Raw genomic sequence first — 60,948 nt, forward strand, 5'->3', positions numbered from 1 at the left:
ATTGGAGAAATGTTGGAAGGTGTGCTATTTCTGATGAAAGGTGATCTATAAAAGTTGTACATAGATAACTACATATTCATAGGAACTGTTATTATTTGCAGTAATGCACAACTCCGCTTTCCCCCCCCAGGCTCATGCTTTGTGTACGATGTCCTTATATATATATTGTAATAAACGAAGACGTTTCAGCAAGAGCTCAGCGGGCTCAGTTTGCAGAACATGCACTTCATAATGGATGATCTGTTTAGGCCAGATGCTCTCCTTTATAGGAAAGTGGAGAAAATGAGGCAATTAGAAAGTGCCATGAACCAAGTCCAAACTGTAGAACATTCCATAGATAGCTCACTGTTCCCAAACTGGGTAAACTTAAAACCCCTTGTAACTGTGCAGGTGTGCAGATTCACAGACCTTGCGCTTTGGTGCTGCAGTGGGTCTTATTCTTTACTCAGGCCATGATCCTGTAACTGAATATCAGTTAATAACCTTTAATAATATTTCAGTCTTGAATTGTCGGCAAGGCAGCACAAAGCTCTTTGTCATATTTCAGCCAGGCTTCTGGAACACCTGCAATAAAAAAGAATGTCTGTGAGAGCTCCCAAGGTAACAGCAACAACCTGCGCCAATATATTGACACCTGCAGGTTCAAAAAGTGAAAGAGGCCTGCCGCTGACTTCTTGCATCTCTATGAATATTGCATCAAATACAGACTACGATTCAGAGGGGTGCCAACTGGGTTTCCTGGGCACAGTATGCTGTGTTTGGTTAGGGCCCTCTGCTACACCTGTGCAAGTGCAGATGCAAATTTGCACAACATTTGAATATACTTTATACCATATGTAGATTTGTGCCCTCTTTTGCAGGTGGGGTGGAGGCTCAAAAGGAAATCACACAGGGGAAAAGATGTCTGCTAGGCAGAACGTCAACAGGGGAATTGCTTTCCCCATTAATAGTATCTCCACATTCAAAAAGTCTTACCCTGTTGAACTTTTGCCTGCCACATGGCTGTTAAAGGCACAAGAGTCTTGCTCTCCCCCAGTGCTAATGCCCTTCAAAGAACTTGCAAGTTGTAAGCTACAGGTAGATATTAGGGTTTCCATCAGCCATTCTTAGGCTGGCGATTCTACATTCAGTGCAATACCAGCCATGGGGGGGGGGAGTCCAAGGAGATTTAATATTTACAGTAATCCTGTTCAGTTGGTACTGTCAAGATTGAAGTGGCTAAAAAAGTGACATATTCTAAGATAATTCATTGCCATTTATTAATATATCACAATACCTACGGCAATGTTACCACACCAGTCAGACAAGCGCCTTTTCTCTCCTTCTCCCTTTTCTTTTTTTTGGAGCATAAACTATCTGAGATGTTAGCATGACTATACCCATTTAAATGTTTGTACCAGCAGCAACCCAAGGTAATATATTTGTAAATTAAAGAAATAATAATTAAAAAAAGAATGGCTGTAATGGTATATGTGTAATTTAGCATTCACAGGCAATGAGAGGTGATGAGACCCTAGAAATAAAAATACAGACAAACCCTCCATGTGTCTATTGCTACCTTCTATTTTGTAGCCAGTGCAGTGGGGTAGGGGAGCCAGACTGGACCTTGACACGGAGAGGTGTAATTTAACCCTTTGCACCTGCCATAGATCCAACCCCACACAGTCCTCTGCTATTCGCAATGAGAGAACAGCTCCCACTGGAACAATTGTGAATAGGAGGTGCAGGCCTCCCTTGGGAAGTTGTGGTCTCTCCTTCCTTGGAGGTTTCTGAGCAAAGGTTGGATGGCCATCTGTCATGGATGCTTTAGTTGAGATTCCTGCATTGCAGGGGGTTGGATTAGATGACCCTTGGGTCTCTTCCAACTCTATGATTCTAGGCCACTCGATTCTGATCAGGGCTGTGGCATGGCACACAGGGTGAAATCTTCTTCCTCTCATTTTGTGGTCCTGATCTTGTTCATTCCTAATAACCACATCAATGTTATTATTTTTTAAGTCATGTCTAGCTTGCCGATTAACCAACCTTTAAACTATACAAGCAGACTTTATTTCTCCAAGAAAGCTCCAAATCTTTTAGATGGTCCCCTCTGTAGATTTGGTGGCTTTGTGCATTTATCAACCTAAATATCTTTTGCCTCGTGTTCTTTCATTGTAAGAAAAGGTGCTGTGGGACAGAGCTAAAGCTGAAGAAGCATCTCGCGAGTAGCCCCCAAGGTACCAAAAAGAAGAAGCTTTATTGTGTTCCTAACTCATTTCTGCAATTTGAAATTATTTGCCTTAACGTTCCCCTGACATACATACATCCAATTTAGATTTAATAAGATAGCGCTCATCTGTTAGTAAAATAACAGTTATTAAAAACATACTTCTTGTGGTTCAAATGGCAGTCAATCCTTTTGGGAAAGCAGATGCTGAGCTGCTGCTCAAATCGTTCTCTCTCTGTGCGCATTTCATGCCCAGCTGGAATTACTATTATAGAAAGTAATCACTTTAATAAGCAGAAAATAACTTGCTATGTACAAATGTGAAATTTAGACAAGAAGGAAAGCTGAATAACCCACAGGAACCAGCCAAACACAAAGCTACCCTTGCGCCTTGTTGCGCACAGCCCCTCAGAGAGAACGGTTTGGACCCAGGGAAGCCAGTTCCCCACAAGTCCCAAGCTCTGCTGCTGCTTGTCAGCTCTCGTTCCACAATCTCCGCATCATAGCCAAAGTCTCGTTCTCTTGCTTTTGGATAAGCAATTAAGCCCACAGAGAAATTGCTACTTTGGAGGAATCGAGCAACAGCTCTGCCTGTGCAGAAATGGCCTTCCAGGCAGCATTGAAAATGCAGTAACTGTTCTTATGGATGCTTCACCTCTCCATAGAATCCTGGAGGAGAGGAGAGATCGAATTTTGCGTGACCAGGCGGCGACTGCCCCAGCCCCCAGGGACCACCGGAATGGAATAATGACTCATGACGACGTGTTATGGAATTAAAATTTGGCCACAACTTTATTAAACTTTCAAATGTAGGAAGGCCTTGGGCTTAGGCATTGGGTGTGTATCCCTCCCAGCCCCCCAGCCGGGGGAACTGGGGTTCCTCAGGGTAAATGGGATATGGGGGTGCTCTGCAAGATGTATGTGTTATGCAGGCAGCCCACCCTATATCCCTGCACGCAGGGTAGTTCACTGACAACCTTTCAGTGTATGGTCAGTGACACCCATATTTGTTGTTGTTGTTCAGTCGTTCAGTCGTGTCCGACTCTTCGTGACCCCATGGACCAGAGCATGCCAGGCACGCCTATCCTTCACTGCCTCTCGCAGTTTGGCCAAACTCATGTTAGTAGCTTCGAGAACACTGTCCAACCATCTCATCCTCTGTCGTCCCCTTCTCCTTGTGCCCTCCATCTTTCCCAACATCAGGGTCTTTTCTAGGGAGTCTTCTCTTCTCATGAGGTGGCCAAAGTACTGGAGCCTCAACTTCAGGATCTGTCCTTCTAATGAGCACTCAGGGCTGATTTCTTTGAGAATGGATAGGTTTGATCTTCTTGCAGTCCATGGGACTCTCAAGAGTCTCCTCCAGCACCATAATTCAAAAGCATCAATTCTTTGGCGATCAGCCTTCTTTATGGTCCATATTACAATCCATATTACAATCCCTTTAAGAGGGGACCCTGGAATTGCATCCCCCATTTTAGGGAAGAAAAGACTAAAGGATTCCTCCCAAGGCCTTAAACTGCCAAAGTTGGATGAGCTGCTACGGGGAAGACAAAACCTGCCAATGCAGGAAAATTTATTCCTGGCTCTTCAACAGCAACCAGTCAAAAGACCGTAGCAGTGCCTGCTAAACAGGAAGAAAAAAGTTAACCTGTAAACGAGAAACATTAAACAAAGGGAGGGTTGGGTGGGTGAAGCTCCTGAGCAGGCTGCCTGGCTGCTGCTGGCTCCACCCCCTATTTATGTGACTGGCCCCACCTCCCAGCAGTGTGACTTGAATACCGAGGCTGGGCGTGAGTCTCCAAAGAATAACACTGAGAGGCAGGCCAGCCCACACAAACTGGTAAGTTCCCTGGGGTCCAAAGCACCGCTCGTGACCCCGCAAAGGGCACCAACAGCTTAAAGAATATGAGCGCTTATTTCAGAATACAGCTTTCTGATCACCACCGCGATCTCTGGTAAAAGAAGAAGACCGCTTTCATAGAATTGACTCCAATGGCACTAAGTCTGGGACATCATGAAGGATGCAAAATGTGTCAACAACATCTACAGAAATAAAGATGCTGAATCCAGCAGAACTTCCCCCCCCCCTGAAAAAAACCCATTAGGAAAAAATAAGGAAGCTGTATGATTGGCACTTTTAATGGTGAGCCAAACCCAATGGGAAGCTACTGGAGAATTTCTCCTACAACTGGAGAAATTACATGAATTAACCCAGCCCACCCCTATTTGAGGGTGAATTGCACTTAAGAGAATGATACAAAGTGAATTCTCTATTTTGGGAGTATCAGGGAAGTGTGGATATGAGCGGTACAATGTTCTTGTTCTCATATTCTCCATTGAGAAACAAACTGCTTTTGCCATTTAAATCACTGGGAGGTCTAATAATATAAATTGATTAAGTCCTTCTGTTTTGCCTTTGAGCCAGCTTTATTAGGTAGGTAAAGAGGCACATGACACATTTATGGCTGAATTAATTGAATGATAGATTTTTAAAAGTCACTGTTCAGGGTATCTTAGACCCATAAACGTACACACATGGTCAGATTAATGTGGGGACAATAAAGCAACTTTATTGGTTTCATATAAAACCATTAAAGGATTCTGCATCCTATAATCTGCCTATACAAAGAATACAAAATATGTCAAATCTCTCTCTGTGTGTGGATGTGTGTACATGTGTGTACTGAGAGCCAGTGTGGTGTAGTGGTTAAGAGTGGTATACTTGTAACCGGGTTCGTGTCTCCGCTCCTCCACATGCAGCTGCTGGGTGACCTTGGGCTAGTCACACCTCTTTGAAGTCTCTCAGCCCCACTCACCTCACAGAGTGTTTGTTGTGGGGGAGGGAGGGAAAGGAGAATGTTAGCCGCTTTGAGACTCCTTCGGGTAGTGAAAAGCGGGATATCAAATCCAAACTCTTCTTCTTCTTCTTCTTCTTCTTCTTCTTCTTCTTCTTCGAGTGTGAGCCAACCACAAGATTCACTTCAAACCCCAAGTCATCACTTTAGGAAATGTTCTGCCTTGTTCTGAGGTGCTTCGTAGGCTTCCCAGTTCAGATTACGGTCCATCTGTACCTCCTTCATTCATCCCACCCCCAACACCTTGGGGGGAGGGGGGAATGGCGACAACTTTTTCTGTTTGACGCAAGGTGAAATTATGTTGTAGCTGAGACTGCACCTTCTAAGGGGCTTACCGTAATCAGCAGTTACAGTGCATCCCTTTGAACTTTGTGTATGCAGGTGCGAATTATCTGCCCCTATAAATGGAGAAAGCAGGGCTCACAGCAAGCCCCTTTGAAGATGTGCTGTCAAGCCTGCCTTCAAAGGGGCTTGCTCACAGTACCAATCTGCTGATGTCATGGAATGGTTGGACTCTGATGAATGGTGGGAGGAACCAGCTGGTGAACACTCAAGGGAAGAAGGCTCAGAGCCTGGGGTGTGGTGGTGGGACAATGATGAGTGAGCAGAGGGAGAAGACTGCGAAGAAGAGGTGTCATGAGCTGAAGAGGTAACAGGGCTTAGTGAGTTGGGAGAGTCTGTGACAGAGAGAAGTCCAGAATCAGAGGCAGAAGCCGAAGCAGGGCAGGAGGGAGACCAAGAGGCAGAGATGAGTCAGGCTGATGAAGAAGCCAGGGTGTCTTGCCCTCCTGCTGCAACAAGCTCCCCTTCCCCAATGTCCCAGGATCAGAAAAGGTATGAAGAGGGAGGAGCAGAGACAGGTGCGTTGACAGAGTCTTAGATTGCTTGGGAAGGACCTGGTATAAAGCCTACCAACATTTCAGAGAAATAAGTATGGGGGTTTTTGTGCTGTACAACTTTAAAGTTTGATTTTCTTAAACAAGAAATGTCTCTCTGTAGGATTATTTTTTTTAGCTGAATTCAATGAAATTTGCAGGCAAATTTCAGAATCAAAGCTGCTATAGTTGTCCTGTAAGGCTATTGCATTTTTAGGGTAGATAAAAAAGGAATCACTAAAACTCCTTTAGTGTTTTGTGGGCAGTTTAAGAGTGTCAGCACACCCTGTACTTCTCTACCACCTCCTTTTCTCACCACTTTAAGGTAAGTATTTCTTGTTTCTTTCAATCGCTGCAGAAACAGAAATGTTAAGAGATGTTTGCACAGTATTAGAAGACTGTCTTGGACCCAGAATGTTTGTTCTGTTCTCTTTTCATACCAGAGCACAACATGTCCAGAAATTAATGTACTGAGATTTAAGTGAACCTTCTGCAGTTACCGTACTTTATAATCTGACTGCTTTTAACAATGAAATACATTGTTAATTGAATAAACAGCTGACATACAAATTCAAATCCCATCACGATGATTTTTTGTTTGCTTTTAATGTATTGGTGAAAATAATTCATCTGTCTGTAAACACAGAAGATTAGCTGGATTGAAGTGTTTTTTTATTGGTCTTGTTATATGAACATTTTCCTGTTTCCTCATATTTCTGAGCAGTTCACAATGGGCTGAAACATTCCCTCAAGACGGGTTAGCCAGTGATCTGCATGCATATCGAGCTATGCAGACAATGGGTTCAATACATACAAATTAATCCTGGATTTAAAATTCAATTTGGATTGAATGACAATTATTATTTAAAATGGCCAGGCACCATTGGCCCTTAATTTCAACAAGTCAATGGAAATCAACAATAGTCAACAGAAGAAGAAGAAGAAGAAGAAGAAGAAGAAGAAGAAGAAGAAGAAGAAGAAGAAGAAGAAGAAACTCTTATAGCTTACTCCACTGTATAGCTGTGCTGAGTGGCAGGATTTTAAGTCAATTTCAATGGGAATTTGAATTTAAACTGATTGGCAGTGCAATTCTGCACATCTTCACTCAGAAATCAGGCCTATTGAATTTAGTCATGCTAGGTAAGTGTGCATAGAACTGTAGCCTTAGTCAATTAACAACTTAAGTCAGAAGTGATTTTTGTATAAATGCTGTGGCCAGGAAATCTATGCCAACAAGGCCCCTGAGACATAATGTCTGTAGCAGTTCTCTAAAGTAGGCATTTTTTTTTTACACAGAACTGCATTCAAGTTCATAGCTCAACCATAAGCACCCAGCACCCATTTAGTCATTAGCAACTGGATAGCTTTTTTATTTGGTACTAATTATCTCCTATTTGTTGATTTCCATGCCAATATGATACCTTTGTCAACATGTCATTTTCATCTGTGCTGGAAGTAAGGGCATATTTGCATGAGGTCTATGACGAACCTCAATATTTTGTGAGGATCATGAGAACAACATCATTTTATGGATAGGTCATTTGCTGATTCACCCTGAGAAACTAAGGTTCACAGGGAGGAATGTGAAAGGTGTCCATGGTACTCCCCAAAATGGAGATACCCGCCCCCTGCCCTGCCCACCAAGCAGCCTAATGTCGACCAAGTATGACCAATGGGCGCAAAATTATAGGCAATTGTTGGAGAAGAAGAGAAAGCCAGGGGTGAGGATGGCATGGAGTGGCTGCAACACTGAACAGAAGCAGAGGCCATTTCTCATCAATACATATCCAAGCTCGTGAACACTAAAGTTCCATGCAGTACACACAGCCTGCCATTTTGCACTCTGAAGTGTGGATAACATATTGTAGGGCAACTATGTATTCCAAATATGCCTTTCACCGAAAGAGCAAAAATCCTCTTGCTTTTTTAAAAATGGGGTAAATGAATTGCAGCCTACAGAGCCTTCAGGAACGTGTAATAGTAGCAGAGGCTGGGACTCACAAAGCAAGGCTTTGTATGAGACTAGAAGTGTTACCAGCATGCCTTGGTTTTTATATGATTAATGCTGGAGGATATGAGGCCCTCTGTGCAACATATTGATGTCTAGGCTCAGTCCAGAAGAGCAGTGGTGTCCCTGCTCTTACAGAACGAGATTATCCATGTTTCACACCATTTTCTTTATCACCAGTCACTTTTAAAGTGGTCTTTTGGGAATCCCAAACCCTATATTATGAGGGAGGGATAACTCTTCATGACAAAGAAGAAACACTTCCCAGTGTAATCATATAAAGGATTCATAGGGAAACAACAGCCCAAGCAAATCTCACACTTCATGAATATCATTCTATAAAAGTCAAAAGTCTCAGGGCTTAGGGAGCCTGACTCATGATTTTTGACCTCGTAATATTGCAGGAAGTATTGTAAATGTTTAATGCAAATACCAAGATTAAATGCCTGGAAAACATACCTGTTTACATAGCACCATTGGTTTCTATCTCACTGGTGTGACATAATTGTTCTAAGGAATGGTGCTGTCAATTATACCGCCTTTAACCGTAATCTCTTGTAAGCAAAGCCTGGATTTTTCTTATCTGTTTGTACAGGGCCTAGTGCACTGGGTTCCCTAGACCATGAATTGTATTTCCTAGGCAATAACATAACAAATGTTAAACTACTCGATGATGAAATAGCCTGAAGACTGTGATTGGTGTTAGGAAGTTGTTCTTGTGCCTTTTAACCACCCTAAATGACATTCTATTGTGCTTCTAACTTTTGAATGCTTATAAAAATGAAGTTTCAAATGCAATTCTGTCATGCAGTTGCATCTGGGTTTAAAGGGGTTTATCACACACTAAATCATATTACAACAAATAATAACTCACACCCTGCAAAACACAGTATGTGTGCATCTTCCATTGTATTTTATCCAGCATTCCATTCAGCATGCACAAATAACATGAAGATGCAAAGGAGACTGGGGGGATCACTCTATGAAAGGCATTCATGGGGCAAATAATGGCAAGGGAGATGTATACACCCAGTCAAGCGCCAGTGATGGGGTTGGTGATAAAGGGCTTCATTATGGCTGTGGGAGGGAAAATAGAAAACCTCTGACCTACATAGATTGGAAGTGAGAGCTGGACATAGAATGGAAGTGAGAGAATGGAAGTATGGAAGTGAGAGCTGGACCATAAAGAAGACTGATCGCCGAAGAATTGATGCTTTTGACTGCAAAAAGATCAAACTTATCCATCCTTAAAGAAATCAGCCCTGAGTGCTCACTGGAAGGACAGATCCTGAAGTTGAGGCTCCAGTACTTTGGCCACCTCATGAGAAGAGAAGACTCCCTGGAAAAGACCCTGATGTTGGGAAAGATGGAGGGCACAAGGAGAAGGGGACGACAGAGGATGAGATGGTTGGACAGTGTTCTCGAAGCGACTGGCATGAGTTTGGCCAAAATGCGGGAGGCAGTGGAGGATAGGGGTACCTGGTGTGCTGTGGTCCATGGGGTCATGAAGAGTTGGACACGACTGAACGACTGAACAACTGAACAACAACAATGACCTACATATGTGGGGAAAAGAACAAAATAATCAGCTGGGTGTCTGAATTCAAAATGTGGGACTAAATTCACTCTCCAGCATGAGAGAGCCCCCAGTAGCAGAGTTTAAACTCACAAAGTCAAGCAGCACAGTGAAGTGTTAGGAATGTAGGCTGCCAAACCTTTTGCATATCCTGTTTAGTCTGCTTGCAAAGTGCTCCTCTATCTACCCCTCTTGCAATGAACTGACTGCACACTGTTAAGTAAGTTTAAAATGATTTACTTACAAATTCAAATTTATATCAAATTGATAAAATGCTTTACTTACACATTCAGATTGATGCATTTATCCAAGCAGCAGCAAAGAGAACATAGGCAGAATACTCTGGGGTAGAAAATACAAAAATATATCTTCAAGATAGCTTAGACATGTCTTCCTTAGTCAGTTACCTGGTACAGAGAGAGGGAACAGGAACAGAAGTCTTCACTTTCTCCCTCATTGGAGAAGAGGGGTGTGACCTAGCATAACTGCTTCACACACTAACTAGCATTCATGCATAGTTATATTTGACTGCAATTTCCTATAGTGGGATCCTAGGGGGAACTTCTGTGTGCACAGGACAGCATCAACCACATCTTTAGTCTTTAGCAAATCTGTTTCTTGTAAGATTTTTTTGTAAGTTTTTCCCCCCAGCAGCAGAGCAACTAAATGGGGAGAGATGAAAAAAAAACCCTATTCTGAAAATTAACTTTGAAATTAACTTTGAAATAAAAATGCTTTAATGCATTTTTATCATGTAGAAATGTATTTCTAACTTGTTTCGTGTTGCCGTTTTCAGCCAGGGATTGTCTCTACAAGTAAAACCTATATTCTGTCATTCACAGTAAAATATTGATATGCTCGTCTAGATGGTGTCTTAACAGCTGTGTATTTTGGATATGTCAACTAATCCTTCCTTATGACATTCAGGGGAATTTCCAAGAAAGTGAAAACTGGGATGTGAAAGTGGCTCATTGACCTTTGTGCTAGATGGCTGAAAAAACAAAGCAATATAACAGAAATCAAAGAGTCTTGCCGGGGCTTTAAACATATTTGTGTGGGTGGGGATCCATTGAAGTCCAAAAAGTCATACAAGTTAAACTAGGTTTAGGATCAAAGTAATGCAACCGGAAGCAAGAGAAAACGAAACTATTTTTAGTACAAGAATGAAAGGAATGTGTAGTCCTCTACTAAAGCTCTCCTGGAATCAAAGGTTTTGGGTCTTAAAAGAAATGACATGAAAACAGTTTAAAAGAGGATAAAGCCATCAACCTTTTTTTCTCTTCTGTCAGAGCAAGTAACAGGACTGAATGAAAACAAGGGCTTTGAGGTTTTAAGTCTAACTCTTTCTTGTTAGCTACACTGTAAAAGCGGGTGTTAAATGAGCTTGGGGCATCAACAAGAAAAAGTCTGATCATGCTGCTTACTGACGAGGCTTTTACTTCAATTTCCGCTAGCTAACAACCATGATTTCCAGGTTCATGCAGTGTGCTTGACCACATGAGTTCATCATCAGGAATGGTTCATGGAAGGTGAGACATGTCATGCTTGAACCAACTCAAGAAAAAACATTCACTTGGCAAAGCCATATTAAAGACAATAACATTTTCATGAAAGAACTGGAAGAGCCATTTCCATTTCAAAGATTATGAGTTTCCTTATCCAAAATGAAACATTGCAGTTATTAATCATGCACCTTTATGTTTCTTGCATAATGTGTACATAAGAAATGTTGTCTTAGATGCTTTAAACAAAAAATAGGAGTCTAAGATTATCACCTTACCTGGTTTATTGGCTCACAGAGATTTTCTTAACTGGTTTGTTGGATCCTCCTGCAGTTTCCTCTCTGGCCAGATATAAGTGACACTACCAAGGTCACTTCCATGGTCAGACAGAGCACCAGATCAAACTCTGTTGCAGACTCAAGACCTTACAATCTGTGAATGAACTCTGAGTTAAGATGATTGGCTCAGTGTATCTCGAATGGTGGCAGGTGGTCTGCGACGTACCGGTATCTGTGGATTCCAGGTTGAAGATGGGAGATGGCACATTCATTGCATTAAATAATTTGATTTTTATACATATTCTGTTGCTTTTTCATTTCTTATATATTGCATTTTATTGTGCTACAATTTGCATTAGGGAATTCAAATTGAAATGCAATAAAATGCAACAGAATGAATGAAAGAAGCAATAAAAGTAAAAATAAAAAACCATACAGCATCTAGCACAACACAATACAATTGCTACAACAGGCCCCAAAATCAAGTGGCTTGGCAAAACCTGCAGCAATTTTCAAGTGGGCCATGGAGGGGGGGAAGGTTTGGGAACTGCTGGTGTAGATAACTCTGTGATGGAGAATTCTCCAACTAGTGCTGAGCCAAAAATTTCTCCCCATTTTCTCTTACTGTTCTCCATCAATTAACGAGAAGAAAATTGTGTTTGAAAACTATCAAAGAGGAGAGACTGCATGACTCCAAGGTTCATTCATGTAATCATTTTCTTTTTCCCAGAAGAAAGTGGATCAGGTCAAGGTTTTTTCTCCCCCAGTCATATTCTTTTATGGCACTGTATTGAGGCATACAAACACATACACGCCTTGCCTAGTTTCCTAGAGCAGTGCTAATACTCCCTTAGGCAGCTTCTATTCAGAAGTTGCCAATACACTTTCCCACCTAGCAGCTGTAAAGAGACAACAAAGCTATGTCTTCATTGTTATGCCACTTTAAACAAGGGTGGTGGAAGAAGACCATCAGACATCTGAGGGTGTACATGCCTTGCTCCCCGGGTAATGTTTTGTGTACAGCCCCAGCTCTTTGCATAAGTCAACCGCAGAGCAGGAGAACCTGTTTTTGCAATGAGCAGTATCTGTATGGTACTAATCCATCCTTTTCTTACCATGTTTTTTATGGGCTGTGTTGCCTTTTGAATACACAGCTACTATTTTTCAAGAGCCCGTGTCGTTTTCTCAAGGTAAGAATAATGCTACTGCATAACTTAAGGATATGCAAACAAGAAAATGTTGCTCTCTTGTTGTGTTACCATATTGCAGAACGCTCCTATCTGTATAAATGTCCACTGGGTAGGAATAGGATCGCTGCTAAATCCATTACCACAGAACAGTGTGTTATAGCAGCATTGTTGACATACACTTTTGGCTCTGTGCCACATCCCTGACCCACATTGTACACCCAAAGGTGCTATTAGGTGCAGAACAAAAGGCAATTTATGTGAGGGAATCAATGCATTCATGAAGTATTAGAGCGGGACTCCTCACCCCCACCCAGTGCAATAGTTTTAACCAATTTTAATATTGTATTTTTATATTGTAACCTGTCCTGGGACCTGTTGATGAAGGGTAGGTAAAAATAATAATCCAATAAATAACAATAGCTCCAAGCCAATTGCCTCCTTAGATACTTTTTTTTAAAAAGAAAGTAAAATAGAACTCCCACTTTGGCCCTGCCACTGTAATCCACATTACTGTTGTTTTAAGACCAACTCCCAGAAGACCTCTAGCCAGAGGAAATGAATGGTATGACTAAAAGATGAGACAAAGCTCAATGTAGGCTGATCATGGCTGAATGAATCCTGTTGTTTGGCAAATGTTGTACCTCAGTTATTGAATACTGTAGTTCCTTATCAGTCACCATGTCTCAGCTCCTGGCTCTTGGACTAAAGGGAACATTACAAACTGACGAGATATTTTTGTTTACAGCGCTATAACTATAGTCTTTTCGATGGCCAGGATACCCCCGCTTTCTGTACCTCCTTCCACCCCATTGGACTCAGCACCGTACAAAGGTTAAAACAAAGGTATTTGTGTCACCCAGCCTCCCCCAACCTTGTGTCCTCCAGATAATTTGGACTACTGCTCCCATAATTTCTAAGCATTGGCCACATGGAAGGGAACTCTACTTGGAGCTGTAGTCCAAAATATCTGGTGGGCATCAGGCTGGGGAAGGAGAGCTCGGAAAAGGCCTGCTGGAGGCTGCTGTCCAATCAACAGCAGCTGCCCAGAGTTCCAGGTCTCCAGTGTTGTCCCCTGACACAGTTTTCAGTAACAAACAGTGAAATCCTATGCATATTTTCCTGGAAGTAAGTTCTATGTTCTGTGGGGTTTGCTGTATGCTCAGAGGTGTACCTAGGGTCTCTTGTGCCCTTGGCAAAGAGCTGTATTGACAACCCCCTCCCCACCAAAAAAATATGAGAAGCAAGCAAGGTTACCTGGACAGAAGGAACATGCCTCCTTGGGGTTAGATGAGGCATCCACATTGCTCTCTGCCTGGAAGCCGCTCAGAGGACCCATTTTCTGTCCCCTCCTGCAAAAGCAGCAGCAGCTTTCCTGCTGGAGATCCTGCCAGATTCCTTCTGTGGGCAAAGCAGGTGTTGGAGTTCTGAGCTGGGGGTCCTCCAGGTATTGTGGGAGGACCTCAACACCTGATAGGTTATTTTTACACCCCTGGTGGTGCCAGTTTCACCAACCCCTAGGTATGCCCCTGAGTATGCTCAGCATTGCAGCCCATGTGTCCTTTATTGTGTGGTTCTCCTCAAACTGTCGTAATAAGTCCATCTTCCACCTGGAAATTTAGCACGATGCAAGACAGGAATGACACGGTTTAATATTTGTCAGTGGCCCCTCCTGCCCATTTTGCACCCATGTGAACATTCTTTCTGGGAAAAAGAAATTAACCCACTGTAAATTGTATAGATTTAAACTGCCAAGAGGAAGGCAGCCGCTTGTGAATATGTGGTCCCAGGATTACATCCTACTTAATTAGGAAAATACTTACACCCAACGGAGGTTGCCAACAGCATCTGTTATTTGATTTTGAGAGCTGCCAAGTTGGAAGAAGGAACTGTTTCCTGGTCAGATTCCAACTTGGATAAAATTGTACTCTTCTTACCTGAAATATTTCTTCCTATAAGTTTGGAATCAATATTAGGAAATTGGTATAAGATAAAACAAGTCTATTTTGAGGCAGCTTGTGCAAATCCCCCATCTCTTTTATTCAATTCCAATAAGGCTGAACAATTGGAAGGGAAATTTGTTTCTCATTAGGTTCCTATCTTCTAACTCATAAACACTTGAATGAATACAAAGCAACTCCTAATCAGTCATTAAACGAGATTTATTAACACAGCCAAGGGCAAACTGTGGGAAAAGCAAACCTTGTAAAGTCTACAGTATTTGAGAAGAGAATGCAGCTGGCAACAGAGACACTCAAGTTTCAGACAGAGGTGCCAATTCACTTACAATGCTATGAAAGTTTTTAACTGGTTTGGTACCCAACTTTCTGTAATGTATTCTAGAAAGATGACTGGAGACAGTTTAGCTTGTCCTGCAATGCTACCATGCATGAAAAAAGATAGTATATTCTGCATTTTTATTAACTCATTGGAATTTAGGATTTAACTATTTCATTATTATTCCCTTTAATGTTGTGCCCCCCTGTATTTATGTAAGCTTCATATTTATTGTTATTGTTATTGTTGTTGTTTTCTTGTTTTACAAAAGTATGCACAATGTCTCTTCTTTCAAGTTACATTTTCCATACATCAGTTTCATTTGTTGAGACATTAGGAAGAAAGGGGGGGAGAGGTGGAGGGGGCCATGGTGGGTGGGGTCAGGAGGCAGTGTTTCTATTTTACTTAATGTATGTGTGGGGTTTTGTGTCAGCGTTGTTTGCGCAGGTTCTTTTTGCTATTCACTTGTGATCCTTTGGTGTGAGAGAAGTTGGGATTGGCCTGGGGTGTGGTGGCTTGTTTGTGATTGGCTGTGGTGAACTTTGTTTTTGTGTGTGAATGGGGTGGGTGGGTGTTTTTGAATCAGGTTAGCCATATTGATTTGTATGCCATTGGTGGATTCTTGTCGTTGTCTTGTTGGGCTGTGTATGTGATAAAGAGGAGCCATACCGGGGTGAAGGCTGTTGTTGTTCAGTCGTTCAGTCATGTCCGAGACTTCATGACCCCATGGACCAGAGCACGTCAGGCATCCCTATCCTCCACTGCCTCCCCCAGTTTGGCCAAACTCATGCCAGTCGCTTCGAGAACATTCTGCAGGGAGGGTGCCACTGCTGAGAACATCCTCTGCCAGGGTCCCTGTAACTTTGCTTCTCACAGTGAGGGTACCACCAGAAGGTTCTCTGGTGCTGGATCTCAGTGTCTGGGCTGAATGATGGGGTTAGAGATGCTCCTTCAGGTATATAGGGCCAAAGCAGTTTAGGGCTTTAAAGGTCAGCAACAATACTTTGAATTGTACTCAAAAACGTACTGGGAACCAATGTAGATCTTTTTGGACTGGCAGTTCGTTCTAGTGAGGAAGACACTACATGACTTTTGTACCTACACCATCTCCATGACCAGGTGCTGCTAACTATTGATGGGCAAGTTCAAGGCCCATGCTTGAAGCCCTTCTTATGGTTCTTTATCTTTAAGCAGGACTTGGACTAGACTGCGCTCATATAGAGGAGTCCTTTGACTAGATGTAAAGTAGGGCACATGGCCACCCTACTTACCGGTATCTAGCCTTGGGCATATGTGACCTGCTGACTTTTCACTGCATTAACTCCACTTTATAGTAAAGGGTGTTTATCATGACTATGATGCGATGCTTCAAGCTGGCTGAAAAACATATTTTCGATGTTTTCTTTTTACTAGTTACTGGACCACATGTCCAGGCAGATAAAACAAATGTTCCCAATGAAACTGAAGAAGAAATAAGGAATTCTCTTGGGTGCGGTGAGGGCTCCTTTCCACCTCCCAACATGCACAAAATAAGGAAAAAAACTCCAGTCTCCCAACTGAAGTTTTAAAACCCAGGAGAGAAGCAACAACGGAAGAACTATTTAAAAATACATACACATGGCACTGTTTAATCAGCTCCTCCCTTCTGTTAGTTGGGCTTTGTAATCCGAGAACGGAAGAGGGAGCGCCAAGATAGAAGCACTCTAAATAAAAGATTACTAATCAAACACCTGAGACAAGTGGAAATGTACATATGCCTTGTGTAGGTTCAAGCGGAGAAAAAGAACAGGAGGAAATGTTCCTTTCAGATTACAGACATGTTTCCTATTTGCAGTGTTTCCCCTCCCTGTTTGCAAACTTCCTTTACAAAAGCTGCTTTCCTGCATTATATAGCTATAGAACGGTTGCCAGTTAGACAGCAGAGTCAATTTGATTCAAGAATCCCAACTGTGTGCAGGATGGCTGCCATGTTCATTAGAAATATTGATGAAGGGCCAAATCGTGTGTTTTGTTTCATTTCGCTGGTAAACCAATATCGAAATCTACTCCAGCATGCCCAGAAAGGGGGAAGAAATCCACCCCCCAGGCAAATAGATCTGATCTGCACTCAGATTGAAGTATTCTAGAATTCTTTTTCATGTGTGACTATGGCTCAGGACAGGGCTGGCCCTATCATTAGGCAGACTGAGGCAACTGCCTCTGATATAGTGGAGTCCAGACTGCTTCTGTATCGAGAATGGTAATGGCCACCATCTTGTCCTTTGCCTCAGTCAGAAAATGTATTGAGTTGCCCTCCTTAGGAGAGACCTTTTCATGTTGTTATTGTATTTTAATGTGATTCTGCCCGGTAAATTATCAAACCAAGTGGTATATAGGTCTTTTAAATAACCACATTGTTTATTCTGTGTTTATTTATTACCTTTATATCCCATGTTTCCTCCAATAAATTCAAGGCAGCACCTGCTTTGTTCAGCCTTTATGTTCATAATAATCCTGCAACATTAGGCTAGGCTGAGAGATGGTGACTGGTCAAAAATCACCCCAGTAAGCCTCGTGGCTGAATGAGGATTTGAAGTTGGGTCTCCCATGTAAAAGATAAAAGTTCAATGTGCATAAAACATTGTGTTTGTGTACATTGTGTATGGAATGTTTTGTGGAGGTTTGCATTTTGGAAAACTGTAGCAAGTGCTGAAGGTGCTTGTGCAGCTAAAGTGGCAAAAAGAAGATGGAGTCTTTGTTTCAATGTTCTGTTAATTGATGACCCATCCCTGGGAGTCTGGGTTTCTCTCAGAAGCTACCAGCATACTGAACAAACAGCTTGCTTATATGAATCTCTCTCTGGGACGAGAGAGAGGATGGTCCTTTGACTATACTAACATGTAAGAGCTTAAAGAAAACTGAACTGCATTTCTCATTCTTTAAGAGCAATGTGTTGATTTGTATTTGCATCGTTTTTGTAACAAGTTTAAAGATAGTTTGCTGTAAAACTTTTAAACTCATTCTTGTGGTGGAGAGCTTATTGATTCATACTCTGCCTCCTCTAACATTCCATTCTTAGTTTAAAACTTTAACCAGTACATCACACTGCCTACCTAGTGTGACTTCTACTGCTGCTTACTGTAAATCTAAAAAGGTAGTGTGTGATTCTTCCCTTTGCATTTCTTTGAAATCATGATGTCTATATTGTGGGAATGTTCAGGGTGGCAGGGGAGGATATATTGTTTATTAATATCCTTCCTAACTTGCGCTAGCAAGTTCCTTTACTTAGCAGAGTGCATTCCCTTTTACACAGCAGAAAACTGGTTGCAAACTCGTGTGAGTTTCTTAAGACAATACGCAGTTCAATCTGGCTTGTCCAGATTGAAATGTGTTCTCATATTTTCCTGGTAAGACCCCTTGAATCCCTCCTAAAAGAATAAAGACCCCCACAGTCTTATTCATAAGTAAGAAAAAGAAAGTTTACTCACGATCAGGCAGAGCACAGTGTGATCCCTGAAGGCAGGCTTTAGGCTTAAAGTTTCAAACATATACAAACAGGTTTACCCTATACGGGAGATTTACCTAGTGACTGCAGGCTAGCAGCCCAGCAATTCACATGACGAAAGGAAGATGGAAAAAGAGAGAGAGAGAGAGAGAGAGAGAGAGGGAGAGAGAGAGAGAGCATGCCTTGGCCTTTTACCAGGTCTGGAAAGGTCATGCCCACCCACTAGTCACATGCAAGGAAGGATGCTCCAGGCCAGGAGGAACAGGAAGTTTCGACTTGCTGGACCAAACATTCCCTTGCATGTCCACTCTAGCAAAACAAGGAATGTTGCATTTGACTGCTCCCAGTGGATTACATCCCACATATATACTTTACAGCAGCGAGCCCTAGGAATGTTCACTTAAAATGAATCGTAATCCCATGTTACTCTAAGAATCTATGGTGGCACTTACATGATATTGTCTATTAAGTCATGCAAATAAAACAAGGAAGTGGGGACACTTAAAGTGCAGCATGGGTGATGCAGGACATGTGCACTCCCCTCCCACCAATCATCTCCTTCCTAGTCATTTTTATCTCTTTTCATTTGAAGTTATCAGTTCTGGTCCACAGCACTTTGCTGCCTAAAGCAGAGCATCTAATGGCATCCTCCCATGCTGGGGCCATCAGAAGACTCAGTGGTCTTTCAAGAGAAAATTGGCTGAGGATAAGCAGTAATCATGTGGAGAGTGCAGGCAGGAGAAAGGCACACCACTTTCTTCCTACCCCTTTATGCTGTGCTTTAAATCATCTACTGCCACCTCCCTGCTTTATGGGAGATTGACACGACCCCATCTTAATAAACAGGTTGAGTTACCATAATGTCTAGCTTCGTGCTAAGGCTGGTCACAAAACTTAGGTTGGAGAGATCTGTAAATTTTGATTTCACTGTTTCTCATTGTTCCTATTTGAGCCTGTGGGTTTCATTTTTTTAAGTCCTTGTGGAAACTCCACAGGATTTCAGCACCCATGTCTCCTAATATACACATTTGTGCAAGCAATTTCCCCTAATATAATGCTTTTGGAGTTTTATTTGGATTTAGCAAAAAGCTTACAAATCAACTTTGACATGACACTGCAAGAGAACTGCTATTGCTGGCCACTGATCTTGGCTTGCCTTCTTGCTAGTCTGTCCCTTAGATTTGCAAAGCTCCCTTTGTGACAGGAAATTTCTGTCTGGAGACATTTCTGGAGACAATCCCTGGTGCGATTGAGAACTGCGCACAGATGATCTCTTCATCTGCACGGCCTCTGCCGACTTCCCAGCCTATGACTCATCTGAGGGCGTCTGACATCTTGTATCTTTCCTATTCATTCTGTCTAGGTTGCTTAGAAATCCAAGCCATGAATGTCCTTATCATCCTGTGGCTCTCCATTAATAACTAAACATACCACAGATTATCATGAGACTATTGAAACAATCGAGCTCTTTTCTTGTATACACTCTGGTTTACTCAGTATAGAAAGGGAAATCCCTTGAAAGGAACACGCCTCATATCTGGCTGTGAGATCATGCTGCAGATACTGCTGGTTTGCTGATAAAAAGGCAGCAACAGGGCAGAATCTTGTGCTGCTGTCTTTGAGGTGGTAACCTGCAGCGTTTGGCGCAGGACTGTTGCCCTTCGTAAATTCTGAATCTGGGACCTTGGAGATGTCTGACAGGGATTTGTTGCAAGGTCTGCATAAACGTTCTGGAGTGGATGGGGATTCAGATACCACCACCACCAACCACCCATTCAAAAATATGTAAGAGGGTTGCATGGGCTAGCTGCTCCCCCATGGCTAATGCACAGGCAGAAACACTGCCAATCTCTCTGCTTGTTCAGCATGCATGAGAAGCAATGGGAGCTGGCCCATTAGGATAAGTGGAGAGGATGACCATCCAGGCTGCCCTCAGCCACCCACATTCGCAGCATACATGCTGACCTTTAAAGCCCTAAGTGGCCTCAGCCCTGTACACCTGAAAGAGTGCCTCCATTGTCATTGTTCAGCCTGGACACTGAGCTCCAGCTCCAAGGGCCTTCTGACACTTCCCTCAACGGGAGAAGTGAGGTTACAGGGAACCAGGCAGAGGACCTTCTCGATAGTGGCACCCACCCTGTGGAACGCCCTCCCATCAGATGTCAAGGAGATAAGTAACTATTCAGCTTTGAGAAGACATCTGAAGAAAGCCCTGTATAGGGAAGTTGTTAATGTTCAATGTTTTATTATGTTTTTATATCTGTTGGAAGCCACCCAGATTGGCTGGGGCAACCCACACAGATGAGAATTATTATACCATACAGTACAGTATACTATACAGTATAGAATTATTATACTATACAGATAGTATAATGTTGTTGTTCAGTCATTCAGTCGTGTCTGACTCTTCGTGACCCCATGGACCAGAGCACGCCAGGCATGCCTATCCTTCACTGCGTCCCGCAGTTTGGCCAAACTCATGCTAGTCGCTTCGAGAACACTGTCCAGCCATCTCATCCTCTGTCACCCCCTTCTCCTTGTGCCCTCCATCTTTCCCAACACCAGGGTCTTTTCTAGGGAGTCTTCTCTTCTCATGAGGTGGCCAAAGTACTGGAGCTTCAACTTCAGGATCTGATAGTATAATAATTAATAATATAAATTCCACTATGATAGCACTTTAAATAGTCAAGGCTTCCCCCAAAGAATTATAGAAGCTGGTCTGTTAATGGTGCTGAGAGTTGCTAGAGACCCCTATACTCTCTCACAGAGCTACAATTGCATGCCAAGGCCCTGTGACCTGCAGTTCTACCCGGCCCCAACAATATGGCGGCCAACATTTGTCCATAGCAAGGTCGTGTCATAGCAAAGCATAAAAAGAGGGCGGGTGGGTTGGGAGATCCAGTGAAGGGCACGAGAGATTGACTGTCAAACCATTCTGGAGAATTGTAGCTCTGTAAGGAGGAATTGGGGTCTCCCCCTCCCCCCAAAGATTGGAGCTTGTGTGATATGGAAAGGGGATGGGGAAATGCACTGGAAAAGCAGTGCTTTGACACAACACCATCTAATTTCCTCTCGGGGTGGGGGTATCAGAAGAAATGCTCAGGAAATAGCCACTGTTGTCTTATCTCCATTCACACAAATCGGAATGAATGCTCGATACGTAGGTTGTCTGGAAGCGCCCTGGCAGGATTCTGAACTGATAATCTGGCAATGCAGACCAAGTTGACCCACTGGTTGAGTAAAAGGATGGTGCTTCTGCTGCAGTGATAGGTTTCCATCTCCCTGGTTGGTTGTTTCAGTAAGTTTACTGTATCATTCTTCCCTATTTTTCTTTTGGAATTATCATTAAAAAAAAACCTGATGTACTTTTCAGAAAGCTAGAAAATATATACATATATATTCAGTTGCACCATGAGTGGGTCTGTGACCTTTTTAACTCGGCTGGGAATCTGCCGTAAAACAGCTGTGTGATGTTTTCCAGTTGTGAAACGATATCAAAAGGGCAGAGCTCGCCTTCATGTCTAGCTTTTTTAGTATCTTTGCCGTGAACTTCATACGGACTTTTTGTCCCTATGAGTCAAGAATCATGAGTCAAACTTTGCCTGAGAAAGGCTGGCTTACTTGTCATCTATAGGGTTACTTTGGGGTGAGCCAAACCCCATTAGGAACTTGCACTGTTTAGATCCACAGGCCTACATCCTGAGCAATAGATTAGGAAAAAGTATTACCTGGGGGCATGACTGACTACAAACACACACACACACACACACAAAGAAGGAGGGAAAAGAACAGCAAGAATAAGAAAAAATAGTTCTTAACTCTATCCCAAATTATGGTGGCCTTGTCCACATGAGAATTTCATTGCAGGTCTAGAACTGATTGAAGGAGTTCTGTTTAATGTAATTCAATGATTTGAACATATTTATATACCACTAAGTTATTAAAATAACCAAAAGTAACAAACAAGAAATACAGGTGCATAAAATAAATATCAGAATTATATTTCACAGAGCAGAAAACCCCCCAAACCCAATAAACAATAACTGACTGGGCTATGTATCAGAGAAGTACTGCTTAAACAGATTCAGCTTAAGTTTATTGGCCCTCAGCCAGCCCATTACCAAGTCAAAGCACCAGTTCAGCATCTTCATAGTCTCACCTTACTCAGATGACAAAGAGAGGTAGAGCTATAATGACAGTTGTAATTGTGGTGGTTTCCATGCTGATCAGAGATAGCTCAAACTAGTAGCCGGGACCAGTGCAGGCTATTATTTAAGCAGTAGTGGCAAAACTTGAGGTTGGTGGATCCCTCTTCTTAAAGTCTACTCTCTACCATTTAGACTTTGTCCTTGTGCCCATTGCTCTTGTTGCTAGGCAGCTGTCATCTAGAAGTATCCCACTAGCATAAAGTTTGCAGCAGTGTGTTTCTCTCTATGCCATTCAACTCCAATTCAATTCCCATTTTATGTTTTTAAAAGTGCATCTTTTTCCATCTTCAAGACAATGGAAATAGAACAGGAGCTAATGGGGAAATACATATAGTTCTGAGTCGAATGGTCTTGTGTCACATTAAAATTTCATCAAGTGATTCAGTTGACGTCTTAGGCCCATTACCATTTGATCTAGGGCTTCATTCTTGTTTTCAATTAAATTCTGCTAATTGCTTTAAAAGATGCTTTCAAATTTCCGTATTATTGGCATCCTGGTTTCACGACATCTTCCTGCTTCCTCTTGTATTATATTAGGGCTAACAAATGAGAAGACTGCTCTGTCTCCGGCTTCTCTACTTACATGAAATTGTTTTGATTGTGGACAATGAATACATTTACCAGGAGTTATAAAATCCCAGCTACTTCACATGTCATCTTCTGAAAAAGCTCTCCAGAATGTTTTAACTATCATCATCCTCTTCAGCTATTATACACCCCAGAGCTTTGAATGCATCTGAGATGGGAGCTGCAAATTTTATCTCTTGTCATTCTTCCTCCCTGTCTGTTCTCACAAAGAGCAAAGTTTAATGGATAGCATATGCTGTTAGGAGAACCTTTGTTCCCTCACCAGACACACTACTGCCAAGTCTCACCATGTTTCAGTGCCTCTCGAGCATTATCATTTTTGGGGCTTGAGTTTCCTGCGGTATGAAGCTGACATGTATGAAGCCCAGAATATTTGCAATACATTTAAATGGAATATTTAAGCCATCACTCAAAGGGCCGGTATTCCTCTCCCCCACCCCCTCACAAGTCCTTTCACTGACCGAAACTTGGCAGGTTTGCCGGCAGTCTGATAAGGGTGGCTGAGGGACTCCTCCCAGTCTCAACAGCAAAACCATAAGCAACAGCCTTGCAAAGGAACATTTGAAGTGAAATTAATGATTAATCTGTACAGTCCTCTGGCTCTCATACAGTATTTCATCAGTAAATACATTAAAATGTTTTTTTTATTATTAATTCTTGTTGCTCGGGACATTAAAATGGATGTCTGGTTTGTGGTCTCACAAAATATCTTAGACATGTCAAAAAATGGTGTTGGCAGAATCATCTGTCTGTGACTCTCCTTGTTATGGAATTTCCCAGGAGATTTGTCTGATTATGTCACATTCTGCTGACAGCTCCTTAGAAACATGTGTGTGTTTCAGAAATAAGAAGTTATTCTCTTTTTTAAAAATGTTAAATAGTTTTTTAAAATGTAGTTCTTTGTCTTTCATTAAAGGTCTTCTAATATAAAAACCATATGATACTATATAAGGGTGGAAGAATCAGCCAGTGATTTTTTAATTTCTCTCAGTTTCTAATTCCCCCCCCCCAATTTTAAGATCCACATCAGTTTGCTTTTTTAAAAAGTCCTCATTTTTAAATTTAATTTATTCAATTAGACAACTTATAGATCCCTTTAAAAGGTAAAGGACCCCTGACAGTTAAGTCAAGTCGCAAGTGACTCTGGGGTTGTGGTACTCATCTCGCTTTACAGGCCAAGGGAGCTGGTGTTTGTCCGCAGACAGTTTTTCCGGGTCATGTGGCCAGCATGACTAAGCCGCTTCTGGCGAAACCAGAGCAGCTCATGGAACAGCTGTTTACCTTCCCACCGGAGCGGTACCCATTTATCTACTTGCACTTTGACGTGCTTTTGAACTGCTAGGTTGGCAGGAGCTGGGACCAAGCAACGGGAGCTCACCCTATCGCGGGGATTCAAACTGCCGACCTTCCGATTGGCACCTTCCGATCGGCAAGCCCTAGGCTCAGTGGTTTAGACCACAGCCCCACCCGCATCCCAATAGATCACTTACCATGTATTTAAAAAATCTTATAGCAGTTTATAAAATGCATGCAACTTTGTAAGCATTTTGATATAATTCCCTCCTAAAATACACATATTTATTCAATCTTGCCTAATATACATATATTTTCAAGCCATGCTATCCAATATAATGCAATTATGTATGTTCTCTTTTTACAAATATGTGCATTTCTTGCACACTTTCCCCTGATATAGACAGTTTTTTGTGTGTTTATTTGGTAGGGGAACAGCACCTCAGAATTCAAAGAGGCATGGATTTCAAAGCCAACTGTATTGGTTCATTTTGGGAACCAAAATGATATATGGCAAATATGGTGATACCATTATATATATGGCATCACACAGGTGCCACAGCAGCAACAGTTCATAAACATGCAAACACAACACTGTACTAAAACTGCCAAGAGGAGAAAAGCTGATTTCCAATCATTACTGCAAGAACATAAAATAACCTCTCCAAAGTTAAAGGTTAGCCCTGAGATGCACTACTGTTGTAAATGCTGTATATAAACTCTGTTCCAAACTATTTATAAAAAAATTCTCCTACCCACTTAGCTGTGCTATAAATTATTTGTATCTGGGGTTTTTCAAGGCAGAAGGCACTTTTGCATTGCTGCACGAAATCAATTATGGAGAGTGTCTTGGGTGGAGGGAATAATCTAAACATTTCCTGAGAGATGTCCTTTGGGGTGCTTCATTGAATCTGCACAAAATCAGCCAAGTGATCAGATGGTATTCAACCAATCCCCAGGAACTGGCACAGTCAACAGATTGTCAACATTAAGATCCTGAGAGTCTTCAGCACACTGTTCAAGGGTGGAAATTCATGGCTTAGTGGGCTTCAAACTGATAGGTCACCGTACTAGTGAATGCATGGAAACAGAGGAACATGCCACCCACTTAGCTATCTGATATGTACCGGTAATCCACCCCCTCCACTGAATTTCCAAACAGCAGGAAATCTGATAATCACAGAGCTTGCCAGATCATTTCTTTTCACCAGACAGTGAAAAAGGATGCAGCTACTGTGATTTCTGCTCTGTGACTCCAACTGGTCTTATTGTCCACCCTTTTTTCTGTTAGTAAGCAAAATGTTTGCATTCTGTTTTTGAACTTATAGCCACATAGGCATGACTTAAAAGGTAAAGGTAAAGGACCCCTGACAAAACCAGAAACCAGAGCAGCACACGGAAACACCATTTACATTCCCGCCAGAGCAGTACCTATTTATCTACTTGCACTTCGACATGCTTTCGAACTGCTAGGTTGGCAGGAGCTGGGACCGAGCAACGGGAGCTCACCCCATTGTGGGGATTCGAAAAGCCTTAGGCTCAGTGGTTTAGACCACAGCGCCACCCACATCCCTATAGGCATGACTTACCTGTCCCAATTGCATGGTCTGTAAGAAGCCAAGCCCCCTGATGTTTTGGTGCTAACTCATGGTTGCATCATGCATGGTCCCTCAACAGGCCACATATGGTCTGTATTTCATGCTGGCCTAATATGGCCATAGAGGTATCCCATGCTAAAGCTATCATATAGTAGATTTCTCTCTCCAGCATTATAATATTGGCACTAGACACTGCCCAGCATCTGGCACATGGTATCTCTTCCCTGCACGATGGATAGGATAAATCTTGCTGTAGGGAAGTTGCTGAGCTTGATTCTTTACTTGAGATACCTCCTTTTACAAACTGTTTGGGGTTTAAGGTTGCAACCATAGACCCACTTACCTGGAAGTAAGCCGCATGGAATCCAATGGGACTAGTTTCTAAGTAGTCCTGTATAAGATTGCCCTACAAATGAACTACATTATTATGCTTGCAATCCGAAGCCTACTCTCTGTGTAGACGGCCATGGGAAGGAGTGGTCTTGGGTAAACACCAACCCTGAAACAACCACACACCCCTAACCCTAGGTGTTCCTAGCTAAATTTATTCTGTGTCAAAGTGCAACCAGCCTCCACATTAACAATTTCAAAACCACGAAGACAAAGACAGGCAATTTCAAAAATTGTTTGAAATGTTTGAAATGCCCTAGTTTTGTTTTCCCTAACTGAGCTTGAGTTTCTTTATATACTACATTTTCCACAAATACATTTGTGCTCAAAGGAACAGTCTAAATGCAGCCATACAATAGCCGTGATACATCATAAATTCAACGTAACTCTAAAAACTCAACCATTAGCAGCTCCTTTAACATATATCACAACTGAAGGGAGCGTAAAACTCACCCGTTAGCTAATAACTTCATATCTGAACATAACCCCAAAGATTACAGGTGGCATTATTACCTAGCAACCCCCTCTCTCAAATCTTTTTTACCTCAATCCAAAATGCCAGAAGTTCCCTTCTAGAAGCAGTTTCTTTATGAAGACTCCTAGGACTCGAAGGTGGAGCAAGGCAAGTGGCAGTTGCTTTAGTCCCTGGTGGTTCTGCAAATGTCTCAGTTTTGCGATGGTGAAGCATTCATTGCTGTTGGGTCATACTAGGCACCCATGAGAAAACCTCACAAATGTCTCCCATTCATCATCTATTCATACAGGAAACCAGGCAGAGGGCCTTCTCGGTAGCGCCAACCACCCTGTGGAACACCCTCCCATCAGATTTTAAGGAGATACCGGTAAGTAGCTATCCAACCTTTAGAAGACATCTGAAGGCAGCCCAGGACAGGCAAGTTTTTAATGTTTATATTTTATTATATTTTTGTGTATGCTTAGAAGCCACCCAGAGTAGCTGGGGCAACCCAGTCAGATGAGCGAGGTACAAATAATAAAATTATTATTTATTATTTTCTCAGGAGAGAATTAAACTTAGATCACAGCTCATTGGAACCATCGCTAACACCTGACCATCAAAGGGAACATGCATGTGTGATGCACTCTTCCTTCTTTTGCATTTCTTCGTGTATAATGAGATCATATATTCTTGAAGAATGAGAAATGGTTGTCAGGACCCATCTGAACATTTGGTTAATTTGAACACATTTTTGTGCCATGAGCTCATATTAGAGCACAGAGAGCTTATCCATCTCTAATTTAGTTATATGGTCATTACATGGAAAATCCACTTCAGATAAAGCAAAGCATTTCCATACTCTAGTTTCACAAGTATCAGGTCACAGCAATTATGCACAAATGCCAGAGAGACAGTAAAACGCCACTGCAGGGTTAAACTGTAAATGCTTTGCGCTAAGGAGGGTGGGACGATATATGGCAACTGGGATGAAGCAGGAGAGAGATTAGATGCTGGATCAGAAAAATAGCTGAAGAGGGTTTTTTTAATTTATGTTTGAGAGGGAAGAAGCGGTTTCTTTGTTTCTGCATTCCTATAACCACTTTAACAACTCAGATGTGATAACCTAAACAGTGACATAATAGGCTTCAATCCAAGGACTACAGAGCAGCTATTCTTTGAGTTTTCCTCCTTTGTCCTATATCCTTGGAGTTTTATCCACAGAGAGCCATTCCCACCTCCTCAACATCATCCTGGAAATAATGAGCTACACCTGTGAAAACATTTCCTATATCTTTCTCTTCCTGCCCATCACCCAAAAGCTGGTTCATACTCCAGCTATCTCCTTCCCTCATGGGCTGTTCTAGTCGTATTCCTTCTAGACTCCATGAGACTAAGCTTTGCGCCTTTTCCACACTTCCAAATGTGTCTGTCAAATTTCTCCTCATTCTTCTTTCTTCATTCTCCATCACAGAGTCTTCCTCGTTCCCCTGCACATTACATTTCTCTGGGTTGTGCCATCTGATCTAACATCTTTGGGATAACCAGCCTCATATAATCAACATGCTTACGTCGAGGTAGTGCATGAAGGGGTTAATATCATAGAGTAAGCTATCCTGCCAGGCTTAGCTATGTCACTTCCCTTACCTTGGAGAGAAATAGGTAATCAAACCTATTTCCCCCCATCCCCAGTCTACATGAGAAGCTCTTTGTGTGAAGAGGTTTGAGCTGGTTGCTCCAGTTCAACCATATGGCTCTCACTACTCTTGAGTTCCTATATCAATAATCTAGGAATTTTCACCACTCTGTAACAAAGCTAAGTTTTACTGCCTGTGCAACTTTTCTGACTAATGTATGAAAAAGCACATGAACCCGATCTTTGAAGAGTTTGTAAGTAAGCATTTTTTAACTTACCAAACATGTGGTCTTTTCCTATGTTAGGGGAAGAAGGAACTTAGGAAGGAACTTGAAAGGGCACATTTTAAAGGTCTAAGAGCCTATATTTGCACACTTTACTTTGCTTCACATTTTGTGATTTTAAATCTCTGCTGGGGTTCTGCCACCAAGGAGTACTTGCCCCAAACAGTTCTTCAGCCACATAGTGTATAGAAAAACACATATACTAAGTTGGTATGTGAATTAAATGCATATATTATTGAAAATAACATGCAAAAATGCATTTTATTAGGAAAAAATGCTTTGTAAAAATGTGAGTATTAGGCAAAATTACAGTATGTAAGTTAGGAAAAATTCACACTTAAATGCTGATGGATTTAAATGAGAACTTTAAGAATAATCACAATGTAGAAATGTTGGTTTAAGATTTGAAAAGTGAGAAACTGAGAAAAACTGAAATGTTATCCAATCCCTAATTGTAAGTGATGGGACGTGTTTGCAGAAGAGGCCTTAATATTGAAATGAACAAGTCTTTTGATTTGTCATTAGCCTGGATTTTAAAAGCCTTAGGCAATTTTCAAATGGTTTGGTTCCACACTGAGGAACATGTCTCACATGGAGCCAGATTGTATTCTCTGTCAAAATCTGCAGGAGATTTAAAAACATCATTTGCCTACTCTTCTATGATTGGCTGGTTCCTGTTGCTTTTATCCTCCTCCTTGCTGCCCCCAAAAGTTATTTCTTCCAATCTTGACAGGGTATGCACGGTTTTGATCCTTGAGAAAAGATGTGAGACTTGCAAACATATATGTATCTTAGCAGATCTTGGGAGGATTCTTTGTCTGGAGAGATTCCACTTGGAACGCCCAGACCATGGAATAAATTCACTGGTTTTCTTTATTCTGAAACAACATGTGACTGGCTCCATTTAAAACAAAGACTCTGGGGAAGCAGATCAGTTTGAGTCCCAGCCCAGACACAGTGGTATGCCAGGCACAGGCATTTGGGAGGCAATGGAGAAGTCTTGTTTTGTTTTTAACATAAAGGAAACTTTAGCCTTTTACCATTATTTAAAAATTATTCTTCCTTTACTTTAAATGCCAAGTAAATTTGGATCTCCTTTGTAATAAAATAAAACGTTAAATAAATAAAGATATAAATGCAATGGGAATGGACTGAGCTGCCTAATTTTGCCTTGTTTTAGTTTGGCTGGTGTTTTCTGTGGATATTTTTTTAAAGAACACAAAAAGGACAGTATCCAACAAAGGATGCAGTCCCCTGTGTACCATAAAGAACCATTTCAGATATACACAAAAAGGATATCAAACGTCCCTTTCTGGACTGTACCATTTCAAAACTTAGATGGTGAGAATCACATGTTTTAATGCTTTCAACATTTAAAAACAAAACAAAAACAAAAACCCTTCTTGTGGAAAGCTAGCATACCAGAGCTCAGGCAAAGGTTTACAGCCTTCGTGGCATTTTAGCTTTCCAATCATGCACAGAGAATATTCTACAAGAGGCAGCATTTGAAGACACAACCCCTCACTTTCTGCGAGAAATGCTACAGTGCCGGTAGGGATGTGCCATTTAATATTGTGCCTTTAAAAAACAACACTGGCAATGAATTTTAGCTAAAATTGGTTCTTGCTCCAATCTTGCTCAAACTAGTCATTTGAGTTAACACCAGTGGTTCTGCATCTCATTTATCAATGATGCTAGGATGTCCTTGAATCATTTTGATAATGAAAACACCAGCTGCTTCTGAGCACAGGCACAGGCAAGATACTTACAATTCTACCATTATTTGTCTCAGTGGCCTTATTTAGAGAGCTGCAATCCTTGCTAGACACGGAGCAGCTAGAATTGGTTTGTAGTCATCACACACACACAAATCAGACTTCTGTTCTAAGCATAATCAAGCCTATCAATCATGGATGGATTGAATCTGTGATGTGTCTGCCATGTTTTCTAGAATCAGCAAAATCTGTCCCTCCTTCCATTTTTGAAATATTGTATTACTCACAAGAGACACCTAAAATGGCCCTTATGAAACTGTTTCATTTCTTTGAGTGAGAAGCCCAGCCATTTCCTGTTGTGGTTGTTCACTTTGATGACAAATGAATCGGCTCCTGAGATGCAGTTACTTAATGCATAATACATGAAATGCATCAGATTTACTCACACAAGAGAATAAAGAAGACTTTGCATGCAGAGAAGTTTAGATTGTGGGTGTTCACTGGGAAGCAGGGGATTCCCTGCACCCCCCCTCCAATTCTTTCAACGACACCCACAACCCCACCCTGGAGATCAGCTTATCATATGCAGCGTTATCATTTTCTAACTGGGGTGGAGGGAATCCAACCCGATCTTAGTGCTGGACTGAACAAAGTAGGAATAAATCTCTGGCTCCTTCCGAACACAATAACAAGAGTTAAATGTTCCTTTCATCACTAAATAGAGTTCTATGTTCTGAAAGAAAGTTCCCTTTTGCCTGGTGATGTAAATAAAGTAATAAGCCTAGCCAACTGAAGGGCTGTCCAAGAAGTACTGAAAATGAGTATGAAATGTTCAAGAAATTCATTAACAGAGTCATGGAGAACATAAATATGGCCAACTTTTTAATTAAAACTTAAATTGAATCCCATGGTCAACATTTTTTCTTTTTACTCTGGGTGCAACCCAGAGTCCAGCATCACCAAGGGTGAAGGATCTCATCCACTTGATAATTCACACACACACACACACACACACACACACACACACACACTTAAATTCCTGGGGTAAACACTGTTCCATTGCCTTTAATTGAATTGGACTTCCATGTAAGTGTGCATAGGTTTGCAGTCTTAGCCACAAAAATATTTACATGGGCTTCAGGTCCATAGTTTGTATGGAGTATAGCATTGCTTCGGTTATTCTTCCCTCCACTGCTGCCACAGGATGTCTGGAACTCCCCTCCCTCTTGATGTTGCTCAATGGCCCTTACTGCCTATGGTAATTCCCGTGTTCCTTGGCTGTAAGGAAGGCCTGTCAGAGAAGGGGTATAGCTCAAAGAACATCTACTCTGCATGCAAAAATCCCCATGTTTGATCCCCGACATCTGCAGGCAGGGCTGGGGAAAGTCTGGATTGCTGCTGCCAATCAGGTCAACAGTGCTGAGCTAAATGGACCAATGCTCTGGCATGGGATAAGGCAGCTTCCTACAGTCTTGTGCACTACTTTATCATTGTCTTATATCCAGCAGCACTAGTCTGTGTCCAGGGCATCTGTCTACCAGCCCCATCTGGTACGCAGGCTCATTTGAGTTAAAATGAATAAGATAGTATTGGCGGTTGGAGGATGGATGGCGGCTAACAGATTGAGGTTGAATCCTGACAAGACAGAAGTACTGTCTTTGGGGGACAGGAGGTGGGCTGGGGTGGAGGACTCCCTGGTCCTGAATGGGGTAACTGTGCCCCTGAAGGACCAGGTGTGCAGCCTGGGAGTCATTTTTAACTCACAGCTGTCCATGGAGGCTCAGGTTATTTCTGTGTCCAGGGCAGCTGTTTATCAGCTCCATCTGGTATGCAGGCTGAGACCCTACCTGCCCATAGTCTGTCTCGCCTGAGTGGTGCATGCTCTAGTTATCTCTCGCTTGGACTACTGCAATGCGCTCTACGTGGTGCTACCTTTGAAGGTGACCCGGAAACTACAACTAATCCAGAATGCGGCAGCTAGACTGGGGACTGGGGGCAGCCGCCGAGAACATATAACACCGGTCTTGAAAGACCTACATTGACTCCCAGTATGTTTCAGAGCACAATTCAAAGTGTTGGTGCTGACCTTTAAAGCCCTAAACAGCCTCGGCCCAGTATACCTGAAGGAGCGTCTTCACCCCCATCGTTCAGCCTGGACACAGGTCCAGCGCCGAGGGCCTTCTGGCAGTTCCCTCACTGCAAGAAGTGAAGTTACAGGGAACCAGGTAGAGGGACTTCTTGGTAATGGTGCCTGCCATGTGGAACGCCCTCCCATCAGATGTCAAAGAAATAAACAACATCTGAAGGCAGACCTGTTTAGGGAAGCTTTTCATATTTGATGAATTATTGTATTTTAATCTTTTGTTGGAAGCCGCCCAGAGTGGCTGGGGAAACCCAGCCAGATGGGAGGGGTATAAATTATTATTATTATTATTATTATTATTATTATTATTATTATTATTATTATTATCTGGGCCAAATTACCATTCTGAACTCATCTTTGTGATGCTGTGAGAGACCTAGACATTCACCTTGTTCTTCAGCTTGTGTTGTGATTCTTTCAGAAACCTGCTGGGTGGCCTTGGGGAAGCTGCTTGACTTATATTCATTTCTCCATAGCCAAACAAGGATAACAATTCTCTGCTTACTTTTCACATTTACTGCGGTGAATGACTCATAGTTAGTTAATGTACAAAGCTTGAAAATTGCAAAGAGCTACATAAGTACTGCAGGTTATTGTTATTTCTACAAGCTGTCTCTCACATGGACTATCAATCTGAAGAAGGCTTACACCTTCTCAGGTTCCTTCAGACTTTCCCCCTCTTATTTAAAACAAAAACAAAGGTTTCTGGCACTGATTTCTTAAATAAAGATATTCACTTCTGTTGGGCAGGAGTTCATGTAAAATAATCTTTGTTTGTCTGCCAATAATAATTTATTAACAAATTTTCCTTGATAGATTTCTGTTGTTTTATTTGTTGCTACAGTCTATCATGAGTAACAGTCTTGATACATGCTCCAAGGATAACTTTTCTGACACTTGATATGTCATGCAATCTTATCACAGCATAATTCCAATCCATGCTAATGGCAGTTTAAAGAAAATCAAACAAGACATAAAGAAACAGTATACCTTCCAACATTTCCCCGATGAAAACAGGGATGTCCTATTCCACCATCATCATAGTTTTATTATTTATACCCCACCCAGCTGACAATAAAACATTAAACATATTTAAAAAAAACTTCTCTATACAGGGCTGCTTTCAGATCTCTTCTGAAGTTACTTATCTCCTTGGCTCAGGGGTCACATAACTCCACAGCCTCCAATGAAAATAGGGATGTCCTAAGGAAAAGCGGGACATTCCAGGATCAAATCAGAAACCAGGACAGCTTACTCTAAGATGTAGGATTGCAGCTTAAAACAAACAAACAAACAAACAAACAAAAGTCAGCAGCAAAGATATGCACACATTCTGTATAATTGACCAAATCTTGATCAAGTCAATGAGATGGAATCCAAAGAACTGGAGATGTTAAGCAGATTGGTGACTTTTTTTTTTACTGTAACTCTGATGAGCAGCAAAGATTTACCGGTAATGGCTTTAACAGATGTGGTGTCCCTGGGACTGCACATCAGTATGCTCTCGCCTATGCGGGAACTGCAATTATCTCATGTTTTTCAAAACCTCTGGCCTGCAATTGAGTTGTCACAGTCTCTCAGACACTGCTCCAAGGCAGAGCAGATGGTGCCAGCTTACACACTTGGGGCATATCATTATGAGCATGTGCAAAGCACATGATTCCAACCAGCTTCCTGACACCTAAAGCATGACATGACCTTCAAAGGACACATCTGATACAGGACCGTACAGTATATCTAACTGGAAGGTGAAGGGCAAATAATTAAAATGTGCAAACTGCTGTATACAAATGAAAATGCTAAGGCGCATTGATCCTAAAATCAATTTTATTAAGAAGATGTGTGTACATGTGTGTGTTTGTCTGTGTACTGTATGTGTATTTTAAAACTTCTTCATTTGGATTTTAGAAGATCCTTTTTTTCATTGAGGAATGAACACACAAAGTTTTGCCCAAGGGCTGGCATATTTGACCAGCTGGCTTTGTTTTTTGTTTTGTTTTTAAAGGAAGAACTGCCAGCGTGAATGTAGAATGCCTAATACTGTGCCTTTTGATGATCTGTTCGATATAATTGGCTTCACAAATCTGACAGTGCCATTTAAAACTTGCTGGGAGTAACATCTTGCCAATCTGCTAAGAACTCAAAGCAATAACAGGCCATCTTTTAGAGGTACTTCATATGCACAAAGCAGCAGAACAGGATGTTTCTGGAATCTGTGCAAGCACAAGCTGATGGAGTGTAGGACTTAGCAGTGACAACAACAAGGTCAGCATGAAGGGTCAGCATGCTTGGGGATCTGGAGAGCATTGGGCATTTTTCTGCTTGCATGCAGATTTTTATAGGCAAGCAGCATGCTGGAATAAGGCTTGAGAGAAATTGAAATGGACAGATGACTCTATTCCTACCTGGAAAAAAGATAGCAAATGTGGTTAGTGATGTGCTGAAATCTGTCTCGCAATTTCTCAAAAGTTTTCAGCTTCTTCGAAAGAGGCCTTTCATTTTTATGCCCATTCTCTAGAATTTTGGTAGGTCATGGCTGTGGGCAGTGCTATTTTTCTAGAAAATAAGGTGCCGGAACTCACCATAAACAGCTCCCTTGTTCTCTTATAATGGGAATGGTGCCCATCTGAGAGGTGCCAGAACTGAGTTCCAGCAAGTTCCAGCTGAAAAGTCTTGGCTGTGGGTTATATGTATGCTTTTTTTCTTTCCAATAAACATTTCCCCAGCACACTGCAGTGCCGCCCCCCCCCCCCGGTGCCCACACTGTGGGAGAAAAATATGAATCCCTGTGCCCCATGTGTGGGTGGCAAATACCGGTAATAAAAGAATCGGCCAGGTGACTGAATTCAAAACATGGGGCTAAACTCACTCTCCAACAAAAGACCCCCAGTAGTTTAAATGCACACAAGTCAAGAGACCCAGCCAGATGGGCGGGGTACAAATAATAAATTATTATTAATTATTATAAGCAGCAAAATAGCATAAGGAATGTAAGTTGTTAGACCCTTTTATCCCATTCAGTCTGCTTGCAAAATCCTCTCTTTCTACCCCTCTTGCAATAAACAAACCACACACTGTTAAGAAAGTTTAAAATGCTCTACTTACAAAATACTGTATTCCAAATATCAGATTCACGCATTTATCCAAGCAGCAGCAAGGAGAATTCAGGCAGAATAGTCTTGGGTAGAAAATATAGAAAGATAGCTTGAAACACTTGGAGCTAGCTTAGGCACTTCTTCCTTGGTCAGTTACATGGCACCGAGGAAGAGAAGGAACAGGAAGAAAGTGCTTCACTTCCTCTGTCATTGGACAAAAGAGGGCATGACCTAGCTGTGTCTAGGAATGCAGCTCCTTTGTCTTAACCCTTCATGCACTAACTAGTACAGTGGTACCTTGGGTGTCAAATGGCTTGGCTCCCGAACAAATCGGCTCCCGAACACTGCAATCCTGGAAGTGAGTGTCCTGGTTTTTTAACATTTTTTTGGAAGCTGAACATCTGACATGGCTTCCGTGGCTTCCAATTGAGTGTAGGAAGCTCCTGCAGACAATCAGAAGCCATGCCTTGGGTTTCAAACCATTCTAGGGAGTTGAAGGGATTAAGTTCGACAACCAAGGTACCACTGTACTCATGCATAGTTATGTTTCACTATGGTTTCACACACACACTTCCGGAGCTAAGATCTGTGCTAAGCACAGAGTTGGAAGGGACCCTGAGGATCATCTAATCCAACCCGCTGCAAGGCAGGAATATATACAGCTGTCCCATACAGGGATCAAACTTGCAACCTTGGCATTATCAGCACCATGCTCTAACCAACTGAGCTACAAAACCCCATGGGAAGAGTCAGCTCCTTATGTTTCCCCCTGGGCTCTAATGGAAGCAAGGGCACCTGGGAAGGCTACAAAGTGAAGACCACTGGTGAGATGATCTCTAGAATGAAAGAAAGGACTCATAAACACCCTTCAGCCACCACAGAAGTAAGGTAAACATGACACGACCCCTGCAATCCACCCATGAGAATTTCACCAAAATGTTGTTTCCTCTTTGATAATTTTGGAAGACAATTTCATGAGCACAAATCATCATGAATTGCAGTAAAAAGGATGTTTGGGGGGCCCCTTAAAGTAAAAGGATGTCACCCGTATTATGTGTTAACTGGAATTACTAGTCTTCATTGGAAGACATGTTCATGACATCACTTAAATATCTCTCTTGTACAGCTTCAGCGCGTCCTTCAACAATAAAAAAAGTTTAATTGCTTATGGAGAATCTACATGCCAGACTGATTATGTTTTTGAAGGTAAAATGCCCTTAAACCAGAAGACAGTTGATCAAATTACCATGGCAGCCAAAACAAAAGATTTGCGGCTTTATGTTACTATTTACTGTGAAATTTGCCTTTCAGCTTGATGGACCGACAGGCATTTCAGTCTGTTTTCAAAGGCATTGGTTACTGTTTGTTTATTAAATGTGTGTATGTCACAAGGAAACACAAAGGGCTGATCCAAACTTGATGGACATCAATAAATAGTTCTTGGAATATCTCATGGAGTATGTGGCTGATCTTTTATCTTTTTGATCCTCTCTCTTATAGATTTTTAAAATAATTAACTTTGATACGATGAATCAAATTCTTTTCTCTCTTTTTTAACAAAGCAATTTTAATCCCCCTTCCTTCCCAATTCTGAGCAACTTCAAAATAAGGTTTATAGTTGACATTCTGATCAAGACCCAAACTCTAGCTCAATAATAGACCACATGTGTATGTGTAACCCACAATATGTTTCTCTAATACAGGCATAGGCAAACTTGGCCCTCCAGATGTTTTGGGACTACAACTCCCACCATCCCTAGCTAACAGGACCAGTGGTCAGGGATGATGGGACTTGTAGCCCCAAAACATCTGGAGGGCCAAGTTCGCCTATGCCTGCCCTAATACATTGCATTATGGACTTTTAAACATCTGGTTAAACAATTAATATCAAAGACACAGCTAAACTCTTATAAACCAGAAGCTGGCTCTTGGTTTCACATCCTGAATCTAAGGCTGGAAAGGAGAAACCAAGAGAGATGAAAATGACAGATCCTCTCACCCCTAGTGGTAGCATTAGTATATCTTGCATGCTAATGGTTTCATGTTCAACCCTAAGCACCATCAGTTCAAAGGATTAGGTATCCGGGTTGCTGCCTGCAAATTCTCATTTAGATGGACCAGAAGGCAGCTCATATGCTCATGTCTCATTGCGAAGGAGTGAACAGCAGAGTCTGCCTTTGGTGGCTGGCCAGAAGCAGCCAGTATCGTCAAGGACACATTGAGTCAGGGCTACACACTGCTGGCCACCTAGAAGTTCAGTGTAGGCATAGCAGTGTCCATTGGTAAGGGAGTGGACCTTGTTTCCTGTCCAGCTGCTGCATAGTGAAGGCAGCAAAAGTATTACTTTCTGACCCCTTAAACAGAAGAAGAAGAAGAGTTTGGATTTGATATCCCGCTTTACTACCCGAAGGAGTCTCAAAGTGGCTAACATTCTCCTTTCCCTTCCACCCCACAACAAACATTCTGTGAGGTGAGTAGGGCTGAGAGACTTCAAAGAAGTGTGACTAGCCCAAGGTCACCCAGCAGCTGCATGTGGACGAGCGGAGACGCGAACCCAGTTCCCCAGATTACAAGTCTACCATTCTTAACCACTACACCATACAGGACACCACTGCCTATTCCAGCTGCCAACTCAGAACCAACAATGGTGTAGGATAAAGTGAAGGCTCTGGGAATACCAGGAGCCACTGGCTCGGAGGGATAGCAGAGCGCCCCATGCCTCTCGTCAGCTAAGAAGTCCCCTTGGAAGAAATGCGCTTCTTACTCAGATTGTCTTCCTCTAAAACAAGTCACTGATCAGGGTTTGAATGGAGGTCCCAGAAGATACACAAGACACAGTTCAGATTTCTGTTACTCTTTGCTTCTTCATACCCCATTGGTATCACTATGCTGAACACAAATGGCTAGGTTCGGTTAAGGAATAGCTGTCTTGCATAGGCACCATCTGCCCGAGGCTCTGGGTGCCCGAACAACCCCAAAATTTCCCTTATGGGGGTCGGGCACCCACAAAATGCAGGGGCAGGCATGCAGGCACCACACCCCGTGGAAAAAGCACAGAGTTTGGGCATGGGATGCAAGAGTGTGGAGTTGTGGATGGGGGGAGAGAGAGAGGAATTGGAAGTCAAAGACAGAGCACAGAGATGGGGGGAGAGAGCGTGGAGTTTGGGGTGGGTGGGAGAGAAAGCAGGGAGATCAAGCGGAAGGTAGAAGAAAGAGCGCATTATTCGGGTGGGAGGGGTCCAGTCGCTTCCATGCTGCTGGAGCTTGTGCCCCACCCCACAGTATGATGTCATGACACCACAATGTGCATCATGACATCATTGTGTGGGTGAGGTGCGTTGGGTCCCCACAGTGTGGGGCTCAAGTCAGCTCCATTGCTGTCTTGGTTGCCAAGCAACCTTAGCTCAAGTTCTCCTACCCAGATATGAGCCAAATGAACTCCCTGCCTACTGAAATCAAGCAGGTGCCCTCGCTGTACTCTTTTTGGTGCCTGCTAAGAACATTCCTGTTTAGACAAGTCTACCCAGATGCTTGGAAAGTTGAGGTAATTTTAATCTGTTCTTGCATTTTAACTTTTGTATGTTTTAAAGTAGGCTTCTGACTTTTTCTCGATTCTACTGTTTTATCTTTTGTAACCCACTTTGGGGTTTCTTACAAAGAAGTGGTGTATAAATCTAATGAAAATAAATAAATGAAATTGGCAGTAATGAGGTAACATTGCCAAGATGGCTGCTTGAGCAACGCCTCCTGTCTAGCTACTGAGGAGTCCAGTGAACGGAATGTCCTTACATGTGAATTAACAGCCAGTGTAGTCTCTTGTTTTGTTTTGTCTCCTTGAAGTTAAATGGGTGTGGAAGGAAATTGAGACATAGCACTTCCAACCCAAATTGCAAAGGGAATTCTGTGTGTTCAGAATTTAATTACTTGAGTTAAAAACTGGAATTTAGCCAGGGTGTGGATTAATGTCTGCCTATGCTTCCGTAGAATGCTGTAGGATTTTCACTGCTCAGAGATGATCAGGATTTTAGTTAAATATGCCTCCTTCAAGAGATTGTCTTGCATAAAAGATGGAAACTTCTCAAAAGGACTTTGTATATCTTCACATATGGTAAATATCTCAGGATCTAATCTGTCTGCTTGAATCTTTCCACAGCAAATTATGTGAAAATTCATTCTCCTGGCTGGAATAGGCAAGTGTACATTTCTGGTTTTCAGGAAACTTGGGGACCCCACACACGGAACTATACAATTAAAATGCTTCTTGTTTCCTTCACCCCAACAGATGAGAGAAGTTGATCAATTGCAGATACATAAATCATGATCACGGATACAGACACCATGGTTGCACAAAACCTGGATCTTTAATTCAGCATTTGATGGATTTTTATTGTCCTGTCCAAACTTGACAGGGTCAAATCACAGTGGGAGAACCAAAGGCCAAACGCTCTCTTTTCAAGCTTAATACGGTGGGTTTAAAACTCAGTGTGAGGTTTGGTGAAGTCACCTCCTATCTCCAATGCGAATTTAATGGCTTCTGTCTCGCTCTCTTTTTAAAGCACTCTTTTTTTGATGGATACGGTAAGGACTAGGACAATAATATCCATTCAGCTAGAACAACACTTTTTGCAAAAGATTTGTTCCTGTAGTTGGTAATTAGGCAATGAACTTGGTTGTCTTGCTATAAAAAAGGAAGGGGGAGGGAGCGATAATCTTTACAAGGGCAGCCCAGGGTGTTAGCAACTTGGCAGTCTTGAAGCGCAGTTAGCAAAACAGCTGTTCAGGTCCCATAGCCTTTATGGGCTTTGAGTTGAGCAGAAGGATTAACAGAATTAGAGGGTCTGCAGAAACAAGATGGAAATTTTCCATTGGAAAGGAGCTTGAAATGGAACATTAAATGAAAGTATAAATCAACATTTTGCACGGTGGGGGTAGAAAAATGCATCGTCTTGCAACAGAGTGCTGTTAACTGAGCAGACGCTTGCCAAAATCCCAGAAAAAGCACAGTCCTGTTCAAGCTCAGGCCAGGCAGTTTGGATAAACTACGAGGGAGGGTTTGGATTCTGCTGTGTGGCAGATAAATAAGCAAGGGTGGTCGCCCGTGTAGAATTATTGCAGGGTCAGGCTCGAGGGGGTCTGGGGAGTCTGCTAAGAACATTTTGGAACAGTGCACCGCCCTAGGTTTAAGGAGCTGCTTTAAATTGAGCAAGAGCTATGTTCCATCTGGCCCCATCGACAAAGACTGGAGGCAGGACTCCCAGGGCATTGACAATGGTGTATGCATGGATTGTGAGATCGGCATCTGAAACGTCAACAAAATCAACCGAACAAGTGGGAGGACCTGCTACAATGGTCAGAAAACTATTTTGTGCATCTGAACTCGACTCCTTTGCCCATTGTAACCACACACACACAACTTTTTCTCACTCGCACACAAGCAATCCCCCTTCTGTCTCATACCTACACTCAACAACTTCTGCCCTGGGAGCTTGTGGAAGAGTGGGGTGTCAATCCCTAAAAATACATAACACCCAAGCACACATTTTCTGTCCTTTTCTCTCACACCCTATATAGATTAGACACATGCACAGCATATAGCATGAGTTTGAATCAAAGTGTCCAGAGGAGACTGTGAAAGGCAGAGATCCCCCGATCCACATTTCTTGCTGTCTTGGATCTTCCTGGACAACCCTCCATCCTCCATTTGGACTGATGAAGCTCAGATGCAGCGAAGAAGCTGGGAAGGCCAGGAAGCACATTCCATCAGCTCCTGATCATTGACCTGAGAGAACTGTTGGGGCGACCAGCCTTGCAGTGGCCGGTCCTAGCATTAGGCATAGTGAGGCAGCAGGTACATTACCTTTGCTGTAGATCAGAGCCATATGTACCACAGGCTCCCCACCACCCTGCATTGGAGCATGCTATTCCATTTCCCAAGTTGATGAGCCATTTCACTGCCGGTCCAGTCAGCTCCTGTATATGGAATGGGGAGATGCACCACCACCGCGTCCTTTGCCTAAGGCAGCAAAATATCTTGGTCCAACCCTGATTCTAGGGGACTACTTAAGAAAGACCAGTGTGCCATGAGAGACAGCGGGAGAGGAGAATGTAGCTTCCTTTTGCTCACTGTGTTTTCCATTGTCTCAAATGGTGTCTACAGCTGCCCTGACAATGGTATTGAGATGCTCTCTTTGCTATAGGATAGGGTTAGGATTATGCATTGCCAAAAAAAAAAAGGAAACAGATATTTTAAAAAATGGCAACAGAGAAAACAGGTTTCTATAAAAATGTCATATGCTAATTTATTATATGTATAGACACAAACTTAGAAGTAATTAGCAGAATTTAAATGGAAATGAGTCTCACTATAGTGAGGAAGATCACTATAGTGATCTGTGTGCCCACTCAGTCTGCTGCCCATGTGCTAACAGCTAGGAGGCAACATCCAGACCCTTGCTCTGCTTTCTGATGGTTCTTTATCTGTAAAGCAGACTTGGACATAAGAAGGCCAATGACCCATCTAGTCCAGCATTCTGTTCTCACAGTGGCCAACCACAGGCTTTTGGGAAGCCCCAAAGCTGTGTACAACAGTCCTCTGCCCACTTGTGTTTCCCAGAAACTAGCTTTCAGTGGCATTCGGCCTCTGACAGTGAATGCAGAACCATTATAGAACCATACAACCACAGAACTGTAGAGTTGGGAGGGACCCCAAGGGTAACTGCTAAGACCCACCACAAATTTGTGCAGCCAGCTTTTAATGCCGTGCAAGTTGGTTTTTGCTCCTGAACGCCGCAAACCCGGAAGTGAGTGTTTCGGTTTGCGAATGTTTTTTGGAACCCGAACGTCCAACGCGGCTTCTGCAGCTCCTGATCGGCTGCAGGAGCTTCCTGCAGCCAATCGGAAGCCGCGCCTTGGTTTCCAAATGTTTTGGAAGTCGAACGGACTTCCAGAATGGATTCCATATGACTTCCAAGGTACCACTGTACTTTCTTCTGCCTGTAGTTTCATTGAAACTGCGATGGATCAAATCCTGTGCACACTTAATTGAGAGAAATTACCATTGAATTTCATAGGATTTACTTCTGAATAAATAGAATTGGACTTGTTCTGTATGCATATATTTACCAGAGAATGTTCAAAATCCCCTAGGCGATTTCACATTCCTAAAAATCATTTGGAGGTGATGCAGTTGATAACCAGTTTACAAATTACTCTGAATATGCTGCCAATTCATGAACATTCTTCCTGCTGTCACACAGATCTGCATAGTCGTAGATATTTATGCACATTATCCATATATTATTAAATGTTCCAAACTTTAAAGTTTAGCGGCAATGAAAAACAGAAATCATGCTGAAGTTTCGTAATGGTTGGCGGGCGTATTCAAGAGCCCATGCATGAGAAGAGAGAGACAAAGATCTTCTTTGAAGTAATGAATCTCCCAAATTGTAAGCAACATTAATGTGTTTCTTGAAGTGAAGTATGCAACACAGAGAACAAATCAAAAAAGTGTTGGTGAATGATGTGATGACAGCTTTGTGCCCATCACACATTTATCACAGGGCGAGATACCCATCTGTTATGTATTTAAGTACTTTTATTAGGCGCTTCAGAGATGTGTAAGCACATAAGAATCTGCCAGTAGATTCTGCAAATAAATAACCACATGTTGTGTGGATGGTAGAGGCTCAGTTGCTAAGAATATGAATTGTCAAGATGTCATCCCTCAGAGAAGACAATGGTTTCTGTGGCATAAGCTCTTTGTGAGTTATTTAGGAGAAGTGAAGCTTCAGCATTAGAAGAATCAGGCAAACGTTTGTGCTTTTATTTATATAAAAACGTTTTTGGGGAGTCAAACATAGACACTGAGTGAATGGAAGAAGCATTGTGTAGTGGTTAGAGTATCAGATGGGGACCTGGGAGAACAGGGTTCAAATCTCCCCTTAGTCATGAAGCTTACTAGGTGAACTTGGGCCCAGTCACTATCTCTTAGCCTAACTTACCGGTACTTTACAGAGTCATTGTGATGATAAAACAGGGAGGAGGAGAACCACCTTGGAGGTGTTACTGTATGTGTCTGAACCCACACTTGTGTCCAGCACTTGTGTGTATTCATACACACAACAATGAGAGATTGGGGATCTTTTGCTAGACTTTTGTAACGTGTGTCCTCTTATGAGCATGTGTTTGCCTCTATTCTTGCCTAAATAAAACTCCTGACACAAAATAATTAATGAGAGATTGGGGATCTTTTGCTAGACTTTTGTAACGTGTGTCCTCTTATGAGCATGTGTTTGCCTCTATTCTTGCCTAAATAAAACTCCTGACACAAAATAATTAATTTTATTCTGGGCTGGCAATCCTAAAGACCTCTTAAATGTCAGATGGGCGACCCAGTAATTTTTAGAAGCAAACAAACTAGCATTACATTAAGATTCTTGAGAGACACATTGACAAAAAAAAAGCTTGGTTTATTACATGAAATGAAAACGACAGAATGCTTAAGTGCTGTTTCAGGCAGTAAGATTACAAGTTCAGTAAGAAGCATATCATACCACATATACAGAGTGGAAGACTCATTATCTATACTCAAATGCCTACGGAAGTGAGCGTGACTATTTTGCCAACAGGACTCACACTAATAGTAAGTTGAGAAATGGAGGGCCAAGCATGAGTATATACCTCTCCTCAAGGTATGTGCTGATTCCTTGGGAGTGCTGAGTACTGATGGAGCTAGGAGAGTCAAACTAACTTTTTGGAATCTGAAGTTTTTATGTGTTTTCTTTTGTTTGTTCAAGGCATTCCAGTGGAGAGGAGAGGGAGGTCTTGAGATGAGCAGCTAGTTTTATTGTGCTTTTGAATTTATCCCAGAACATGAAACAACCAACTTGGATTGCTTCAGATCTTACCCAAAGCTGCATTGCCAAAAGACAGAAATAAAACGAAAATTAAACAAATGAAACTTGAATCATTCCAACACTTGCTTACTTCCGACCAGAGCATGGCTTCTGCAGTGGGACTCCCTTGTTTCCTACTTCGGTGTTCCTCATTCTGCTTCAATACTTGTGGCAGTAATTCTCTGTTTCATGTTGCTTTCTCTGTGGGACTGGAGGAAGAGGTCAATTATTGTCAGGTCTGCTATGCTTAAAAGCTGCAGCACTCTGGTAATTAAGGCTGTTAGGGAGAAGTGAGGGCCCCCTTTCCTGCCAATTGATGTAGAATGAGGTCCGAAGGGAGATTTGTAGTTTCAATTTAAATGCAGGCCTGGTCTTTAGCAGTATGATTGAGTTTGCTGAAAAGATCTGGACACCATCTTTTGTGCTGACCATTTGGATCTAATAATGTGTTTTCGGGATTAAAGCAATGCAGAATTTTGGAGGAGGAGAAGTATACTTTCTGCTGGATGACTTTTGAGAAAAGTTATCTCCTAATTCTTAACTAGATGGACCCCACCAAAATAATGCACAAAAAACTACTTTTATATAACACAAACACTTATTTTGTAGCGAAAGGGAATGCCCATTTGGGGACTATAATTTGTGGTTGATTTTGAGCCTTTTTAAATCTGTTGATATGTGAAGAAAAACTGATTGCTCCTTGGTTTGTAAGTTATAAATTATTTTCTAATAACAAAAGAAACGGAAAGTGTTTGGAAATGGCAATTGACTGTGGCAGCCAGAGTGCTAACTGGGCAGACCGCAAAGGAGCATGTTATTTCAATTTTATGACAGCTTCACTGGCGGATGATTCCAGACATAGGTTTCAAAATTTAAAGCCCCAGCAGGTATCTGGGGGAATACACATGCCCTCACAGAGCTCCTCTGGTGCCCTAGTGGCAGCAACTTCATGTCCTAGCATGTCCTAGCATGGTATGTCCATATACAGCAGTGTGAAGCACTGTGAAAAAATTAAAAATGGCAGCTTACCAGGCTGAAATGCCCAGCATAGAGAAGGCAGGGCAGCCACCAATACTTGGCAGAATGCTGAGGCCCCAGCTGTTGAATGACAGTGCTGGGCACTGGTGCCAAATCTGGAACAAGAGCAATAGTTTATTGGCAGCATATTTGGAGGGTGAAGAGCAGTAGGTCAATTAAAACAAGAAGATTGTGTGGGCAGCCTGGGGGACAGCAATTTGTTCACAAATAGACATTTATATGTTAGCAGGACAGAGCTAAAAAGGAAGCACCGGCGATGCTTGCAAATGTTTCTTTTAGCATTGTTCACTGATTTTAAAAATGAAATAAATTATCACTGCAAAGGAGACAAAACCTTTTCATGAAGAATTGCCCAGAATAAGCTTAGTTTTCTCCTATGTAAAACAGTCCAGTCACACAGGATGAGTCCTACCACAAGAGGAGGCAGACGAAGGGTTGATGGGCAGCAGGGAGCAATGGCAAACTATTGCCCTTTGCCCCCAAGCTTCCAGTCTCTCTGAGGTACAACAGGAGGTGCTCTCTCATTGTCAGTGTGGAAGTTCGATTCAACGGCCAGTGCGGTTGGCTCTGTGGGATGGGCAGGGCCAGCCCACTACATTTTATCACCTGAGGCAAACTACAAAATGGCACCTCCCTCCAGCTGAGAAGGTTTTCCTTTCCTGGATCCTTTAGGGAGACCCTCTGCACCTTCCTGTGGAGTCAGTTTCTTTCCTCTCTCAAGGATAATTCTTGGCTGAGATGAGCTGACTGTGACGGACGCAAGCTAAGCCAGGCTATCAGTTTCAGATGTTCTGTCTGTGGGATGTGGAAGGGGAAACAGACTTACAGGATATCATGGGAGAGCAGCAGGCTGCTCAGAGAACAATTTGAATGCTATTACTGCCATCATCCTTTACAAAAAGAAAGAAAGAAAAAGAAAAGGAGGAGGGGGAAAGAAGAGAGTAGTTATATGCAATCCTGTTAAAGCTCATCCAGAGTAATAATCCTCCAAAGAGCTATCATGCAATTTCAGCCTGTTCTCAAAGAGGGCTGACAGGAGGAGGCGAAGGATCCCCCCACCTCAGTCATTCCCAGAGGCTTCCCAACTAATTTTAAAAGTAAGGAGAATCAGATACGTCTCCATCCGGAGTGAAAAGTTCACCAGGTTCTCAGCTGAGAGTGAGCAAAAGCTAACAGGTTTTATTAAAGGTGTAAAGGGAGTAAATCTCATAATGGTGAGGGCAGGGGCAGAGCAAGGGCGAGCCGTTTGGGGCGGTTCGCCCCGTGTTCCACCCTGGAGGGGGTGACACTCGGGGCCCCAGCCCCGCGACTAGCAACTCCCAAGCCAAGCCCTGCCGCCCGGCAAAAACCTCGCGCTTTGCGAAGTTCTCCCTTCCTGCTACTGGTGGGCCCTGGGCGGAGTCACGGAGGCAAGGGGCGTCACGCCCGCTCGTCGTGCGTCATGACTTCTCGATGCATGTACGCTGCGGAGCGGCGCCCCACCCCCGGGGGTGCCTCCACGTTTGGCACCCCGGGCAACCAAGCAGCTCCGTTCACCGCTGGGTGGGGGGGCATGAAAGATAATGGTGTATTCCACTTACCTTGCCTTTTCCCCTTTTTATGCTTTGGGGGGGAAAATATTTATAAGCAGTGTTTTTTTCTGGGGGGACGCAGGGGTACGCATATCCCTAAACATTTCAATATGAGTCGGAAAATGAGAGTGCCCCTAAACTTTTTTTTTTACAAAAAAACCCACTGTTTATAAGAATTATTTTATATTTCTTAATAACATTTAACATTGAATATCTTGCCAGAGTCTTCATCGTCATAACAATAATAAAAGGAACTGGAAGTACAAAGAAAAGAGCTTAGTATTTTATAATGCTTTGCTATCATTTATCTTAATATGTAAAACAGTTCCACATTGTTTCTAGTACAGCCTTCCCGATGCTATTATACTAAGCTTTATATTTCCAACATTCAACAAATTTATAACAGTGCTCCAATGCTTCTTTTTCTTTATTGCTTTGCTGTCCCACAATCTCTTGTATTATCTTATTTTGTGCATTAGTATTCTATGCCAGATGGCTTGTTCCTACATGTCACGGTTTTTCCAATACTTAGCCATTAATATTCTAGCTACAACCAGAATATTATTCTAGCTGCAACTGACACATTTCCTATCCTTTTTTCTTAAAATTTTGGCAACTCATCAGTTCATTTCCATGATGATATAACACAAGGTGTTATTAAAATTTGCATCCTGTGGGTTTGTTATCCCCCCCCTTTCTTATACTTTTTATACAACAATCCCACCAGATATGACCAAACCCATTGCCCTCTATAAAGGGGTTGGCCCTTTCCTCCATTTGCAACTTGATTGCAGTGAGCTTGGGCTACCCCATTGCGCCTTAGTAATTGGTAGTTTGTTTGCCATGATATATGATGACAAAATCAATGGCTGCCTACCTGTGAAAAACAAGGGAATAAAACAAGAGGACAAAAGATAATGCAGATTTGCATAAAGTGTGCGCCTGTTAATTATGTAATTATCATATGCACAAATTTAAAGATATAGGGCCATATACAACATTCTCTGTTGGTGCAAAAGCCCTCATGCTGGTAAATGGCAGAGTTTAAAGGTTATGCAACAAAGAAATACAGTGCAACAACTGCCTGGACAAGTGTATTGGCAAGGCAGCTACGGCAACAGCTCGCCTCTCCAAAAGGGTATGGGAGAATGCAAGGCTAATGATCAATAGCAACATGAAGGTCTGCCACGCTTGTATGTTGAGCACACTGCTTTATGTTAGTGAGATGTGGGCAACTTACACCCACCAGGAGCAACACCTCAAGGCCTTCCACATGCACCAAGAAGATTTTGGGCAACACATGGCAGGATAGAGTCTCAAACAAAGATGTGCTCCCCCAAGCCAACATTCCCAGCATGTTCACATTCCTATCTCAGTGCCAACTATGCTGACTTGGTCATGTCCACAGAATGGAAAATGGTGGATCCCCCAAAGATGTGCTGTATGAGGAGCTGGCTTCAGGCACCAGGCCCGTTGGCAGAGGCGGAGCTAGCTGTTCCAGCACCTGGAGCGGCACACATGCTGTGCACCCAGGGGCAGGGCTGGTCACCCGCGGTGGCGGGGCAAGCATCCCAGGGGGTGCCGCCCGCAGCGAGCTTCACCCACCGCACCCCCTTCCTCCACCAGTGCTCGTTGGCAGACCAATTCTGTGTTACAACGATATCTGCAAACGTGACATGAAGGCTGGCAACATTAACTCAGCCATGGGGCAATCCCTTGCAGATGACCTCAGTGTCAGCTCGTGTATCCACAGCAGTGACCATAGGGGGAATGGCTGCAGGGAGGAGTGCAGAAAGAAGTAACACCATGGTGCATCTGCAGCATCATATCCAGATGCCTTCATCTTCCCCAGCTGCAATAAAACATCTCTCTCCTGTATCAACTCTCTACAGCCACAGCAGGTGCTGTAACTCTCCAACAGTTTGACTTCAACTCTGAAGGAGCCCTTCTCCATTGTCTCCCAAGAAAAGACAGATGCTAACCAACCAACTATAATTTGAATAGAAATAGCAGCAGATCTTGCCATAATGGGGAAGACTCACCAGGTGAACTGTATGACTGCTCAGTCTGCTGCCCAAGTGCTACAAATTCAAGGCTGGGCCCTCTCCATTCTCCTTTATCGCTAAACAGGGCAGCCCTTCAAATGGTGGAATCCTTCGTATAAGGACTGTCCTCTGTAAAGTAGGACACATGGCCACCTTTAACTAAGTTTTTCCTCTAATGTTTGATCTGGGCTGGCTTACTGACACATGTGTAAATCATAAAGCATGTCACGAAAAGCCCCAAGGGCCGGATTATTCAAAGTATCATTAACTTGTTGCTCGTATAGGGGTTGCTTTTCAGACAAGCTCAGTCTTTCCCAATGAATGCAACTCAGCAGGATTTTTAATATGTTGCTTTTATATGTTCCTTTATCACTAGGCTATGATATAGCCATGCTATAAATCTGTCTCTATAGATGTTTTATTCTGGACTTAGCCATCAACAGGCTACAACGAGCCCACTCCAGTTTAAAGAGACAATTTTCTTAGAGATGCAAGGATTTATAAACCATTGGATACAGCCCAACTTTTAAGGACAAATTAGAGGTTATTGTATTTAGATAAAAGTTTCTCTGCGTATTTAACAGTGGTTGCTACTTAAAAGTGATCTGTGGTCAAGTCCCCCTGCTGTGTTTATGCCGAGGAAAAGCATTTGATTATTTTCATATGGTTGTGCGTTGAAACATCTCCTTAAAATCCATACATCCATAGATCTCTCTCAGCTTTTCACTGCCTTCAAAATCCAGCTATCATCTGCTTTTGTTTTAGTGCAGTGTAGCAGTCAGATAATAATCAACTACAAGTTTCTGTAATTCTGCATTTTACTGAATCTTGTCATGTAACTGAATACAGCCCTGGGATACAATCAAAGATAGTGGTCATCATCCTGCTTAGAAAGATCCTATATGGAAAAGGAAAGCAAGTCTAACTTTGTTGTTATTGTTTAGTTGTGTCCGACTCTTCGTGGCCCCATGGACCAGAGTCTAACTTTAGTATCCCCATAAAGCAATTTTAGCACAGCTCCGAACCTTGTTGCAGATTTAGAATGGTTAACAAAGGAATAACCTGATTTTCCTAGTGTTTTGAGGGCAACTGATGTGAAAATTGCAAACATGAGAGAAGTGCCTCAGATAAGAAATTGGGCAAATTGCAGACAAATAGATTCAGGAGCTTTTGTGCTAGGCACTTTTAAAGTTGATTTTCAGAATGTGGAGAGCTAAAAGGGGTTCACTTTACAGATGAAATCATTCCCTATGATTACAAGCTTGGCTGGTTAGTCACAACAAAGTGCTTTCTCTGCCCTTCTACCCACTCTGTTATTTCTTCTTCTTTTTCCTCCATAATCCTCTGATATTATGGTGTTATGGTAATCTTGGAGACTTTTACATCTGGATTGCCAAAACACCACAATGAGTTTCAGAGATCCTGCTTCAACTCATGCTACCATGTGCAGGTCCACTTCACCTCTAACAAGCAAAAAAATCCTCCAAGGCATCCTGCTTTGATTCAGGAATCAGATACACACCCCTAATTTATAAGTGGGGACACTGTGGTTCAGCCATGAATGTGGTGTCTTAAGCATTTCCTTAGTTGGTTAGAGACCAAAAGTTCGTCTAGTCTGGTACTCTGTTTTCAAGGAGATGTGGGCCAGACTTGACACGAGGTTAAATGTGTACTTGCATTTAATGTGCAGAGCTGCCAGCATTATCCTCTGGTGAGGCTGATATTTATTAGGACTGCAACAGACAAGGAGGGGGGATTTTTTCATCTGCTTTGTCCAACAACTAACCTTGCAAAGAGTTGACAATAGAGCTCTCATGTAACAATGTAAATAAACAGAGTTTCAAGTAAGAATTAAGAAACCATGGCCTTACAGATGCTGTGGAACTTCAGCTCCCATCATCTCTGACCATTGGCTCAGCTGATGGGAGTTCAACAACATCTGAAGGGCTAGAGCAGGGGTCCCCAAACTAAGGCCTGGGGGCTGGATACAGCCCGCAGACAGTCTGGGAATCTGCATGTTTTTACATGAGTAGAATGCGTCCTTTTATTTAAAATGCATCTCTGGGTTATTTGTGGGGCCTGCCTGGTGTTTTTACATGAGTAGAATGTGTGCTTTTATTCCTGCCTGCCAACTTCCCCTTTGTTAATAAGTGTATTATTTCTGAGGTGTTCCGGGTCACTTTTTCTATCCACCCCACCTCGATCCTTGAGGTCCATCTGTGTGGATAATCCCCTTTTATTATAACTAGGGATAACTTAGTAACGGGGTTCTCTTGTCCAGCTGTCGTGGCCATATATATATATATATATATATATATATATATATATATATATTGCTCTGGGCTCCTGGGTTACGAATACCTCTCAGCTCTATCAGTTCCGGGTCACTCTCTCATTAGATCCCCCCACTGCGTCAGTTAGCTAAACCCTTTTAGCAACTGTGTAGCCTTACCAAGGTTTCTGCCCTTTTGCCCCTCCTGAGGGAAACTCCAAGACACAAACTATCACCCTGCAGGTCAGTTTTGTCTTTTCCCTGAGTTTACCTCCTCATGAGCATCCATACATTGCTGGACCAAAAAAATGCCTCTTTTCTCTTGGCTCAACAAAAACAAGTCTTTATTTATTTCAGGACAGCATGTTTCACGTACTTCAATAGTTCATCAGCTTAGTTACATCTAAATTAAAAACTCTTTCAGTATAACCGACTGATCTTCATACTATCCTAGCCTAACCACCTCTATCCTGGCCCCACACCCCTCTTCTTCCCTGTCTCCACACACACCCTCCCTCTTCTCAACTGCCCAAATAGCCGTTCCCTCCTTTTAAACCGGGGACCACCCAAAGGATGAACTGTCTGTCAAGATGAAGGTGGATTAACTCCTTCTGAGCCAGGATGTAAAACCTCCTCCACCCTAGGGCCAATCCGTCACACCTGCCTGGTGTTTTTACATGAGTAGAATGTGTGTTTTTATTTAAAATTTGTCTCTGGGTTATTTGTGGGGCATAGGAATTCATTCATTTTTTCCAAAATATAGTCCAGCCACCCCACAAGGTCTGAGGGACAGTGGACTGGCCCCCTGCTGAAAAAGTTTGCTGACCCCTGGGCTAGAGATTCCCCCATCCCTTCTGTCACACTACATGTCCTCTTGCAATGAATTAGCACCTCTGGGAAGGGAGCTGTCCATGTTACCATGGCTGCAGTTTATCTAATTGTAGCACACATGCCAAAAGGGCCTTTTGCAAACAAGGGCCTCTGCAATCTCTGTGCAGAGGCCTCAGTCTCACAAGAGGAACCTCCAGTGGAGCACAAGAGGAACCTCCAGTGGGGAGAGTATCTGAATTGAGCCTACAGTGGTACCCCGCTAGACGAATGCTTCGCTAGACGAAAAACTCGCTAGACGAAAGCATTCGTCTAGCGGGAGGCTGCCCCGCTAGACGAAAAAGTCTATGGGGCTGCCTCGCAAGACGAAAAAATTTCGTCTTTTTTTTTTTCGTTTTGCGGAGCGCGGCCCCCATTGCCGCTCCGCAAGACGAAAACCCCGCTAGACGAAAATTTTCGCGGGACGAATTATTTTCGTCTAGCGGGGCACCACTGTACTTTGTGAGGAAGTGTTCATGGTACCTCCTCTACCAGTGCAGGAGATGGGCTGATTCATCTTACTGTTATACATATCAATGCATTTTGGTACACATCAGTGGGCTATCATATATATCTTGAGAATACTGAGGCGCTGCATGTACCTGTATAAAAAAACCTACTGTTTCCCACAGTGGCCCACCAGATGCCCGTGGAAAGCTCAAAAGCAGAACATGAGGGTAATAGCTCTTTACCATTGATATTCACTCTTTCTTATGAGTTGGGTCCAAAGTATCCCTTTTGTGAATGGATAGGCTCCTTCAGTTTGTGGATGGCTGACAAAAGGGCTATGTGTTGGCTAATTCCCCCTTCAACTCCGCTCTCTCTGCTGCTATGCTATTTCACAGGGTCCTTCTACTCTCAGGAGAAGATTTTGGGAGGAGGCTGCAGATGGAATGGGGAATATCATCTTCCAAACCTCTTTTTTGAGCAAAACTCCACTCACAGATTATTTGCATCCAACCCTATGTATTTTTAAGGACAGTTTTGGGATTTATATTTCTTGGGTTAATGCACTTGTCTCCTACACTGGGCATGTTTCTGTTTTGCAGAACTGTCCTTTGGGTGTGGTCTGCTACCTCTGCTACCACTACTTACCACTGTTTGCAGTAAACAGCAATAATACCCCTTCCATGTTAGGTCCTTTGTTTCCTATAGCAGTAAGAAGAATGGTAAATAAAAACTTCTCAAGGGGTGCCTTGGTAATATATCTGCTGATACAGTTTACTATCATCTGTCTTCCACCCCCCCCTACAGTATTTGCCTTTCTCTTCTCTCTTTTCATTATACAGCTAAAATCAGATAAATTATGTCTTTGCAGAACATTTTTCCTGGCAACATTGCTTTAGAGACGGCCCTAAGGAAGAAGCCCATAACAAAAGAGATCTTTCAAATTAAACCTGAAAGATGGAGAGTGGTTTTGGATTTATTTACTTAAGTTGTTTTTGTTTTATTCTTGCAAATAGAACTGGGGAGAAAGAGCAAAGCATCACCTGCTGATGTTTGACAATAAAAAATAACCCATCACTTCTGACTTAAATGTATAAATTAATACAGGTAGTCCATTTGTCCAAATAGTATCCAAATGAGATTATAATCTCTGTGTTCAAACAAAGAAAGGGCAGTGAGATCTTCAGACCACTGAGTAGTAGATGGCAGGTAGCATTTCAGCGTAAGTTTCTTTGCTTATAGAGCCCACTTTCATTATCCACATCACAGGGATATAATTTAAGCATGTGTGATCATACACAAAATTGGATTTTTGATAAGAGCAGGAGGAAGACGAGGAAGCCCAGCACAGCTCATCTTCTCCTACCACTTCTTCCAAGCATATGCAGCTGTGTCATCCTCTAACAGGTCGGCAGAGTGGCTGGGGCAATGCAGCCAAATGGGTGGGGTACAAATAATAAAAATGTTGTTGTTGTTGTTGTTGTTGTTGTTGTTGTTGTTGCTGCTGCTGCTGCTGTTTATTAGTATTATTATAGCTGGTTCATAACTTATGGATATTCTCTTTACTGGTGGAGGGGATGTTAGACAGTAGTTTTTCAATAAATTTGGGGACAGGGCTGTTAGAGCATAGGAAAGCCTAAAACTGCTGTTGTATAAACTGTTGGTGCTTAGATAAATCAATAGAGGTTAAGGCTATCCATGGCTGTTGGCTATGATGACTATGTGCTACCTCCAGTATGCTTCTGAATAAAAGTTGCCCTGCTTCCAGGCTTCCCACAGGTATCTGTTAAGCCATTATAAAAACAGGATGGTGGACTAGATAGGGCTATCCTTGTGCTTGTGTTCCAGTTACAGGTAGGGAGCCGTGTTGGTCTGCCATAGTCAAAACAAAATAAAATAAAAAATTCCTTCCAGTAGCACACGAAAGCTCATACCAAGAACAAACTTAGTTGGTCTCTAAGGTGCTACTGGAAGGAATTTTTTATTTTATTTTGTTTTGACTTATGCTTGTGTGTTGGATTAGATGTTATTGCTGAATATTTGCTGGTTAGGTTTTATTGGTTATTTGTTGAATTGTTTTATTGTTTATTTGTTGAACTGCTGTATTTGTTGTGTTTTTAATTTTGTTTCACATTACCATTTTATGTCTGCTAGAGAATATCTTTTTTAGATGACTAATACAAGGAAATAATGAATAAAGCTATACATCCAGAGATCTGAAGGAGATGGAAGATTAATACAGCATGGATTTTGTGTATTGTGGAAAGAAATAGGTACCCAAGTTGATCACCCAATTCTCCCATCCATGGTCAAGGCTGATAAAATCTTCACTTCTCTAAATCTCATTGATAAAGAAGGGAAACATGGAAAACCAAAGCCCTACATGGGGAACCCTCAGGAAACTACAACAGAAAAGGAGGATAAAGTTTCATTAGTAAAGTGACTAAAAACAAAAGGTGAAAGTTGTATGACTGCTATTCAAGCCTGCAAATGACTAGAGGATTTTTAGAAACACGAGGTAATTCATATAGTATCCTTCTCAGAATCAGCTATAGGAGTGATTCCAAATATCCCGAAGCATGGTGTCTCAATTCCTATTACATACAATACAAAGTGCTGTCAATTTCCAGACTAATTCCACAATATTTGACACTCCTTACAGAAGAGGCTTGGGATGTTGATTCCTTGCCTGAGTAATCACTGGAACAAGCAAGTAGGAAAGGGATAAAACAAGAACAATATCATTAGCAATTTTCTTTGAAAGATCTTTCATGCTTCAGCAGTTATACAACTCAGTTGTGTACAAATAATGCACAGTTCTTGGACATGTTTTTACATGCAGTTAAGTTGCTATCACAAAAACATGTGCAGAAGCTAATTGTGTATCTGCAGAACAGCAAACAATGGTGACAGTGCTTTGAAAAATCAGACCCTGTGTGTGTGCTTGTGTGTATTCAATATGTGCCAGCTGCTAAAATCAAAGGACATAAAAATGACATAAGCAGGAAAAGATATCCACTGAATTAGCCTTTACCCAGGCGGGCTATTATTTTTATGGACAGACTGTTCCTTTTCAGCTGAAAGATGGGGAAAGGCAATTCCCACAATAACAAGCCTGATAATTTCAAAAATACAATTTTGATTAATGTTGGTCTGAAGTTCAATATGGAGCTAGATCCGTTCTGTCTGAAGAGGAAACGCCCACCCACCTGGGAAATAGCAGACAACATGTGTAAATTCTCTTTTGTGTATGAAAAATTATGAAACAGCACAAAACGTCATTATTTCTTGCAACTTCCTGAAATCTGTTCCCCAAATCCCCCGAACCAACAGCCTACTGAATAAATGATTTACAGGGATTTATATGGCTTTCCCAGAGCATTCACCCAGCTCCGTGGACAAGTAAGGAAATGGGGGATTACAACCAACTACAGCACTCAGGTCAGCCAAAGTTCACTTCTTGATTGAGCCTTCAGCTGATGGCGACAATTCCCAGATACTTGTGGAGGATCCGTTTGGGACATAGATGTTCCACAGACATTGCATAAGATGGTGCTCCAGTTTTGGCAGACAGGCAAGGCCTATGTTTTTGAATATAGCAAGCCTTTGATAACTACTCACTAGGTTGTCCTAAGTGGATGATGCACCTCCTTCTTTGATAGGCTGAAGTAATATTATATTGGTAGCAGTAGCCAGTCTCAGATAGTTGAGGGACATGGGAAAGTCAAAACAATGTTTGTTCATCAAAGGATGAGTGCTGATAACCATTTACCATTTGGTAAGTTGGTAGTTTGGAGTGTTAAGGTAATTATTCAGCATCATCACCATCATATTGGATCCACACTAAGTCGATTGAACTTAGCCTAGTTAGTTATGACTTAAGTTGTACTGAAACCAATAGGACTTAAGTACACCTAACCTGGAATTAGATTCAACTAAGTTCTATTCAGAATAGACTTATAGGGTGGGATTTGACTAGCGAGTCCTACTGATGGAAGACCACACATGGAGTTCTGTTAGCACAATGGGACACACCTTCCTCCTCTACCCATGCACCACTTGGAGCCCTTGGAATTGGCTTGGGTGGGTCAGAAGAACTTTCTGACAGTAGGAACTGTACAACAGTGCAACAGACTTCCTTGGGAGGTAGTGGACTTTTCTTCATTGGAGGCTTAAAAGCAGAGGTTGGATGATCATTTATCATGCATGCTTTAGTTAAGATGACTGCATTACAGAGGGTTGGACTACATAACCATTCAAACTCTATGATTCTATGACTGTTAAACCACTGTGATAATTACAGCTCTGTGAGGGGAATAGGGGTTTTCAGTTCCTGGGATTTTTTTTGGTGGGGGGAACCATGTTTGTTTAAAGTTGCATGATACTGCTTTAATGTAGAGTACAGATGGGGCCTCTAATTGTGCAAGATTCCCTGACTGCATGAAGTATTGGAAGTGACACCCCCATGCCATGTCCCCTACCCAGTTTCAGCCCTCATGTGTACTTCTGGACACCTGCCATGGGCTCAATTCAAGAAAAAGAAACTGGTTAATGATTGACAAGTTGCTTTGTGAAAACAATTCACTGTCAACGTGCAGAACACAGGTGGGCTTTTTTGTGGGGAGAGCACTTTCAACTTGTTCTTGTATGATAGGAAGTCTAGACATGATGTGTCACAAAAGATAGGTGAGATATTTAGAGCAGTTCTGGTCAAAAACAATGATAGCCTGTTCCAAGTTCCTGTCAATTAATTAGCAGCTAGAGAGCTGGAAACATCAGTATTGAACAAGCACCTCCAAGGACAGATGGAATTGCCAGGAAACTCAATTGAAAAACTTGGACAGCAGCAGAATGTCTCATTTGTTTTGAGTTCATTAGTCTGAAAACTTGGCATCCAGCTTCTTTTCCCAGGTGTGGATTTTTATATTTCAAAAAAGATGGTTGCAACTTGGCGAACAGTAAGTTATAAAACACAGTGTGCTGTGTGGAGGGTTTTTTTTTTTGGGGGGGGCTTTTTATCCAAAGATTTGTGTAAACAGAAGCTTCTTTATTTAAAAATCACGACTTTTGCAAACAGTTAAGCTTCTGCACCATTTAAAAAGGCCAGAGAGAATGGGAGAGAGGAAGAAAGAATCTTATCTAGCATCGTCTCTCATTTTGCCGAATGGATATCATGTTATATTAAATGGATATCATGTTATGGTGTAACTAATTCTGACCTGAAGTATATTCTTCATTTGTCATGGTTTCCTACTGTAACTTGGCTACTGAGAATCATATTGACTTACCACTGGCAACAGAAGATGTCAGGCAAGAAGAGATCCACCCATTATTTCTCTTTTTATATGTGTATATAGCCCTGTTCACACAAGGTATTGTGAGATATAATAGCATGTATGTCAGGGGCAGGTGTAGTGATTGCAAACCCATTTCCTACTATCTCTTCAGGGCTGTTGAGAAGTAGGTACAAGGCGTATTGATATTCTAGGCCCACAAGACAGGCTCAGACCCTGAGTTTTTTTCCCCTATCCTAGAAAGAAAGTTATGAAGCAAAATGTGCAGTCACTCTTCTAAGTGATGCTTGTGAGATGAGCCAAGCTGGCTGATCCCATATTCCAGCATTTTAGCCACTAAGTGAAGTCAGAGCTGTGACTGCCAACTGAGATTTTAGACACTAGCAATAGGAATCCTTAAAGCCTTAAGAAGCTGCCATTTCCTTTCCCCTTTCCTGCTCCTGCGTCATTTTCTAGTCCTTGGAATCTCTGTAGTTCACATCCCCTTTCCCCCCTAATATCCAGGATGCATCTTTCCTGTGGTGGATTCATCTGAGATCCAGTACTCCCTAGAGTTTAATTTCTCCAAAAGCTACTACACAGTGAGTGCAGGTGGGTGCTAAAGATCCGCCCCCTAAAAAAAGGTGAAATGTGAAAACTTTGCAAAGAGGTTTATGCCTGTCTCCTGCTGAGCAGCATCTACAAACCAGGCACAATGGTATGCATGCCTTCTCAAAAGTAAGTCTCTTTGTGTTTAGTGGATTTTACTACCAGGTAAGTGGGTTAAACCACAGAGCCTAGGGGTTGACGATCAGAAGGTCAGTGGTTCGAATCCCCACAACGGGGTGAGCTCCTGCTGCTCAGTCCCTGCTCCTGCCAACCTAGCAGTTCGAAAGCACGTCAAAGTGCAAGTAGATAAATAGGTACAGTACCGCTCCGGCGGGAAGGTAAACAGCGTTTCCGTGCACTGCTCTGGTTTGCCAGAAGTGGCTTAGTCATGCTGGCCACATGACCCAGAAGCTGTACGCCAGCTCCCTCAGCCAGTAAAGTGCGATAAGCACCGCAACCCCAGAGTCGTCCATAACTGGACCTAATGGTCAGGGGTCCCTTTACCTTTACCTTTAAATACATATAGGATAGCAGCCTAGGGTTTGGTTTAGGGTTGGAATTGGAGTTGTCTGTCAAACATTTTATTGAGCTCAGCGGTACTTCCAGGTTAGAATGTAGAGGACTGTAGCCCTAGAGCAGCCTGAAATTCAAGGAGAAATTCAGATGAAGAGAATTTCAGAAGCAACCCTAGAAACGTGGGAAATGGAGAGTGAAAGTGAATGGCAACAAAGTAATGAGATAAGCAAATATTATTAGAAACAGACACTACAAATGACCAAACATTGGTGATTTTTTTTTTAGCACTAATGAAGATGTATGCAACCACAACAACAAAAATTGGGAGTTGGTTTGGCTCAGTTCCACTTTTGTTCTTCCAACAGCACCACCCTAGGAAGGTTTCCTCAGAAGTTAGTCACTGAGTTCAATGGAGCTTTCTGCCAAGGAATCATGCATATAGGCTTGCGGCCTAAGTGAACTCTTTCTTACTTACAAATTATTTGGACTGAGGTTTCTGGTGCCTTAATCCTAATAGATAACATCTGTACCACATAAGTACAGCCATGATGCAAGCATGTGATGGAGTCCAAGCTGTGGGCGAGATGTCTGTATATTGTTTCATAATCTGAATAGGAAGTAGTTCTCTGCTGGGTATCTGGACTGCATTTGAAAAGGAACCCAGCCAGGTACTGTTGTAAATAGAGGGCAGGTCTGTTGGCTTTTCATTGGAAGCGTGATAGCGGTTGAAGTTTTATTAGCCTGCTGGTGCGATCGCCATGGTTTCCAGGCTCACTTTCATTGCAGAAGAGCAACTACCCTTTAACTTTTGCTTCTAGGTGTCCCTTCACTTACAGCAGATGGAGGCCAACTCTACATCGTAATAAAGGCAACCCCCGAGGGACTTGTTAAGTAAATCGATCCTGAACTTTGAAGCCGTAAAATAATAAGGTGATTAGGAACAATCTAAAGCCACTTGATAATGTGATGTTGATTGGATAGAATTGGCTTTCATTACTGCACTGGCAAGAAAACGGGTTTCTGGGCGGAGGGAAGATGTAGAAAGAAGGAGTTTCCCTGTTTTATATGCAACCGTTGCTTCCACCCTTTCCCCCTTTTGCATCTCAATCTCTTCCAGATACTCTTGGATTCAAGATGAAACTGTACCAGGCTTATTTTAAAGTGTTGCAAGGCAGACACTTGATTTCTTCCAGCTGTGCATCTCTGGCCTAAACTGCCAAGAAGAGGCTGAGAAACAGAAGGGGAGGGGTGAGAAATAACCCCCCTGGGTGCAGAACGCTGCCTGCCTCCCTCTGAAATGAGAAGGACATGAGCTAGACCCCAAGAGAGTGAGAGGTACAAGCTAGGACTTCAACCTGTTTTTTTTCTTTTCAGCATAGCTCTGTTGAGTTAACATCATTCATGCTGTCATGGCAATAGCAGTAGCTGACTATTTTGGGCTAAGAATTTACCACAGAAGCCCCCAGAATAAATTTGCACATCGCAGCTCTCGTTCTGATTCTCCAAACGCAGCAATTATCGTTTCTTGCTTGTGACTTTGTAAAGACCCAGTATACAGTATGTTTGATTTGAGTACCAATGACAAATATTTCAGTGAGAAAATAAGTTCCTCAGAGAAAAACCAGCATGACTTGGTAGTCATTCCCCCTCCCCCGCCGAGCTTTTATTGGTGCCATTAAAGGGGCAGGGGAGGACTGTACTGCCCTCAAACTGCACCAGTTGGATGCAGTCCTTCCGCTCTTGTTTGAATCTAGAGTTTCAGGG

At 42.4% G+C, this 60,948-nt stretch overlaps 1 long non-coding RNA gene across 1 annotated transcript; it reads left to right on the forward strand.

The window, feature by feature from the left end:
- The first annotated feature begins 39,948 nt into the window (after positions 1 to 39,948).
- On the forward strand, positions 39,949 to 53,745 carry LOC117054975. Its single transcript, XR_004427558.1, has 2 exons — positions 39,949 to 40,118; positions 53,658 to 53,745. It is a non-coding gene; the product is annotated as an uncharacterized LOC117054975 (long non-coding RNA).
- The last annotated feature ends 7,203 nt before the right edge of the window (positions 53,746 to 60,948 follow it).

Source organism: Lacerta agilis, chromosome 11, assembly GCF_009819535.1.
Source record: "Lacerta agilis isolate rLacAgi1 chromosome 11, rLacAgi1.pri, whole genome shotgun sequence".
Lineage (NCBI taxonomy): Eukaryota > Metazoa > Chordata > Lepidosauria > Squamata > Lacertidae > Lacerta > Lacerta agilis.